Source organism: Eutrema salsugineum, unplaced genomic scaffold (assembly GCF_000478725.1).
Source record: "Eutrema salsugineum unplaced genomic scaffold, Eutsalg1_0 scaffold_9, whole genome shotgun sequence".
In the NCBI taxonomy this organism is placed as follows: Eukaryota; Viridiplantae; Streptophyta; class Magnoliopsida; order Brassicales; family Brassicaceae; genus Eutrema; species Eutrema salsugineum.
This window is the reverse complement of record NW_006256342.1, coordinates 2,233,670-2,302,961: the sequence shown is the minus strand read 5'-3', so window position 1 is coordinate 2,302,961 and position 69,292 is coordinate 2,233,670. Positions and strand designations below refer to the sequence as shown.

Sequence of the window (69,292 nt, the reverse complement as noted above, 5' to 3'; positions counted from 1 at the left end):
CATTGTCTAACAAATCATAAAATCGTTTGGCATCTACATTAGGTTCCTCAACAGCATTACCCGTATGCGTTTCATGAAATGCATCAGTCACCATTTCGTGCATCCTATCATGATCTACACTTTGGTCATATTGATACTGATTAGGCTGATGACCATAATTCGATTCATCAATATCAACATGACTTTGGTAATTACTACTACTACCAGCATTCCCATGAGTATTACTGCCATATCCTTCTCCATGTAGATACCAAACAAAATATTGCGGCATAAACCCTCTATTTAATAAATGCGTCCACACGGTTTTGGTTAGTGTATACCTCGTATTCTTGCATTTCAAACAAGGACAAAACATCTTCCCACTATCTTTCGTTCTCTCCATATTTATAGCCTGATACATAAATATTTCTAACCCGTTCTTGAATTCTTCTGTCAACGCCCCATCTGAATCTTTACGCATATACATCCAACTTCTTAGCTCGTATATAGACATCTTGAAAATAAACTCAAAATAATATCTCTTTTTATTGATTAGACAATAACTATATATAGGTGGTCTCTTGTGTCACGTCTAGCCACGTGAATGAAGTAAATTAACCTTATAATATTATTACTTCTTTGATTCAAAGTAATATCTTAATTCGGGTTTTCAGCAATGGACAACCCAATATATAAGGATTTACAACACTATACTAAAATTTAAGAGACCTACAATGGGTCTCCAAGATGAAGATGCTCTTATGTTTGAATGATGATGTGTTGTGATTGAATGAAGGAATGAAGATCTATTTATAGGAAAATTTCGGGCTTTACATCGCTTTTACGACGACTTTTTACGACGGTTTTACATTCACCAATCATATTACGACAAGTTTACGACGATTTTGCGATAATCTACAATTGTTAGGTACACATGTTTTAAATGTTTTTCACCTAACTCCTTTTTCGACGTACAATCGTCGTAATATGTACATCGAAACAAAGTCGTCGTAAAGTCGTCGCAAAATTACGACGAATATACGACGACTTTACATTTACTAGCAAATCTCTCGTTATCGATGTATAATCGTCGTAATTCGTCGTAAATTGTACGTCGAGTTTACGACGATTTTTTTATACGACGGTTTTACGACGGTTTTTAAATTAGACGTAAAATCGTCGTAAAATCGTCGCAAATTTACGACGATTTCAAATCCGTCGTAATGGACCATCAGAAAACCATTGTTTTCTTGTAGTGTCATTACATTAGATAACTCAATTTGCAAATTGAAAATACAAAAAAAATCAATGGACGTTTCAAAAATCTAACAGCTCTACATGAATGAATAAGCCGCATAACTACATGTCGTTTCCATGAAATGGATGCATCCTGGGGTTATATTGACATATTGCTCGTGAAACAATGTTATGGAAATGAAAAGGTTCAAAAAAAAAAAACAATGTTATGGAAAATAACAGTTGTGGATGTTAAAGAGACCTTCAAAATGTATATAATAATAAAAATAAATGTATAAATACAAATAAAATGATGGTTCTAGATAGATGGAGAGAAGCTTCCTTTTGTTTGAAGAAAAGCTACATTTAAAAAAAAAATAGATCAATTTTACTAAAAAATAAAAAGATATTCAGATGCGCGTATATAATTTGATAAGGTATTTCGAGATTTTTGCGACTTTTAAAGATTCGATGTCGGCTGCTCGAAGTCCCTTCACGCACTCTCAAGACTTTAGCCTCTCCCGACCAACCCTACCACTTGTCTTTCTTTCTTCCTTTGTTTTTTTCTTTTTTTTTTGTATTTTTTATCACTATTTATTATATTTCGTTTTTAACTTTCGTGAGCACATAATATGTTTATATCTACCTCAAATCGTTTTAGTCAAAGAAAGTCCAAATTTGGTTGATTATCTCACTCGAAATGGCACTATATTTCGCATTGGAACCAAATTAGGACGGGATAGTAAGTTACTTAAACCTTTTTTAATCCTAATCAAAGTATTGGACTAATTTGTGGTCCTTAGTCATTTTTAATTATCGCTATCACACAACTAGCAAATTTAGCTATGAAACAATTAAAACATCATTATGATTTAAAGGCTTAAAACAACTTGATACATCCATGCACTTCGACAATGTACAGTCTCAGTGACTATAAAATAGTATATTTTTATAAGTGCAGTGCACGAACCTCAAATCACGTATCCGTCGTCTTTTTGACTAACTTTTAGCAATTCAAGAATTTAAAATTTGATATCTCGTCGATGATATGGCTGTGAATGTATTCTACAAATACAGGACAGGAAAATCCTAAGCAACAAAAACTGATCAGACAACGAATTCAAACCATGCTCAAGTTTACATATAAGGATCGAGACACATATTTAACATACAGTTGAATAATATGTATTATGTATATATATCTTTTTGTAAATATATCATATATCTGACTCTATAATTATGTATATTTAGTATATATAAGTGCATATACGTTTGTAGATTATCATATACTCCCTCTGTTTCATTATAGTTGATTTTCTAAGTTTTTTTTCTTGTTTCATAATATTTGATTTTCTACATCTAATTAATGCACATCTTTTCTTTAAGTTGAATGAATCATATTTATGAATATTGCTTTACAAAACTTATTAATTGTAAGCATTAATTAAAAGAGAGGGGATGAAAAGTCTAGGTTAAAATAAAAACCAATAATACTAATAAAAGTAATGAAATTAATTGTAAAAATAACCTAATTAAACAAAATAAACAGCAAATAATTGAGCATTTATAACTTTTTTAATCTGTATGCAAATATTCAGAAAATCAACTATAATGAAACAGATGGATGGAGTATATGTCTTGATCGAATCTGGTTATAATATCCAAGATATGATACATCATGCATGTCCGATATGCTGGTCTTTGGAACTTGTTCCTTAGAGATTAAACTGTATTTTTTAGTTTTTCTTTTGTTATTCTTTGGTCTTGGTTTAAAGAGCAGCATTCTAGAATTCGCATATATTCTAAAGCATTACTCTCAGGCAAAAGAATGTCCTTTCCATTTACATCTTTTAATTTTATAGTATGTACTCTTGAATCAATCCATTAAATGGCATATAGACGTACCCATACTTAATCTGTTTATGTTTAATTAGCAAAATCTTGTATTTTTATCAGTCGGTACATTTCTCGGCCTCTGAATATTACGAATACTTGACCAAAATAAAAACTGATTAAGTTTCGAATTCGAATTCATACATTGTAAAACTGAAACAATCACTTCTAACTGATTGCATTAGTTTTTTGTTTGTTTGTTAAAGTTACATTAATTACATTGTTCGACACTAACTATGCGCTTCTTTCACATTTTGTGCCTTAGTACTGAAGGAAAAGTCCATGACCGTACAAAGCTAGACAAGAATTTCTCGACCCCGAAGTTGAAACATCAGTTTTGATGTGATTGTAAAAAGAAAATGGTTACGTAGGTAGGTTTTTCTTTATAATGTATGGCCAATATGTAAACACTATGTCGTTGTATAGATGTGAGGCATATAACGTGCAAAGTGTTATTTGAAAATATCTTCTGACTTATTTTTGGAAATTTAAAGCGAATAGTCTAGAATAAAATAAATATTTTTGAATCTATAATGATTTCTTTTAGAGTCATCCATTTTTTAAAAAATATTGTTTCTATGGTTAAATGAATTATAAATAAATGTATGTCACACCAATTTACTCTAGTAGTTTGTACTAATATCGTATTTGTGTGACAAACTAAGTTCATACTCGAAATTGTGTAATGGCTAAGAAAGTAATATCATTTTAATTTTGTATTCCCAAAACTACCAACTAAAAAACAAGAAAAAAAATTGGAACTGTTGTTGATATAAATGTTTACATTTTGTTAAAGAAGCTCCTAGATAAAACCTTGAACATTGGCTAAGACATTACAGAAAATACCCGTTAAGTGAAAGTGGAAAGAAAAAAAACAGACAAACCAAGGAACTTCAAGAACATACCAAATACCAATTATCTAAAAAAAGAAGAAAAAAATTAATACAGATTTTAAGGCTAACTTTTAGAAATATGAAATTGACCCTAATTGTTTGCATTTATTCTCATCTGACCCTACATGACCAACTATCAAGGATTCAGTGTCTCTTTTCTTGTTAAAAGATTCATGATTCAGTATTTACCTAGTTTATCTTTCTCGTTCGTTGATTAGTTTAACTGCAAGAAATGAACAGCCTAATCTTTGACTAAACAAATTCGGAATCTGTAGCTATACTCTGTATATTTCCGTAGGTGGCTTATACAATCGATTGAAAAATTAATGCATGGAGTAGTATTAATCAAGAACTAGTATGTGTGAGAGAAATCTGAAAAACAAAAAAAAAAGAGAAGTATGTGTGAGAGAAACAATAAAACAACAAAGTATGCTTGAAGGTCTCGTTGATTGCTAACTTGCTACTGGCTAATTTTCTATTTTTGTTTTTGTCTTAGATAGATATCAAATGCTTAACGAAATAACGAATAGTAGGCAACTGTGTTTCCATTAAGTGATGTTTTTTGGTTATTACGAACAAACCACACATATTTATCTATTTTCACATTTATGCCAATGTTTTATAACTAAATTATAGAATATGAGTTTATTTCTGTTATTAGATTCTAAGTAGTTTACTAAGTACCTAACCCAACAAGTTAAAAATGTCCCATAATATTTTTTAGGATACCTTCATACCGACTGTTCTATATTATAAGTAGAGAGAGATATATAAAGTGTCCATTCATGCAAATTGACTAGTCACCAGAATCCACTAGAAATAATTTGGCAAAACTTCTTTTGGCTTTTCATTTTCCAGTTCGATCGAGGGATTCCACAATTAATTGCAAAAGCTAATTTTCTGTTATTAATTTCAACCCAACTGTTTAAAAATTCATGCCCCCCCCCCCTTTCCTCTCTTCCTTTATGACCAAAATCTATTCAGATCATATTACGCCGAAATCGCAGTTAATGGTACTCTGATTTTATCATTTTTAGTCTATAACTTTTTGTTTCATGCTTCTATGATTATACAATGTTGACAACAAAAACCATAAGTTTATTACTTATCCTCAAGGTAGTACATATATAAGATAAAAAAAAATTACAAAAAGTGGTCTGAATATAAACAAGTCCACAATGCTCGCAAAGAAAAGAGGACAAAGCAAAGGAAAAGTGATCAATGCTAAGGAAGAAAGATAGGGGCATGTGTTTGATAATTGAGATGTTAGGCAGATTCGGAATCTTTCAGGCACCTTTTTTAACCTTCATCATCTTATCTCTCTCAAACATGTTTCTTTTGTAACAATTATATTTATAATAATTACATTTTGATTCCGCTTTCACATAAAAACCGTTTTCGCCAAAATGCAGTATCTTTGCCTTTGCTTTCTTTTATAATACTTTTTTCCATATCTGTGTATATGTTTCACTAAGCAACTTGGATCCCTTTTGCGTTGGGTAAAAAGAGACTTCATACCACTGACCACACACCACTTACCAAACTTTGCAGTACAAATCTCTCTACTTTGATCGGTTTGGAGGAGTTTTTTTATCATATATGTTTTTCAAATCTCTCTACTTTAATCCGAGTGTATACATCTATTTTGTGTGTAATACTGTAAAAAAAAGGTTTTGCATCCATTTTTATTCTTGTGATCATGAGATGTGAAATGCCTTAGTAAAACAATAAAAACTAAAAAGCAGTAAAAAACTAAAGAAGCACTAATAGCCACCTTTTTGTTCAATGAAAATTATTGAGATGGCGATTACTTTTTTTTTGGTAAGTGGTAACCATTTGATTTATAGACATTTATAGTGGGGTGTCTTTTGCATACCCAATATATGACGCATTATTGTTCCTTTCTTCAAGTGATTTTGGTTTATGATAAATCGGAGATATATATTAACTTAATTCTTTGAAACCCTGTTATATGGCTGGGCATCTCTATCTTCAATATTTTTCTTTTCAATTTACTCGTAGGAATAGACTGACAATTTCCATGGTACAATAATTTTGAGGTTTTTTCGTAATTGTTTGACCGTCTTAAATTATCTCTTGGCATTGTTTAACATCTGTAAACTATTTAGTATATAAAATATTTTGACAGAAATATTTAAATCCTAATTAAATACACATTTTCTATATTTCCACCATTAAAAATCCAATAAAGTAATTATTAATTTACTGTAAGGAAAACTACGTAAAATAAAGTAGATTTATCAAAGCTTCACTAATGAAACGAAAAATATACTGTATTAAACATCACTTAAAATTAAAATGAAGAAAAAATTAAATTTAGTCAAAACAATAAATCAAGAAGACAATTAGTACAACAAAAATTTCGTACTCCATTACTTTTCTTACCGGTTCTCATAAATGGAGGGACAAATTGATTAGTAGGGATACCTAATTAACGTCAGACCTCACTTATTTGCTTGAAACAACACTGTTTTTTTAAGTAATTGATTATTAAGTGAGTAGTAAGTACACCATAATGGAAGAGTAGAAACAAAGGGTATATTAATTGACACGTGTCGATCTGGCATCTCATCTATGCGGGTTTACATGGGATCCACATGCGCACACAGAGCACGCACTCTTGCACGTGAGATGTCCGTACTAAGATGGTCCATCTTCCTTTTCGATCAATTAACATTACGTTTAAAATTAAAAATTAATCATACTTTTTTTTGTTAAATTCAAATTAATCATACTACTAATGTAAGTTCGACACAGTTAAAAAGTACGCATCCAAAGTTAGACACTGTTAAAAAGTACGCATACAAAACAAAACAAAAACATTTAATTTAAACCCGCGAATTTTGTATACGTACTTTCAAAATTAAATTAAATTACGTGTTTAGCATCATAATTACAATTGCCTCTACGAAGTCCGGATTATATATTCCGCTTTTGTTAAGTATGAGTTTGAATAATCTATATATTAGTCTTTTAAAAATAATAAAGTGTGATCCACACTTTTATTACTTGTCTCATCCTTTTGGTATCCTACTCACCAAATTATATAATTGGTCTACACTTTCGATTAACCAAATTGAAATAATTTAGATAATTCCATCGCTTGAGAAAAACCAATGTTAGCTTATACTAATATGATAATTTCTCAATAAGTAGAAACTATTAATCTACTACTGCTTGATTACGATCTATATTAGATTTTCTTGGATTCATCTTTCTAAGATTTGTTTATCATTTTGTCAAAATTAAAGTTTCGGCAAACGTACGTAGATAGGTTTGATTAATAATCATTTTTGGACCTTATTATTTTATAAACACTTATTTTATCTGACATGTTTTATATAGCTTTTCTAACCGTTAGTTACGTACGCTACTTATATTTTGCATGATTTTATTTTGAAGTAAATAACTATAGAGAGAAGACTGTAACGTTATAAATAGGAAGCTTCTTTCAAAAAAAAAAAAAAAAAACGTTAGAAAAAGGAAGGAAGCCAATGTGCTGTGTCAAAACTCAATTTGTCTGCATGGATGTATACTATTTATGTTTAAGGTCAGGAGTTTGAATACTGAAGTGAAAAAGAGAAGTTGAAGTAATTGATCGAGTTATTCGCTTAGAAGTCACTTCCAGGTCGGCCAGATTACTACTTGGAGTTTGGTAGTGGATGTCACGAACATTCAAAGAAGCTCTCCTTGAAAATGGCCGAGGAATTAATCTTTGAAATGATAGCATTACAATTTGGAAAGAGGAGTTTGATTGAGCCCAATCCTAAACAACATTACAATTTCAAGGAGGAAAACGAGAAAATAAACTTATATATAATATGCTATGATGATTATGAAAATAAACAACATTACAAGTTCAAGGAAGAAGACGAGAAAATAAACTTAAAATTATAAAACGAGTATACAAAACGAAACCTAGAGCGTAGTAGAAATGACAAATGAGATAAGAATAGCAAATTGTAAAATGGAAGATATAAATGGTTAGTACATACAGCATACAAGGTTTCACGTTTGAAGCTGTCGAATAGGTTCGAGCAATCGAACAGCATAATGCATACTATATTTTTCTTATTAAAAAGTATAAGTTTTTTTTGGCTTTTTAAAAGTTTCTTAGTATAAAGTTTTGTAGGTAAGAAAATTAAACTCTTGAATCTTGATGCAGGATAGTATAATTCTAAAATGAAATCTATATTATAAATTCAACGGCTGGTTTATTTTAGGATAGTATAATTCTAAAATGCGTGTTTTCGAAGTGTTAATTTGATTGAATTATTAGGATTATTATTGACATACGAATGAATATAGGAGAACGTTAATACCGAAAGTAAATACCACCTCTACCCTCAGTTAGCATTTGTCTTTTACTCCAGGTGTCCGTTGCTGAACGGTTAATTCCGGTACTTTGGGCGGTGATTCTGATGTATTAAAAACAAACGAGAACCAAGAAAAGTTTCAATTATTATTAGTAGTATTAGTTTATTTTTAGGATTCTCTTTGGTATTAGCAGCATTAATACAAAATTATCATTATTTGACCAAAAACTATACGCACATAAATTTTAGAAAGTAAACATAATAAAGTCAGAGGATAAATCTTCAAGGTTTTAAAATTTTAAAAATGAGTTTCCTTTTCCATAATTTGTTTCCTCTAAAAATGGTTATTGGTTATATACAGAATCAATAAACAATTACTTTCATACACACAAATATTGCAAAACAGCTGGAAACTTGACTGTTTCGGAAAATCCCACTTCACATGCTTCATCGCTCAACAGCTTCCCAATTTCCTTTTTTCATAATATTCACTTACTCTTTTTAAAATTTATAATTTAATTTAATTCACCTTTTTTTATGTTCTCCCACTCTATAAAATGCCCTCCCAAATCCTTAATTTACCTCTTCCCCCTTCGCTCTCCAATACGTCACTCTATTCTTCATCGTCTTCCTTCCTCCTTTACCTTTTTTTTATTTATTTCTTTCTCAAAGTTTCTCGAGAAATTTAAATCTGTTGTGTGTTTTGTAATATTGATGTGGCGAAAATCTGGATCTTGATGTTCAAACATTCATGTCTCCGGTGATAAGTGAAATCCTTAGATCTGGGTTAACTATAGATTCGTCTCTTAGACGCAGGACCCATCTCGTTCAATCTTTCTCAGTCGTCTTCCTCTACTGGTTCTATGTTTTCTCATAAATCATCTCTCCTTTAGCCGTTATATATCTATATATCTATACTATACTATATATTATATCGATAATTCGGGTCCTGCGTCTTCATTTGAATTACTAGTATTTTGTGTGTGTGTGTTTTTTTTTTGAATTTGGGTTTTTCGAGAAACTAAAAAAATATGAATAAAACTGAAATGGGATCATCGACGAGCGGAAATTGCTCGTCGATTTCAACGACCGGTTTACAAAACTCCGGTTCGGAATCGGATCTCCGGCAACGGGATCTGATCGACGAGCGGAAGCGAAAGCGGAAGCAATCGAACAGAGAATCTGCGAGGAGGTCGAGGATGAGGAAGCAGAAGCACATGGACGATCTCACGGCTCAGGTCGCTCATCTACGGAAGGAAAACGGACAGATCGTCGCCGGAATCGCCGTCACGACGCAGCACTACGTCGCGATCGAGGCGGAGAACTCCATTCTCAGAGCTCAGCTCCTCGAGCTCAACCACCGCCTGAGTTCCCTTAACGAGATCGTCGATTTCGTCGAGTCGGCTTCCTCCTCCGCCGGAGGATTTGGGATGGAGACTGGTCAGGGTGGAGGAGGAGTAATCGATTGCGGCGGCGGAGGTGGATTTTACGACGGAGTAATGAATCCTCTCAATTTAGGGTTTTATAACCAACCAATCATGGCTTCTGCTTCTACTGCTGGTGATGTTTTCAACTGTTGATAAATCAGCTTCCCAATCGCCATCATCGTGAGAGAGAGAGAGAGAGAGAGACGAATATGATGACATCAGGTGCAAAATTGTAATTATCTTTTAGATGATGTGATGCTCTGTTTTACTTTGTAAGATAAAAACAATTAATTAGCGACTTAATCCGTGGTTAAAAAATAGGGTTAATGTGGATGATATCATGAAGATGGTGATGTTGGTGTTAATTTTATTATTTTTGTCTTTTCTTAGAGTTTCTGTTTTCCTTATTTGGGAGCATTTGTTGCCCTTATTAGAAAGATGAAACTTTGGCTATTAGTGAAAAAATAAAATAATGTGAAAGCTCGTGGACGGTTTTTATGAATGGTGGTCCATTTTAATACTATATATAAATGGAGTGTTATCATTATTGTGCTCTAGACTATATTGTCAAAGATGTGATAAATAATGATGCATTTTTAGTACTTACAGCAAAATGAATTATTATCATGGGTCACTTGAGTTTTCTCTTTTTCAAGAATCTTACGTACGAGGCACATGATCTCACTTACTCAATAATTTCGTTTTTATTTATATTTTGTAAATGTCAATTCTCATATCCCGATCAATTAATGTATGTGGGCTTGTGCATTATATGTAGTCAGTCTACTTAAATTGACATTCTTATATACAAGTTAGTAAGTTACAGCCCCCAAACTATACATATATTTTTGTTACCATCTGCTAGCGCCATAACCCTTTTGTGATAATTATTTTCTCTATTGATAAGAATAACTGTATACTTCTTTGATCCATTACTTGTTAATATATAGACTTTAATTGTGTGTAGATTAATAGCATCAGTTTTCTTTGTCTTAAGACTATTGAATAAGTTTCAAATTATATGTTCTAAATAAAATAAAAAGTTCAGTGAAGAATAAACTTCAACGGCTGAAAAAATAATGAGAGGTCCTCGCAACAATAACAAAAATATTCTAATAACCGGAAGAATCCATGCCTAAACTTATATACAATCTCGTGACTAAAATTAATCACTTCATGAGTTGGTTTAAGAAAAAAAACATTTTCAGCTCAAAAAAAAAAAAAAAGATCGTGTGTAACATTAAAAGAAAGAAAAAAACTGAAAGTTTCGTAACCTCTGTAAAATCATCGCCTGGAAGATACCTTATATAAATTTTAGAATTTATATCCCATACAGAGAGATATTCAACTAACTTTTTATACTATATATAATGGCAAGGATCAATTTCGTATGGCGTCCAATTACAAATGATGACATTTGATTAGATAATTCGACATAGAGATCACCCTCAACGTTCGTCAGGCACCAAACTAAAACAATACTTTACATTAACTTTTACAAATCTACCAAGCAAATAGGCGAAAGTGGTCTCTGATGAAATGATTAAATCAGAAACAAAAAAAAGGTTTTTTTTCCAATATCTGAAAACTCATATATGTTCAATGGATCCATATATCATGTTGATTAGCGATCTTGTCCTTATATGCTTGTTGCAAATTATATATATTATTATATATTTACTCTGTGTAAAGGAATTTTAAAATGGGGGCAAGTAGATGTTCGTGTCCCTGCCTTAGCGTAAGAATAATACTATACTAGTTCAGGGTAAATATTATTCTGGAGTATATTTCTTTGTCGCCACCGCAATTTATATTATCTTGATATTCCTTCTTTAAATCGAATAATACACGTACGAAAGGTTGATTAGAAACGATTCTCTAGATAGTTGCACCATTCGCTTCTTCAATTTTTTTGTTGGCGTGAAATTCATTTGTTACGATTATATTCTGTAAACACTAGCTCTTGGAATTATAAAATAAAATCAATAACTACTGGATGACACTGTAAACACTAGCTCTTGGAATTATAAAATAAAATCAATAACTACTGGATGACATACACGTTCGTAGGTTGTTAATGTCTACTCAATTATACAATGGAAAACAAAACAAATTAAAGTTACTGAGCTAATCTTTCCTTTAAGTCTGCATACGGCTCAAGTGAAGAGCATAGGTAAATGAAATCATTGTTTCGACTTTCGAAGGTCAGAATTTGTAAGACCAAATTTTCTATATTACGAAAAACATACAGAAATGATATGCTTTATAGATCTAAAGCTTGGCTCCAGAGATATTATCAAATACAATAAGAGATTGTTATAGTTAATATATCGTAAATGGTGAGATAATGACTTTTAAACGTTTAATAGAGATTGATTTGGTCCATGATCTACTCCGATTAAAAAAAAAAGTAAAACATTAAACCGGACTTGTTTACCTAAGAAAAGTAGTCGTGGGTTAATATCTAACGAAATTAAAGAAATAACCAAAGTTTCATTTCGCCTTTTTGAGATCATATTAAGTTTAGTTTAGATGAGATAAACCGCCTAAAACAGGGTGGGGATAAATAATCGCTGCCATTTACTTTGTAAAGGTTGTCGACCAGTCAAGAATTCTCTGGTCCAGGCTTGTTTGTAATGGACCCTCTCTATTTGGGCCCTCTAGTAACACAAGTCATTTAGAAGACCCATTCTTTAAATATTAATTTTTGACAATTAATAATCAAATCTATTGTAATAAAAGTTACAAAACAGCACTAGATGGACTTCCCGTATATTGGGGGGCAGGGCAAGATTTCATACCGTAAATGAACATAAAATATTTAGTTATATTTTTTTGCTAGAGTAAAATATTTATTTGCAAATAAGAAATATTAGTTTAAAGAAAAAGTAATTTTCAGAAATTAAGCTAATCTTTAAAAAATTAAACAATTCGTATGATTTTGTTTTTTGTTTTGTGGATAAAAGTTTGCAATAATAAAAACATGGTGCGTGCAATTGGTCTAACCTAGTTGCTGACAAGTTTTGGCATTCATACATTGATAATGATATTTAAGTCTAACTGATGAGAGTGGGTGGAACAAATATATCACTTGAGATGCGAGAGTAAAGAAGTTCTAGAAATATTAATAATGGCCATTAAAACTTTATTTATTTATTTTGGATTCAAAAGCCAGTATTTATTTAAGTGTTGACAAAAATAGTTATTTAGTTGTATTAAATATTTTTCTTGGGGCAGAAAAGTTTTGGCTTTTGCGGCTAATGGAGAAACAGTAACACGTAGAGCGCACTCCCCGTGGTCCAGAAGCCACCAGTCTCTCCTAATCAATTACAAAAAAATTTATACTATTAATTTAAAAATTTTGAGATTGGTAATTAACAATTCGTTATTTTTCTTTTCCTTACTGTCAGCATTTGGCATTGTTACTTAGTAAATTAAACTCTAATACCAATCACTTTACATGATGGTTTTATTTTGGGTATCATTCAATTGCTGATTCGGAAAATAGAAAACTTTACCATAAAGCAAAAGTAAAGAAAAAGCATAATTAAAAAAAAAAAAAAAAAAGAAGAAAAGAAAAGTGAGGAACGTGGCACAATTCCCCGTGCGTGTTTGATGTTTCTTTCCTCCCCAGACGCAGACGCAGACGCACCCAAAACTGCTTTGTCTTCCCATCGTCTCTCTCTCCCTCTCTCTCTCTCTCTCAGATCGATTTTGGTTGGTGCCGATCAACGGTAGTCTCCGCCGTTTATCCACCGCCGGAGGATTTTGTCTTCGTACGTATGCCTTTTCTTTATACGCCATTTGTGTTTTGATTCGTCGAAATATTCGTTGGGTCTGGTGAGCCTTTGTTTCCGCCATCGGTGTTGAATCTACCCATTTGCTGGATATAAAAATTTCAGATTTTCCTGAAGTGATTACGAATTGACTTAGAATTTTAGGCTGATTTTTCTTTTCTCCTGTGTTGTATTGTTAGATCGTTTCTCTGTGATGAATTTGGATTTCCGGGTTTTGACTCAGTTATTCAGGACTATGTGAGATACTTTCAGATATTTGATTACATGAAGATATTCACAAATTAGGTTATTCGGTATTTGAGTTTGCTTTCGAGATGTGCTTTCCCTTTGTTCAATGGACTTTTTCTTGGTATTTGAAATGGTTAACCTCCTTTAGAGGTTTTCATATTTGGTTGTAAGAGTTTCAGATCTTATTGGTTTCTTACCCTATCTTCGATCTAATTAATCAGAGCCTATCAGTTTACTCTTTTACCAGTTGAAATGAGTCTTATCCTTTTCCTTGTGTCGCTGCTAGCAGGGTTACAATAGGAAGATAAGTGGCTGTTACTGCGTGAGGACGTGCAAATTGTTTGGAAGTTGTGTTAAGCATTGGAATCATAATATAAAAGAAAGAGATAAGTGTCATGGGTTCAGTTTGTTGTGTAGCTGTGAAAGACAGAAAAGTTCCTCCTAGTAGTGGACCTGCAGGTGCAGCTCTTCATCGGAATGCAGCATGCTCGCCACAATGGAGTTTCCGACGTGACAACAGAAGACGAGTTGCTGATGAGATTGAAGGTTCACCTTATTACAGTCCGTATGTTGGGAGTAGAGGGATTAGCATGGATAAGATGTCTTTAGGCTCTGAAAGAGGAACTTTGTCTGAGGGAGGAACCCCTCCTGATGGCCATTTAGGGACTCCTGCTTCTCAGAAATCAGCGACCCCAGAAATGAGCACAAATTCGATGGTTCCACTTTCTTCAGGTAACTCGCTCAGACAACAACTATTTGGGAGCTTAATCTGATTATGATCTTACTCGTTAATCAGATGTCTGTGACCATATTCTATCTTGTAACCGAGAAGTAGTTTACTGTAATGATCTAAGCTTGCTTATGTATGCTTGCTCTGTCTTATCTCTTATGTTACTCATTTCTGTGCCGCAGATTCATCCTTGGCAAGCCATGATCCCATCGAGGTGAGATAATCTACTTTTCTCTAGTTTGAGCTTAATTTTGAGGTTAAGAGTGCCGAGTTTTTCCTTTTTTTCTTGTGTTCCTCTTAACCCGTTTCTGGCTATTCAATGTTTCAGGTGAAGAATTTAGTTGACTCATCGAGTATTGTTCCATCAGCTCTTCCGAAGCCTTTGTTCTCCACGCCTTCTCTTGCAACTCCTGTCTGTGATCTTTCATCGGCTCACACACGGTTGCTTCCTCCTAAATCTACCCCATCAAGACGGGCTCGTCGTTCACCCGGGCATCAGTTGTTTAGGCAGGTTTCCGATAGTCAAATTTTAGGATTGAAATCCCCAAATAATAATTACTCAGTCTCTGAAGGAAGGTCATCCTTTGTGCTTTCGACCTGTAGCAATGATTTCGCCACTGGTTCCCATTACGCTTCTTCTGAAGGTGGCTGGTCGTTGAACACTTTCTCTGAGCTCGTGGCGTATTCTCAAAGGGAGAGATGGTCTTTTGATAGTGAACACTTAGGCTCTGGCAGACGGAAACTTAGTGGTGGTAGCAGCAGATTTTCCTTCTCCCCTTCCATTGTCGATCAGCAGACTTGTGGAGCGTGCTCAAAGTTGCTAACCGAGAGGTCTTCTATTGCCACTTTCGAACTCCCAATTGCTGCTGTTCTTGCGTGTGGCCATGTTTACCACGCAGAGTGCTTAGAGACCATGACTACCGAGATAGAGAAGTATGATCCTGCTTGCCCCATATGCATGATTGGGGAGAAAAGGGTTGCGAAAATAACGAGAAAAGCTCTAAAAGCGGATGCAGAAGCGAAGGCAAAGCACTACAAAAGATGTAAAAACCGTGTGGTGGATAGTTACGGCGAGAGTGAATGCGATGAGTTTATGTTCCAGAAGACGAGTAGCCGAGAAGGAAAAGCTCTGAAGTTGGAACCTAGCTCTAGTAACAAAGGCTCGTCTAAGTCATTCTTGAAATGGCACTTCGCTTCTATCAGCTCCAAGTGGAGTAAACCCTCGTCCAAAGACTCTGCATTGAAGAAAGGGTTTTGGTCTAGACATCGTAATAACCGTTCTTCGTCAAGCATAGAGGTAAAGATCTATACACTGTGAAATGCCATTCGTGTTTTACTAGCTTAAGAGAGTTTTGAAACGGTCTCATAATAACCGATAATACACATTTCAGGGACTTAACCAGACATCTCAGCTTTGATGAAACCCCTCGATCTGGATCAGAGGAATGTGGGTTAATGTAGGAAAGCTTTGTAAAAAAACAGAAATTGAGCTTCAGCTTTAGCCTTAAGAGCTGTGTCTTTGACCTTTTTTTTCTTGGATATTTTGTGTGTTTCAGTGTAACCTATGGGGATAATTTTTAGTGATGAAACAAACTTATGATTTTAGAGAATTTGCCAGCCATATTTACAGTGTGCGATTGCTTGTTGGAGACATGGAACAGCATGACGTTTCTCCGATCTAGAATGATCATGTTTACAGTTGAAAAAACGTATAAAAGAACATGAGAACCAGATTCGCACTTGTAAATAATAACAGTAACAAAAAAAAAAAAAAATAGTAATTGTTCACACTTGAAAGTATTTGCTTATCCACCAAGAAGGTTTTATACACAAAACATTACAATATTGGCTTACCAAAGTGTACATAAGGCTCAATTTCATATACAAATGTAAAGACTAACACCTACAGTTTTTCACAAAAATCTAACTTTCATATATGCCACAACAAACATTACAGATATATATCGTGTATATATATACCCTATCTATAAAAATGCGGAAAGCGCGCGTTTTTCTTGCGCTTCAAGAATGATAAACTTTTCAGACAACAAAGTCATGTAACTGATGGGGATTAGAGAATCTGCCATCTTGCTGGTTTCCAAGGCCAATGTAGCGATTGTAATCATCGATACCAAAGCCATGATAGTTCATCAAACTGTCGTAATCTCCAGCAGCACGGTCTGGTTTCGGATCTGCAAAGACGAGGTTTTCTTCTGCATCAGATGTATATGCGATGTTGTTGTTTCCCTGAGTCTGTTGCTGCGAAGAAGCGTCTTCGTGTTTGGGTTGAGTCGTTTCCTGCATTTTGTTGTCTTGATTAGAGTTAATGGGTAACTCTGATGAATCTCCAAACTCTTCTTTATACATCTCTTCTATCATCGGTTTCCATAGTCGAACTCTCGCGTTAATGAACCAGTTTGCAACCTAAAAGTGTGTCAAGAACCATAGGAACCATTCAATTAAAAACCAAAGATTGACCAAACACCAAAAGTGAGATCTCGCCTTTTCTTTGTTACCTGGTTTTTCGATAGTCCTGTCTGCTTCGCCAGCATGATTTTCTCTGATTCCTTAGGATATCTACACAAAAAGATTGAAACGGTTATTGGTTAATCAAAGAGGAACAAAAGAGAAAGTGTCTCTTTAATTAATCAAAACACTTACGGATGAAGAAAATGCTCGAAGAGCCAAGCGCGGAGTATAGAGACAGAGTTTTCAGGTAAGCCTCTTTGTGGTCTCCAAGCTGGTCTTACCATTCCAAGCTGTTGATGCAAAGCTCTCTGTTGTCTCAGCCTCTGATCTAAATACCTAAGACGTGGTATCCTCTCTCCTTGTTCATCTGAAGTCTCTCTCTCCCCAAGCTTCCCTCTGATCACCTGAATCTGCTCTTTTATCGCATCCCTCAAGCAGCGGAAATGGCGGGAGATTCTATTCAGAGCTACCGATGTGTATGGCTTAGCTGCTCCAAGACCTGCTACCATCTCGAAAGACGAAGCTAAAGCTTCCATTTGATGGTAATATTGGTTATACTTTTTATCTACCTGCAGCCAAAAAAATTCTCAAATACAAAATCATCAACAACAACCAAAAGAAAACAGCTTATTCAAAATTTGTGGCTTTTTAATTTAAAGAAGTACCTCATCGACCATTGTCAAGAGCTTGTTCTTCTTGCTCTGAAGTTCTTGACGTTCTGAAGGAGATAACTCTTGCTGCAATTTCTCATTTGCTGTGTTGTTATCACTCGAACCACTAGTAAAGTCTTGACCTTTATCGTTCTTGGTCTTCTTGTTACTACTCCCCAATTTCAAATCTTTCCTGACACTAACAACTTCATCGAGCAATTGTTGTGTTGGTTTAAGGTAACGAGATCTCAGAACGCTACTGACAAACCCTGATGTCTCGTAACGGTAATTGTTGTAGAATCCGACTCCATTGTTGTAACCAGAGAAAGGAATTTGCTGCTCAGATTGAGTATGATGATGATGATGATGATGGCTCAAGGTCTTCCCATTCTCATCAGACAAAGAAGGATTCTGATTATTGTAATTCAATTGGTTGGACAGATTCTGGTAATGGTATTGGATCTGATTACCGAGGCTTAAGGAAAGTCCTCCACCGTGAAAACTTAGATCGTTGCTTGACACCGTTACGTTTCCGTTCACGTTTCCGTTGAGACCTGTGACTACGACGTCGTCGCTTGTTGGTGGGATAAAAACCATCTCGTTGCGTACACCACCGGAGTTAGGGATATCCAGACAGTTTCCGCCTCCGCCTCCGCCGCCGCCGGAGACTATCTCGGATAAAGATGCGGCGGAGGAAGAAGAAGCTTGTTGTTGTTGTTGTTGTTGTTGTTGTTCGTTGAGGTAGATGGATTCTTGGTACAGAGATTGCATGCCGACACTAGTTGGGTAATAAACTGCCATGGCTTTTTTTTTTTTGTAATCAAAATGTTATTACAGTGAGTCTCATCCGATTGAAGTTTTGTCTGAAAACGAGATTTCCTGTAAGAGAAAGAGAGAGAGAGAGAGAGAGAGACGTGTAAGTTTGAAACCGATTTCTGGATAATAAAAAGGAACAATCTTGAGAGGAGGTTAAAACATCGTATTCTCACGCCGCAATTACAGATGGAAAAATTCAAGAAAAAAATAAAGAAATGAAACCCAGAATTCCCCAATTTAGGAAAGAATTAAAACCCTAATCTTTACACGGAAGAAAGTCTTTTCCACTTCCATTTCAGTGACGCTAAAACTTAAGAAAAAAAAACAGAGGATGATGATATCATGAAAGATCAATCTATAAAGTGTTTATTTTTTTTTCTTTTTTTTTTCCTGATGATGATTTCATACTTTCATAAGCGATGTGGATGATAAACACAGAGAAGATGATAATTTCTTTTCAAAAAGGAAAAGCTTTTTTAAGAGAAAGAAACACAGTACAGATCAATCATAGCTTCGGATCAAGAAACAAAGAACAATCGATTATTAAAATACAATAAAGTAAAATCACAACCTGAGAGAGAGTTTAAAACCCTACAAAAGAGAGATTGTGGATGTGGCTGAATCAGGGAACACAAGAAAAGAGAAGAGCTTCGAATAGTCGAAGACAAAAAGAGAGAGAGAAAAGAGAAGAAGACACCCAATCCCAAGAGACGATGAATAATTGCAATTATAATAACCAAAATTCCTTCTTCCTTTTTTTTGTCACTCACAAATAACAGAACCAACCCATCTTATCATTGGAACCTCGACAACAAACCGCAGATTTTACAATTAATAAAATAATAATCTCTAACAAATATCAACAGTTTCATCATCTTTGAGAAAATTTGACAATCTCTACCAGTAATTATTTATTGTGTTTTATTCCACCGAAGCTTCTATATCAAATTTATCATTATATTATTAATTTGTTTTGGTATTTTCTGTGCCAACCATTTAGAGAATAGCACGCGTGAGCGGAATATTCAAATTTATTTATTTTTCTGTTCGAATTACATAAGATAATAGAGAATATTTTTACAAATACGACTTTGTATATGCATTTATATTTCAATCGATAAGCAAACTAATAATATTATTGAACCAGAACGAATACTGTGTTGTCATTGACTTGACTTGGTGCTTATATTCAAATAAATAGAATAAAAATAAATGAACACTTTTATTAAAAAAAACGAAGAAAAGAGTTGAATTTCGTATTGTATTTTTATGTTTGTTAAAAGTTTAATAGCTTGGACATAAATTCAAGCAACCGTTGAATGTTTTTACTATTAAATTTGTCCACCAAAGCTTAATTGATTAGTTAAGCATCTCAAATTAGTTGTGGTTGTGCTGATAAAATCATAGGTTAGTGTGAGCCAACAACATATGTTTTTTATTTCTTACATAATTGTGAATCCCTGGTTATAAGCGAACATGAAACATGTGTTACGTGACGTGATACTTCATAACTCAATAAATAATTAATCTATAGTATATTATTATGAATATGTAATTGTTAAGTTATCATACTGATCATAAACTCTCTATGAATACTGTAATATAAATCAAATAAACATTTCCTGGGGTATGTATCCTCTACGTGTTTTCTTGGCGTAATACATTGGCCATTGGGCACACATTTCTTATTAACTGACGTGCAAATGAGGAAACTGAGTAATTCCATTTTTCCAATTTTTTTTTTATTTTAAAAAAAATAGAAATGTCAACATATCAATGCGTAAAATATTGAGCTAATAAACTACAAAACTACCCCTAGATCTAGACAATATGAATTGCCAGAAGTGTTCTTTGAGGAAGAAGTGTGTCTGCTCAATTGCTTAATTGAGGGATTAGGGGGCCTTAACAACCAGTTGGTGACTACCCAATTTCCTTCCTAGTAACGAAAAATCCAATTATTTGACTAAGAATAAACATATTTTCTTAATTGATCAAGTAGTTACATACATACATACATATAAAGATCCCTATATATATATGACATTTAGAGTATTTTATTCATAAATAAAACAAGAAAAATGGAAGAGCATTGAGCTTTCTGATAGGTCGATTCTTTGTCCCATGGGATCTATGGAGGTTGTGTAATAATAAATAAAAAGAAAAAGTAGAATTGAAATAAAATGATGAGAAATGAAATAAATAAGGTAGATGTGTCGGACGCGAGGTTGGTGAAAGTAGCCAAAAATAAAAGACTTGGACGCGAAATTGCCTTGTGGATGGATGCTACCGAAGGAAGGGGAAGCTAACGGCTTTGTGTCCATATTAATAAATGTTTTTTTTTTTGCCTTCTCTAAATTTTGTTTTATTTATTTGTACTCCTTTTTATTATTTTGTTGAGTCTGGGTTTTTTTGGTAGATTGGAACAGCCGACACAAACCTTTCGAGGGGAATCAATGTGTTAGACACAATTATTTATGAGTGAATTATTTGTTTATTTTGGTTTTTGGATAAACTTAGTTTAGTGTAGGTTGATAGACGCCCGGTGGAATATGGGAAAAATGGACAAATTTCATGGATCAATATTTTAACTTTCAAAAGTAGGCTAAATGAATGAGATTTGAAATAATAATAATAAAAATATAGTATAACTATATAAGCAGTGATGAATCGATGATTGATGACTGACGATAGTGCTAAATGAGCAAATGGCGAGTAAGAGTTAACAGTTTTTTGTTTGTTTCTGTTGCGTTGGCTTTTGGGCCATACTTCTCAAATTTCTGGAGAAAAATGGAATCACACCCTCATATTCAAAGAACCAGTAGAGATATTAACGAAACTAATAGTTTTTGTTTGGACAAAAGCTCTTCACACATTTATTATTAAAAAACAGATTAAACATCTTTTAGAACACGTATATTATGACAGCTTATGAATATGATCATCTTAATATATAAATAGTCGCAATTGATTAAAAAACAATATATATAGTTGCACCGTTAACCTAAATTAAAAGAGTTTTTTTTTTTTGATTTTTTGTGAAGAGTTACTTATTAATGTTGTTAATATCATCAAACGTAAGAGTTTATAGTTATAATTAGATATATGTTCATTACAAATTTACAATGTTACTATAGCTTATAGATTGATATATATATATATAGTTTCATAAAGCTGTAGAGCTAGTGTCGTGCGAAGGTTTATAGGGACTTAAGGCAAACTAAAAAAATAGGGCCTTTTTCATTTTTAAAAAAAGGTTTTCTAACCAAAAAATATAATATAATTTTAAAATCATATAAAATATTCAAAAATAAAATTTTAATCTAAAAAACTAATTAAGACATAATCTTTCTTCCTTATTTTTCAATAAACTTTTTCACCAAACTCTCATAATCGAGATCCTTAACTAGTTTTCTTTCTATAGATATGATAGATAAGCCATTCAATCTTTCTTGTGACATAGTTGATCGCAACTAAGACTTTATCAACTTCAACTTTGAAAAACTTCTTTCAGCCAAGGCAACTGAAACTGGAATCGTCAGCAATATCTGATAAGCAATCTATGAATTTTTTTTTTCTCTTGGGCTTTAGGGTTTTGGTCTTATTTTAGGATGTTATAAAGCCGATAATCTAAACAAATCTTAATCAATTTCCTAAAACTATTGGGAGAATGTAATCTTAATCTATTTCCTATATCTATTCCTTTTTTCTCTCTTATAAACAAAAATAAGAAAACATCTTATGTAAAAAAAGACCTCATGCAAACCATAAACCATTTAACCACCTCTTAAGAAAATGAGGGCCCTGATAAATTAACATATTTTGGGGGCTTGAGGCGAAAGCCTTTTTCACTACATGGTAAGCACGGCTCTGCGTAGGGCGATGATAAAAAGTGTAATTCCACGGACTAAAAGATTCAGAAACATTGAATAAGGTGTTCTTGTTCTCTCTAATGTCGCCTCATTAAATGCTAGTTTTGTGTAGACCTTTAATCATGAATGAGCCTAAGATTTTGGAATTTGAGTTTGATTGTGCTGAGTTATAATTGATTTACAAAACTGAGTTAATCATTTTTGTAACATTGTTGAGTCAAAACTTAATTTAACAACCTGCAATATCAGTAGTTAAGATGTGGTAAATTAGTTATGTAAGACGATCTTAACATCGCACGTCGTTGCGTATATAGGAAAAATTATAGTTCTTACTTCTTATGCTACCAAAAAATTCTACAAATATGAAAACTCAATTGTTTGATTTCTTATAATTATTTTTCTAACATCTCGGAGTATTCATAGATTAAAATAATGAAAGCAGCCTCTTCTTACATCCTCATATCAATGGAAGCCAACTTTAACTGCATTTCATTAAGTTTAAAGCAACATTATAACCAAAAAAAAGTTTAACCAAAAAAAGTTTAAAGCAACATCCAAAGTTCAAAGCAATATTAATTAGTATCATCATCGAGAGGTGCATTAATAAATCTAGTCTCTTTCATACATTAAAAAGTGCAATCCCTAAATTTATACATAGTTTTGTGGTCTAAGCACCAAAAAACAGTAATTCATCGATGCACTCGGGAAGTTATAAGTTACAACTGGTCTCCATTCATAATTTTGATGACTCCCTTCCAAATGATAACACCAAGTACATGATATGTATTTTCCCATTCCTGATTCTTTTAGCATAATTTTGTTAATTTTTCTGTGATATAATAGTTAAAAAAAAAGGATTTGGAAATGGTGGAGAGAAACTACATATGTCATGTCGGATAGCGTTTAAAATTGTGAACCTGGATGGGAAAATCAAGAGAAAGGCGGTAGTCATTCGGTCATTGTAAACAATTCTTCACCAACACTAGCGTTACTAATACATCCGCAGCTTTTAACTGATATTTTTGCATTGAATTTACTTTGTATCAGGACTCATTTTTCTAGAAATTAATTTCTTCCACTTAGATACTTTTGTTTTTCGTCATTTGCTTTAATTTTTCTCTGATTCTTACTCTTCTTTGTTTTTTTTTTGTTTTTTTTTTCTTCTGAATTTGACGATTGCGGCCAAGTCACGACCTACACGTGATACTACAATTTTGTGTTCAAATAAAAGTTTAGCGATCTTCGGCATCATTATCCCATCCCTGATACCCCAAAATGAGTTTTTTAACAATATTTTATTACTAAACATAGATTAGGAAACATTCTTAAGAAACTTAATAGTTTTAATTTAATAGTTTTAATGGTGCATTGCTAAAACCGTATTGAGTTTCTTATAAAATTTTTTTTTTTGAATAAATATGTTTTATTTATGACAAATATAATTATTTGATAACAACATTCATAACATTAACACAATTGATAGAAAAATTTGATTATTAAATTAAACATATGATTATTAAAAAAAAAACATAGGATAACTCAATTAATTGGATAACTTCCTCCAAAAGTTTGCCATATATGTTCAACCAAATCCAATTTCAATTGATGATGAATTTTACTATCCCGTACTCTTAGTCGAGCAGCCATCATATTATGAACGTTTGATGGCATATTCGTAGAAAACGTATTATCGACACTACCACATTGGCTTCCTTCTCCTTGTTCGAAATCTAAAACATCAAGTAGATTGTATCTGTCTCTTTCGTCTTGTACTATCATATTGTGTAGTATGATGCAAGCTCTTAAAATCTTTCTGATTTTAGCCTTATCCCAAAAAAGAGCAGGATTTTTAACAATGGCAAATCGAGTTTGCAAAACCCCGAAAGCACGTTCCACATCTTTTCGGACAGACTCTTGACGTCGAGCAAAAGCACGTGCTTTTGCTCCTTGTGGAAGTGGAATTGATTGGATAAATGTTGTCCACTTTGGATAGATGCCATCTGTTAGATAGTATGCCAGATTATATTCTCTTCCGTTGACCGAGAAATTTACTTCCGGAGCTCGACCTTGTATGATATCATCAAAAACAGGTGAGCGATCACGCACGTTTATATCGTTTAAGGTACCTGGAAGTCCAAAAAATGCATGCCATATCCACAGATCATATGATGCAACCGCCTCTAAAACAATTGTGGGTTTTCCTGAACCTCGTGAATATTGCCCTTTCCAAGCAGTAGGGCAATTCTTCCATTCCCAATGCATACAGTCGATGCTTCCTATCATTCCAGGAAATCCACGCTGCTCTCCCTTATTAAGTAAGCGTTGAAGATCTTCTTGTGTGGGTCTTCTTAAGTACTCATCACCGAAGGAATTTATTATTCCATCAACAAAATGTTCCAGACATTTACGACTAGTACTCTCACCAAGTCGGAGATATTCGTCCACCGTGTCAGCTGCACTACCGTATGCCAAAAGACGTATAGCTGCTGTACACTTTTGAAGAGCGGAAAGACTAGACCTTCCGAGAGCATCTTTCTTCTGTTTAAAGTATGGAACTTCGTTGGAAAGTTTCTCCACAATATGCATGAACAAAGGTTTGTTCATCCTAAAACGGCGTCGGAAATAATTTGCAGGATATGTAGCATTCTCACTAAAATAATCGTTCCATAATCGATTATGGCCTTCTTCGCGCTCTCTCTCGATGTAAGCTCGTTTTTTTCTTGACCTGGGTGCCTCTTGGTGATCTTCATACTGATTGCTCAGGTTTTCATAAGTTTGATCAAAAACGTTTTGGAAAGTTTGATTAAAAGAATCATAGAAATATTGATTAAAAGCATCATCAAGTGATCCTTCATTATTGTTATTGGATGATGAAGCCATAATAACAATAGAAATAGAAGAAGAAGAATAGAAGAAGAATAAGAATAGAAACGATTAAGCAAATAAGAAAAATATTTTGGAGAAGATGATATAGAGAACAACAATAAAAGAAGAAGACTGAAATATGTTTGTTTCCTCAAACCGTTTATTGCAATTATATAGACAAGCCTAGATAATTTTTTATATAATTTGTGGTGCTGGAATCCAACATGTGGTGTCAAATGACACAAAATAAAGAATAAAAAGACATGAACAACATGACAAAAAGCTTGTGACCGTTCTTTGTTTTCTTGTGCCCACCACCATTGCAATTATGTGCCGACCCAAACTCCTTTTGCTGTAAACCATTCCCTGAAATTAAAAGCCAATATGAACACGTAAAGGAAGCATGACCACATGTAAAATTATGCCCTTAAATTTAAAAATACTCAGAACTTTCAAATACATAAACAATCATTCTTAAACTTGTTAAAAAAACATAACCGATCATTCTTACACTTGTTAAAAAGTCTTAAAACAAATACTAAATTACACAACAACAAGTTCATAGGAAAAGCCATTACCAATACACGAGTAAAACAAACTTAAACAGAAATACGTAAACTAAATTAAAACAACAAAAAGTTCACGTCAAACAACAACAAGTTCACATCATTTCGCTTATCAGGTTCTTCTTGAAATCTTCTTCATACTCAGTAAGGGTTTCTTTTTTCCCAAGGAGACATTGAAGTATGACCAGTTTAGACATCTTTTCCTGATGAGCATTGTCCCTCTCCTTTATTGTCCACATTGTTTGGAACTCAGCCAATGGAACCTTCAACTCTTCAATGCTATTTTTTCCCTTTGCTTTAGCAGCCTTGACTCCTATAGGTCTGCTGTTGCCATTGTCTTCTTCGCAAGTTTTAGTTGCCTCCATCTCTTCAATGCCGTTTCCATCATCCAACCTTTTTCTTTTGGAGTACCCAGCATTTTTACTAGATGAAAAATCACACCATTTCTGGTCATTTTTTAGCTCCTTCCATGCATGCTCTAAAGTGAACTTCTTCTTATGAAGAGTAGAAAATTTCATGCGCCATTTTGAGAATATCATTCTCATTCATCCCAGATGTCCTCTCTCTAGTCGCCGCCTCATAAGAACCACAAAACTTGCTGACCAAGTCATTGATTTTCTGCCATCTTTGCTTACACTGGATCGCAGAAGCAGGCTCACGGGCTTCACTATCTTGACAGCTTCCAAAATAGTTGGAAATTCTTTGCCAAAATGCCCCACACCTTTGCTCATTTCCAACAATGGGGTCTTTGCTTGTGTTAAGCCAGCCGCTGATGAGCATCCGCTGGACTCCATGTTCTCCTTTCTTTTCGTTGTGCAGGGGAAGCTTCACTAGGGCTTGAAGGAACTGCTGTTGTGTCTTCGCCAAGGCTGAAGACACCATCGCCTTGACTGTTAAGTAACTGGACGAAGTTACCACTTTGCGAATATGGATGTGGTGAGTTGAAGTCCATTTTTGGTCGATGAAGTAAATGAGAAGAGAAGCAGAAATGAGAAGAAGAAAATGACAAGAAAAGCAGAAATGAGAAGAAGGAAATGAGAAGACAAGTTGAAAGAAAGACTTGAAACAAAGACCTGAAAAGAAGAAGCAAAGTTGAAAAAAAGACTTGAAACAACAACTTGAAAAGAAGAAGCAAAGTTGAAGAAGCAAATAAGAAGGAGCAGAAGAAGCAGCAAATGAGAAGCTGCAAGAAGTAAAAGCAGATGAAAAACACCTGCTTTTATTACCGTGAAAGGGGAAAGAACATTCAAGCTCTCTCTAAACCACCGAGACATGACATCTAGCTAACCAACATTAACAATGCATTCAAGAGACAATCCATTTATTATGCATTTACCAACATTCAAACTCTCTCTAACCAAACAATTACCTAAGCCTAACTAAGCATTTATTACTAACCAAACAAATCACAACAACGATCAAACCTTAAAGTAAAACCAGAACAGATATGGTGTAACAGCTGTATCACCTTCTTCCCTCAGCAAGTGAATACCATGTGGTAAAGTCGTCATCTTCAAGACCAACATGTCGGAAAACGCTGTAGACCTGAAAAAAACTGCAGAGTTGCCAAACTAAGTCATATTTGTTCCAAATAAGAGCTGGTTAAGTGCTCTCAATGAAATTACCAATGAACTAACACATGAAAACGAATCTGTGACCAAAGATAGACAAGAATGATGGCCAAGTTCACATCCACAAGATTGATGGAGAACATATATGTGTATATCTGTTCAACTTCAAAGATCAAACCGAAATTTATACCAGAAGAAACACAGAAAGATACCAGAGAACTCCCAAATCAAACAAATCCTAGAGAATATTAAAACCCAAAACGATCAGGCGATCAAAAGAGAAAAATTGGTACCCGACGATTCAAGGTGGTGGGATCATGCCTAGACCAGAACAAATCAAGGAGTGACTCATAGCTACAGTCTTTGCCAGACCATAAAAACATAGTCTTCGTCGTCTCTCTCATGCTCTCCTTTGTCTCCTCTGCAAACACCATGGAATCATCACTCTCCGAATCTTCACCAAAATCAACGAAACTTCTTTCTGGTAGACTCGTCTCCAAGTTCGAGTAGGTTCTATCTCTGATCACCATCTGATTATTCGATTCCGGTAGACTCGTCTCCATGTTGTTGCTGATGGTTTGGGTTTTTACGAAAGTATTCATAGTTTGGACATCAGAGACGAAGAAGAGATCCAACATTTTACTGGAAATCAACTGAGCAATTTGGGTATTTATGAACCTAGACCAGAACAAATCCCGGTGCCGGAGCTTCGTCTTCGGGACCCTGTGCGATCGGAGAACATCGGATGTAATTTGGTGGAAAAGAGGATGTGTCGATGAAATTTGGTTCTTCGTCAAGGAGAAAGAACATCAGATGTATCGATGAAGGAGAGTAGTTTATTTGTTAAACCAATACTTTTATGCCACGTTGCAATAAGAAACACTTTTATTTGTTCTTAAATAAGGATCAATTTTTACTCTTTACATTCATTTTCTTATTTTTTTTATTTTTTTTAATTGTTTAAAAAACCAAATGAGTTACTGCGATATTGATGCTCTTAGCTAAACAAGTCACACCTACACGCTACACGAAATGATACCCACAAAAGTGTAGTTACTGTTTTACTTGAATCTAAATATAATCTAAACAAAGGAAAGCTTCTCGCCGCGTTAGCGGGTTTAAAAGTCCACTTAACCTTCTCGCTGGCTCAGAGGGATGTCCTAAGAAACTGAAAATGACGCTCTCATAAAAACGGCATGACTTTCTTCAAGAATATCGTGAGAACGCCAAAACGGCGTGAATTGCAAAGCTTTAAAGACCAAAATTCCTTTTCGAGGCTCTCTCTGTCTCTCACTGGCTTGACCCAGAGACCCCCAAAAAAAGAAGTAAAAAATGATTCTTCTTTGTAGCGGTGAAGCCTTTGATCTGCTGCGACAGTGATCCAATTTTCTCCAATTCTCCTTTCGATCAATCACAGTAGCTTCTACGCCGGAATTAGTTTAGAAGTCATTAGCTTGTTTGACACCCTAAGAATAAGATGTATCTGTAGCATAGGAAGCAATGGGGAAGCCGTCGACGAGTGTCTGTAACACAATGCAAAGGAAGAGATGGGCTCTGATGATTTTGTTGGTTCTCTCTGTATCAACCATTGGGGTGATTCTAGTGAGATCTAGCTTTGACTTCTGCAGCGTTGGTGGTAAGATCAGCAGCCACCAATTCGTCGAGGAGAAGTTTCGGTCAGCTCCAGAACTGCCGAATCCTCTAGGATTCATGAAATCGAAGCTCGTTTTACTAGTCTCCCATGAGCTATCGCTCTCAGGTGCTGATTTTTGATATGGGTTCTCCGTAAAAATCAATTTTTTTTCTGAGACGATGATGAATTTTGTGTGACAATAGGTGGACCTTTGCTGTTAATGGAGTTGGCGTTTTTGTTAAGAGGAGTTGGTGCTGAAGTTGTTTGGATCACTAATCAGAAACCACTCGAAGCAGATGAGGTTATATACAGTTTGGAACACAAGATGTTGGATCGAGGAGTGAAGGTTCGATTCTCGTCTTCCTTCCAAATTTACCCATAGACTGCATAATTTGTTGTAAAGATGTCATCTTGGGCTTCTTGTCAAGCTTGAAATCAGGGACTTCTGAAATAAAGGAGTATCATTTACTATCGATTGACCAGTTCTTTTGCCTTTACTTGAACTCTCTGTCTCCAGGTCATCTCTGCAAAGGGAAAGAGAGCCGTAGATACAGCTCTCAAGGCTGATTTGATTGTTCTAAATACTGCCGTGGCTGGGAAATGGCTCGATGCCGTTCTCAAGGAAGATGTTGGCAGAGTTCTTCCCAAGATCCTCTGGTGGATTCATGAGATGAGAGGTCACTATTTCAAGGCTGATTTGGTCAAACACCTCCCGTTTGTTGCAGGGGCGATGATTGATTCCCACGCAACAGCTGAATACTGGAAAAACAGAACTCAGGCTCGCCTAGGGTCCGTTTCTCTCCTCCTTCACGCCATTGATATACAGAAAACTTAAATGTTTATGTAGAGTGTTACCACTTACCACCATTTCAGTTGTTTTTTCTCTTCTTATAGCTTATTACTGTTTCATGATTGTTGAAATGCAGGATTAAAATGCCCAAAACCTACGTAGTGCATCTAGGAAATAGCAACGAATTGATGGAAGTAGCTGAAGATAGTGTTGCCAAGAGAGTTCTCCGTGAGCACGTGGGGGAATCTCTTGGAGTGCGGACTGAAGACATACTGTTTGGCATTATTAATAGTGAGCCATCTTTTCTCTGAAACATCGTCTATAAAGGGGTGTATTCCCCTGTTACCAAAGAATCTACTTAGTAGTTTGTTATCATTTCAGGTGTATCGCGTGGAAAAGGCCAGGACCTCTTCCTCCGAGCCTTTTACGAAAGTCTTGAAATTATCAAGGAGAAGAAACTTCAGGTACCAACAATGCATGCAGTAGTTGTAGGAAGCGACATGAGCCGACAGACAAAGTTCGAGACAGAACTACGCAACTTTGTCCAAGAGAAGAAACTTGAGAACTATGTTCACTTTGTCAACAAAACCTTAACCGTGGCTCCATATGTAGCTGCCATTGACGTCCTTGTCCAAAACTCCCAAGCCAGAGGAGAATGCTTTGGGAGAATAACAATTGAAGCCATGGCCTTTAAGCTACCTGTACTAGGCACTGCAGCCGGAGGTACAATGGAGATTGTGGTGAACGGAACGACTGGTTTGTTACACAGTGCGGGTAAAGAAGGCGTGATGCCTCTCGCCAAGAACATAGTGAAAATGGCGATGCAAGTTGAGTTACGGCTAACAATGGGGAGAAAGGGGTATGAGAGAGTAAAGGAGATGTTTTTGGAACATCATATGTCGCATCGAATAGCTTCGGTGCTCAGAGAAGTGTTGCAACGCGCAAAGGCTCGTGCTTTACGATGAGATATGAGATCATTGTAACTGGATTTTTTTTTTTTTTTTTTCCATCAGCTGATTCATGGGAATGTTCTTTGTGTCTCTCTCGTTAGCTTCCATGGAATCGGGTTTTACAAAGGAGGCTTTTTGTATAATAGTTGTAGCGAAAGAGTCCCAGTTTGGGCAATTTTTAACGAAAAAATTAAACGTCTCTCGATCTTTCTTATCAATTTACAACTTTAACGCAGAGAATAATGGTATGGATTAGAAGTTGAATGGTTATAAAATAGCCGGATTCCATCAACCAAAGGTTAGAATATTTCAGTTGTGAAAATAAACGGGAAGTAAAACAGGTTCTATCTCGTTTTCATTGGAATGGTAACAAAATCCGCTTGCAGAGAGGGAAAAACCAAAAAAAAAAAAAAAGCAAAAAACTTCAGAATCGTAAAGCTTCTTGATTGTAACTTCAAGGCTTTTGTAGTTCGCTTTCGTCCTCGTTATCCATCAAAGCTAAACATTCATGTTCTTGTCTTTGTTTAAGCAAAACAGAACGAAATCTTTTCATTAAAAACTGTCTTTGCAGGGATTCAGTGGAGTAGATATGCGTCACATATGTACTGATACAGGGATGTTAGCTCTACGTGCAGATCGTGGTTACGTTTTCCCCAACGATTTCATAAAAAGATAAATAAGTTTCTGCTTATTGTATGATGTTTTATCTATGATTTGCTGCTCCAATCTTCTCATCTTTTGATCAAAACTAAAACGTTTTTTTTTTTCAGGCTGTGACAAAACTAGGCTAAACGAAGAAACTTGAGTCCAGTGCACATTACAATGCTGATTTTTGGAAAAAGTAAAGATAGACACATAGGGAAGAAAAGATAGAACTAAGTAACAAACTCATCAAAAGAAGAAGAAGCATAGATCGACTGATCGAGTTAGATGGCGCGAACCTCTGTTCTGTTTTTTTTTCTTGCTTTTCAGTCAGTTTGAATCATCATTGCCTTCTCTTTGCATGGATTCATCTGAGGAATCTCCAAACTCCTCTCTGTACATCTCTTCTATCATCGGTTTCCAGAGTCGAACTCGAGCATTTATAAACCAATTTGATACCTTTGACCACATACAAACTTATCTCAATCAGAATCTTCATAGAAAACAACTTAAAAACAAACAAAAAAATGCAGGATCTGATTCAGAGGAGTGTACTTGGTTCTTGGAAAGCCCTGTTTGAGACGCCAACATCAGCTTCTCTGCATCATTCGGATAACTGTTTCCATTACAACAATCAAAATGTTATTTCTCCAACATTTTACTTCCATTTCTACATTTAAATTACTTAAGCAGCAAGAAAACTGACGGATGCAGGAAATGTTGAAAGAGCCAAGCTCGGAGAATCGCAACAGAAGTCTCGGGCAAGCCTCTGATTGGTTTCCAAGCATGTCTCTGTGGTCCTTGAACCAAACCGAGACGTTGAAGTGATGATGAAGTGTTGCCATCGAACAAGCTGAGCTGTGACAAACCAGAGCTGATGATCTTGGGAACAAGATCTTGAGAGATGATGAATCTCCGACGAAGAGAGCTGAGCTGAGAGAGTATGGCTTCTTGGAGGGAACCGAAATGTCGAGTCATGGCTTGAAGAGCTAAACCGGTGTATACTTTGGATGACCCTTCTCCTGCTATTCCCTCAAATGAAGAAATCACTTGCTCCAATTGATTGCAGTAAATGTCAAACCTTTCTTCTACCTGTTGGAAAACCGGGGGAAATAAACCGGATTTAACCAGGGAAAAAAGTTGAAACTAACACCAAATCACAAGATCATTATGGGATAATTAGGGGAAAATCTTGAAAAGATCTAGATTGTGAAAATAGGCTAACTCTCTTAGAAACAAGGAAATATTATAGTTTTATTTAGATTTTAGGATCCAATATTTAAGTTTTGGAGTTTAATAAGTTCAAACTTAGAAAAAAAATTGTAGCTTCTAAAATATGGACTATTTTCATAATTGTGCCGGAGATTATAAAAGTGACTTAACCTGTTGCAACGAAACTCAGATTATAGTGACTTACCTGTTCCAACAAACTCAGAAGCTTAGAGATTTTGATATGAAGCTCATGATTCTCAGGCAAAGACATGAAACCTGAACTGCATAGTTCGGATTTAATCTGAGAGGACAGTCCAAAACAGGACCTTCTTCTTCCTGGAAACAGTTGTTGGATAAGAATGTCGTTGCAAAGCTCAACCTCTCTACCACCTATATCGATAACTTCTTCCAAAAGGCACCGCACTGCCTTGACGTATCTTGAGTCCAACGAAATACTTGTTAGAGATGAGAACTCGTGTGTTACCCTAAACTCCTCCATCTTCCTTTTACTTGGAGAGAAAATAAGTTCAGAACAAAAGAAATGAATATAAAAGCTTTGTGGGTACTGTTACCTTTACTGCTTTCGCTCCACATACATAAATATGCAACCAAGAAACAATATATATATTATTCATACACTCATATAAGTCGGGGAAGTATAATATATATTTTGGTCAAAGGAAAAAAAAAAAGTTAGTTGACTTGTAGCGGATTAGCTTTTGAAGCCTATATACATACTAGGCAGTTGCTAGTTACTATTATTAGTAGTCTATCCGAAGAGTACCTCAAAATTTATAGCGAAAATTAACTCAAAATTTTTTTTCTTTTTTTGGTTCTAAACTAACCAAAGTTTTTTTGAATAATATTATATCTTAAATGGACTTTATTTTTATTTTTATTTTTGTAACCGCTGATGCACTTGATTGCATATGAAAAACCATCTGAACAGGAGAAATTGTTCGTTGATTATGTGTTGTTTACGAGGTAGACCATATCATTCTACTAGACGTGTATTATCATATATATTTTATTGAAATTACAAAAATATTTGACGTAAAAACACTATTCTAGGTAATTATCAGTGGTCAAAGCAAGTTTATATTCAATTATTGTGTTAAGTATTAGCACTGAAGACTTTGAAAGCACGAAGCACCTAGAGAGTAAGAGCCAATCCTGCAGCCTGCAGCAAAAGCTCATGACAATACACGGTCTAGAAAAATAATGGTGTATTGTCAAATAATTACTTCCTCCTACTAGTAATTATAATTAGTATGTAAAAATTGGCAAATACATAAAAAAACCGTACGTTAATTAACACCACTTCCTTGTCAAAAAAAAAAAAAAAAAAAAAGAAGAAGAGAAGGAGTTGAAATATATATGGTCCCTCCACTGATTGGAGCACCAAACAACAGGCTTTTGGCATAAATGCTTCTTCTAATCTTGCATCAGTACCTACAATCCCTTTTTGAGCTTCTAACTTTGTTGGGAAGTTCAAAACCAAAAAGAGAAAAAGACACACACATGCAAACAACAAGTACTAATTTCTATATACTTCTTTTCTTTTCAAACATTAATATCTATATTTTAAAGAAAGCATAATATATAACATGAAAAATAAACTACTTTCAATTGTTGTATAAAAAATGTTAGTACGACTCCAAATTTACATCTTTCCAAGTTTTTGTTATCAATCATATTATTATGCAGATTCACAAACATGTATAGTCATTCCCTTTCGTTATTTCATTGACAAAGTAAACAATTTTTCAAATTCAAAGGGTTTAAGTTGAAAATGATATGCCGACACACATTAAAAGTTCAAAGTGATAGATTTCTAGCTCGTATACAACACATGTTTCTTCACGGCCCTTTTACCAAAAAAAAAAAAAAAAACACATGTTTCTTCACGTTAGGCCTACTTTACATTCTCATGAGAATTTTAACCTCATTGAATGACAATGTACAAAATTTGGTAAAAAGGGGAAAATTTTCGGTTCAATCAGAGTCTATTGTTGCTATTATTTATTGGAGTTTCAGGGATTTTGTCTGCGTGTGAACCATAAAGGCAAAGGAACACAAAAACTTTAAGACTAGTACGTGTATAAATTCGTTGATTAGTAGCTGCTAATTAGGACAACTCGGTAGATGTGGAAAAGACACTGCAAAGATCTTCAAGACAATGCTTTGGCTTCTTATTATTCCTACTTCTACTTGCAACACATCCAATGCCAACGGTCCACTTTGAGTCTTCGACTTGTGACCAATCCGTAACTCTTTTTTTTTTTTTTTGCTAAAACCTATCCGTAACTTCTATTTAATTTATTATGATTTGTACTATAAGGTTATAAACACTATTCATCAGTCATCAATTTGATATTAAAAAAAAACTTTTATTTTGCTCAACAATGACTACAAATTCAATTTATTGATTATTTTTTTCAACAATTTGGGAAGACACATAACATATTTCAACTGCAAATGATGATGGTAACGCAGGCAGAGCTTTGTAAATTACTATTATACCACTGGACCGTTTCACGCAGCAAACTTCAGCGGATCCTGGGCTGCATCGCTGACACAAAATAAACGAAACGGTCATAGATTGAAAAGCGAAAGACAGCCCACGTGGCATCATCGTAACCGTCCCATCTCCCGATCTGAATTATCTGATAGAGAGAGATGTCTTATGATACAGAGGGTTACAGAGAGGCCCCACCAATCTGAGCCATCCGATTTTCAATTCTTCCTCGAGCCTTCCTTCTTCTTCTTCTTCTCCAAAAGGAATTGATTCATCACTTTCTCTCTGCATCTCTAGAAAACCATGACAAGTTCTGCTGCTCCTTCTTGCAAGGTTCCCGTCTCTCTCTTTCTCTCTCTCACAATCTCTGTTTATTTGTGTGTGTGTCATTGACTTTTGGTTTTGGAATTAGGGTTTTTGACTTTTTTTGTGTGGTTTTGAACTTGTTGGGAAACTGCGTAGGCACTGAGCAAGATCGCATGTAATCGGCTTCAGAAAGAGCTTATAGAATGGCAGAGGAATCCACCCACAGGGTTCAAACACAAGGTCACCGATAATCTCCAGAGGTAAATCTTTGGTTTTGCCAGCATTTGACTCCTTACAAATTTTGGAATTGTGAAGTGAGATTGAAGGATTACAGATGGATAATTGAAGTTATGGGAGCTCCAGGGACTCTGTACGCTAACGATACGTATCAGCTACAAGTTGATTTCCCTGAGCATTATCCTATGGAATCGCCTCAAGTGAGTGCTCTAATTATATATAAGTATCTCAAGTATGCTTAATGATCAATGATTGAACTTATCACCTTAGATTATTACTCTGTTCTCTAGCTGACTTGAGTATAAATTTCCCCTGATAGTGTTTTCTCACTGTACAGGTGATTTTTCTGCCTCCAGCTCCTCTGCATCCTCACATTTACAGCAATGGGCATATTTGCTTAGGTACGTGATTTTCCTCTGTTTCTGTTACCCTCTTGCTTTGGTGATTACCATCTCTATCACTTTAGATTCTATTGCCTTTATCTGAAGCTTGATCTGACATCTCAACTCGCTTCTGTGGTAGGAACCAGATATATATTAGGATGTTTGATAAACACATAGTTAATCTGATGTTATTTTATATGAAAATAAAAAAAAATTCAATAAGACTTGTTTCAATTGCTACTTGAGGGTGAGACTCAGTATGACCTCAATATTACATGTACATTTTAGATGCTACACACATATCATTTAAAGATCCTATATACAGAATGACTGAAACGTTTGGATATTTGGCCTTTCCTGCATTTTTATTGTTCAAGAGCACATTTTTAAACATAGGCCACTGACCAAAGAAGAATCTGATGTTGTGTATGATTTGCAGATATTCTCTATGACTCGTGGTCTCCTGCCATGACGGTGAGCTCTATCTGCATCAGTATCCTCTCCATGCTCTCAAGCTCGACGGAAAAGGTATACTTAACAGCTCTTTAAACTCACCATTATCTCAACTCTGCTCTATCTGCTCTTCCACAAAGCTAAACCTTCCTCTCTCTCCGTTGGTTGCAGCAACGACCGACTGACAATGACCGATATGTGAAGAATTGTAAGAACGGAAGATCTCCAAAGGAGACTCGATGGTGGTTCCACGACGATACAGTCTAAACCATCCATCAACCATAAATGTATAATAACCCGAAGCAGCCACGAGTAGGTTTGTTTATTGTGTAATTTTGAAATTTTAACCGGGTTTAAAGATGTCCTAAACCCATTTCCAAGAATCCGTTATGTAAAAGAACAAAACAATAAAATTTGACTAATTTGAATCTTTCTACTCTAGTTTCTTTTCTTTTTTAAAACCCTACTAACAAAAGACCCCAACCTAATCTCTCTGATGCTTCTCTATTAGGTCATATATATACATCAGGAAGAATTATATTCTCAACAACTACTTTTCCCCTCTGATTTTTTTGTCACCACGACGCCGACGAAGAAGACGGTGGAGGAATTAAAGACAAAGATGGGTTGTGAAAGATTCTTTGACCTGTTGCGAGGATATGTCGCGGATCAAACTCAGCCTTCATGCTTCTAAACCGTTCCCACTTGTCCCCAAAATGAGCCACCCACTCTTCCTGTGTTGCGTGGTGAGGAAGGTACTGCTTCACGCTGATCTTGGCTTTATCACAGAACTCCAAGATCCGACGGTTCTGATTTTTCAGATACTCTAGCTTCTGCGTCTCCTCACCGTCCGATAAAGCTGATCTCAGTAGAGCCACCAGGTAGAAAACTTCCTCATCCGGCGTTACTGCTGAGCTTCTCTCGTCCCATCTGTCATTAACAACATATTTTCGAACACGTCAGCACGACAACATCTATAGTTAATTAATGATGATGTGTTGGGAGGGTCGTTGAGATCGGTTTGGTTTTGGAGAATCCGATTGGGACCCACCACCATGAGTTCTAGGAACTAAAAAAACAACAAACCAATCTGGACCGTTCGTTACAAATTGGACAACGAACCTAAAGAGAAACACGAGCCAACGAGACGTTATTGTCAATCTTAGCTGTGGTTTGATTCCATGCAAATGTTTTTCGGACAATCCCATGTACCACGTGTCGCTAGTTATTTACAACTTAATTTTTTTTGGACCACTATAATCCCCACAAGATATCCAAAAAAAAAAAAATATCCACACAAGTGTAACTTTGCATGCATGCAAAACTCGTTTTTTTTTTCTAAAAAGATATCAAGAAGTAAATTGTAATATTGTGTCGAGACTTACTTGTCGTTGTTCATTGGGTAGATAAGGATAGGGCCACTTGTTTTATTTCCTAAGATACCCTTGAAAACGCCTTTGTCAAAATCAGAGATTCTTGATTTCGGTACGAATAGGTTGAGCCATGGGTGTGGAACCTCCCATAAATTCTTGGACCGGAGCTTCAACTCGGCCTTGTGAACCCGGTCAAGAAAGTCCACATACTGCAGATCCGTCGTGAACACCGATGTTGGTATAAAATTCAGTTTCTTCATCAAAATCTCTACTTCCTGAGTTAAAAAAGAAAAATCCACTGTTAATTTATTAAATCTGGAAAAGGAAAAGGAAAAAGCAAAATAAAGTTCAGCAGGGGAAAATTAAAAAGCTATTTTGCTATGAAAGCCTACCAAAACCAAGAATAAGTTAAGATTCCAGTAGAGTTGGATTTATCAAATTTAATTAGAGAAAAGAGGCATCATTATTTGGTGAGTGGTCCATGACCCGTCCACTACTTAATTAGTAACATGATTAATTCGCTAGTGATAGACTAAACATAAGAAAAAGAAGAAATTTTTTTTTATGTATATTATTAAGTTCAGGTGGAAAAGCTAGATCTCTGTAGATCCTCTCTGGCTTCTTCTTCATGTCCTCTTCCAAATTTGAATTTATAATAAAGTCGACACAACAAAAATACTATGGAGACCACACTTTCAATCATATAAACTAAAAGAAAACCAAATTCTTAATCATGATTTCCCCCAATAATCGCATAGCGTTAAATACTTCCAGATATTCATCAATATAAAAATAAAAATATCTCTTTTATCTGAAATTAGTGTGCAAAGAGAGGAATTTGATAATTAATACGTACCTGATCGACGGTATCGGAGTCGGAATCGTGGTAGTTCTTGGTGATCTCAAGGCAATACAAAACGGAGCCGTTAGAACTAACGGAAGATATCTTGACGGGGTTACGAGGAGAGAAGAAAGAGGATCTCCAATTGTTGACGAGACCTTCGTCAACAATCACAAACCCTTCCACGTAATCAAACTTTAATTGACCGTGCATCGATATCAAGTACTCTTGGTCCTCCGTAAACACCTTGAAGCTCGAATACAATACTCTAATCCATCTCACCTGCCATAATACATCATTTAGGGCTTTAAGTAACATAATTTTGATATTTATAAAATCCTTTAAAAAAAAAACAAAGGCCACCAACAGTGAAAAGGCTATAACTAATGGACCCGTCAAGAAGTTTTATTACGTGACAACATAAAATCAAGTTTTTTAAAAATAAATTTACCCTTTGGGGAGCAGGTTCGAGAGAGATTCGTGCTCTTGTAATGATCCCAAATTGACCTAACCCACCAAGAACTCCATGGAATAGCCTTGTGTTCTGTTCCTCTGAACATCTCATCACCTCTCCTTTCCCTAATTTTGTTTGAATATATATTTTTTTGTTATTAACACTTCAACTAATAAAACCAACAAAAAAACTTCAACAAGATTCAACCAAAAAAAAAACCATGTTTATGAATGTTTTATACTAACCAGTTACAACGTCGAGCTCAAGGACGTTACTAATCTGAGGACCATGGTGAAATGCTTGGCCGCTAATTCCTGCATTGGAGAGCGTACCACCAACGGAGAGATACAAGTAATCAGTCCATGACTTTGGTGCTAAGCCATACTCCAACGTTTTCTTCAACACATCGACCCATAACTCTCCACCCCAAACGTCCACATACATTTCCTCCGGTCGGACGAGTGGCTCCGGCGTCCCGGTTTTGCGGTGGTTCATCTCAACCACCACTCCGTTCCTCCCCGTCGCGGCCTGGCCGTTTATTGAATGGCCGTGGCCTCGGGCTGAGATCGGGAACGCCGTGGCTGAGCCGTAAGCTGTTCTGACGAGTCGGGCCACGTCTTCGGCCGATGATGGATGAAGCACGGCTAATGGCTCTTCCGGCGACTTTAACATACCAAAGTCCGACGAGACGGAGGCTAAGTCGGAAGGATGGAAGGTGAAGTGGCCGTCGACATTTATGGTTCCGATTCTGAGGAGTTCGCTCGGACCAACGGCTATGATCAGTGTACATATAGCGAAGAACGTCATGAGAAGAAAGCTTGACGTCATTTCACGATTCATCAAGAATCAATAACAAGAATCAAGATTTGTGTCTCTCAGGACGCCAAAGGGGAAGGGAATATATAGCAGAAGAGAAGATATGATAATACTGTTTTCGATGATGAAAGATTTTATGGGGAAATGAAAAAATTAACATATATAGGAGAAGATCCTTTGGGAGTTCGTGAGAGCTAACGTAAGCCCAGATTACGCTTTGAAGATTTTCTGAGCAACATGCACAGATTCTCTCTCTCTTTTATTCGGTTTGGGTGAAAAAATTAATATTATATATAACTAGCTTTTTATCTTCTTCTTTTTTTTATCGTACAGATTTAACGAGTTTATGCATTTATATGTGTATGTCGAGAATATGAAGACAAGAGGTTCTCTCTATTTATAGGACAAAGAGTTGTACCGGAGAAGATCACGTCATTTTCTTATTTAACAAATTCATCTCTATTAATAAAAAATAATCGAAAAAGGACCGTGTGATATCTACGTGTCAATGTGTATTGTTTAACTATACCACACGTAGTATATACAGGTATTGTATTTTTTTCAGCAAGACATTGTACTCCGACGACATACGATTTGACTACTTCAAAATTGGCGGTTTTGATATAATTTTGAAAAGAAAAGAAAAAATGTGTTTGTGTTTGTAGCTAATATAACCATTGATTTGATTATTGAAAAATTAGCTGAAAAAATTAACTTGTGTTTGAATTTTTACACTACAATTAAATATGACATTTTGAAGTTCATTACTGAACTTTTTTTATTATAGAAGAATGAATTTAAGGCATTACTGAAAAAAAAAAGAAATGAATTTAACTGCAAATTTAGAAAGGAAGAGAATGGGATAGACTGGTTTCTATTTGCACCAAAAAAAAAAAAAAGAGAAGAGAGAATGGGGTAGAGAGAGTCATGGGGAGAGCATGGGAGGCATGGGAGAGAAGGATGGAAATAACGCCACGTGGATATTCACGTGGGAGAGGATGAGGTCACACGTGTGTGGTGAAAGAGTGGGTCCGTATGTGGATACGGAGAATCCTAGTGGGCCCTTTTTCTCCTGAGATGAAGTTCACGTGGTGACTTGCACGGTAAAACAAAAACAAAAATATCCACTATAAAATAGATTATTAGATAACAAAAAAAAAAAAAAAAAAAAAAGAGAAAGGGAAGATAGATTCTTCTTCTGCAGTACTTTGCAGTCGGTAGATCCTCTCTTTGGCTGCCTCGAGAAATTTATAATATTACATTTTTATTTTCAATCTTAAAATCAGAACTCATTTGAAGTATTGATTATTGAAGATATGATTCTGTGAATGATGCTATATTAGTAGGTGTCTAGGTGAGGTCAAAAAATGGGTTTAACAAGAAATTGACTCCGTACGTGGTTATTTCTTATTTAATTTTGAAATTTCCTTAGCTACTTTTCGTCGAGTGACTCGAGTCTATATATTATTAATCGAAACGACTAAAATAATATATATACAAATTGGTCCGATTACTCTAATTCTAATTCAAATATTTTGACGTGAAGTCACTTATTATTTAGAATGATGAGGAAATCTAACGCCTAGCTAGATTTGATGATAATTAGTTTGGTGAGTTGATCTGGTACTATATTTTTCTATAAAAACAATGAAGAGCAAGTTGGGTTCTATTTTATGCCAAACCAAACATTAATACCTTTGCACGATATAGAGATTGATACGTTTTACCAAATTCTCAGATCTCATAATTGCCAACTTGTTCTCATGTGTTGATTTTTATTTCTCTCAGATTTTAGTCTATATATTACCAAATAATACAAATAGGATGCTCAGTAGTAGTATTCACTTTCTATTTGCGTTGCTGAGTCGTGTAAATAAGGCTTTATAGACTAAGTTGGCAATTTCCATGCCCGTTTAATATATAAACACATGCCCGATTGTTATACAATTTCCAATATAACATTAATAAATCATTAGCGCCTTTTATAGAACTACAGAAGAAAGATATTTAACGATTAGTTTAACACGTAATATACAGTTACAACTCCTAACAAATTTAGATTATGCGACATTAATTAGAGCGAAATATATTACTCATTACCACATGTAATCATCTAAGCACAAAATACAGTTAATTTTTGTGAAGCGGACGTACTATTTGTGTGTTCAATTCTACAGCAGTTATTTTGTGACCAATATCCATATTGAAAATTGTGAAAATGTAGTGATAACGATATATGCCCAGAAGAGGACGCATGTGGGGGCCATCATGTTTCAAATATTTGTCGGTTCGTTTTTATGTTTTGTACCATTTGTTTGTAAATTAATCAGTCAATAAATAAATAAAAAATTGATCACCCAATGAATTAAAAAAAAAAACAGACAATTTGCTGGATTTAACAATGATCGGACAGAAGATAATAGATACAGGGACAAACACGCACTAATCGTGTTGCGTTAACATCATAATTAAACATCTTACTGAATGTATACATTCGATTTGTTTTGTGGCGAATCCCATAAAGAGGTAGCCTCAGTATGTTGTTTGTGTTTTCCCTTAAATTCTATGATTCATCATAAAAGAAACAAATGATTAACTATTCAATCGAATCGAAACAAATGGTTGGGAGGATATTCTTCATGGGTTTACAAAGTAATTAATTACCGAAATGTTATGTTTCTGAGTTTCTCCATATTAAATTAAATAGTTTTTAACATAATTTTAATATCTTTGATATAACTTCCAAAAAAGAAAAATATGTAGTGACAATGGCACTATGTATGTCTGTGTGAAAAAGAACAAAAAAACATTCTAGAATTTATAATGTTTGCATCTTGAAATATGGTCCATATTCCATATATTCATTTATAATATATAGTTAATCTGGATATGCTGTGAGAAAATGCTGACACTTTTTTCGTTTAACTGTGACCTACAGAGAAAGAGAACAAACGTTTTTCGAGATTGTGCATCTACGTTCAATTGCTAAACAATTTGTTTCTTTGGTTATGGTACAAAACTTGAACTTGCATCGTTTATTTCATTATTTAACACTCACCACTTTTTGAACTATCATTTAATTCTTTAATCAATCTATTTAAATCGTTGATAAATTGTATATAAACTAACTACTACTTCCTCTGTTTCACGAAAAATGTCGTTTTAAGGTTTTATTTTTGTTTTACAAAGAATGTCGTTTTATATTTTCAATACAAGATTTTAAATAATATTTCAGTTTTGACTCTATTAATTTAATGTATTAAATTAGAAAAAAGAATATTTAATATATTAATAAAAGATAAAATGATATTTTTAATAATTTTTTTAATAAGTGTGACACTTTTTTGTGGAACGGAGAGAGTATAGGATTGGTTGTAGTTCTTTGTGTGATGCAGTGATGGAGAGAGAAAGAGCTGAAAACAATTTGTAATTCCTCACCTCAAAAGAGGAGACCGCCACATTATTACGCATTTCCATGGAATGTTTTCTATTGGTTCCCTCATCAATTGTATAAAATTACTCTCCAAATCGGACCAAATCTAACACTATTTGGTACACAATATTCCCTCCTTACTCTGATAGATTGCGTATCAAAATATTATACCATTACACCTTCTTTTTTGTTGGTTAAAAAACTACCCTAAATTATTAATTACTTATATATATATATATATCACCAAAATGCAGTTAATTGCTATCGGTTATGTTTGATCTAAAGTCAAATATATATATATATATATATATATATATGACCTTCACGAAAAAAAAATGCTAAACCCACGAGTTCTACCCTTTTAAACAATAACAATTACAAATGCGTGCATACATACTTTTATGAAGTATGATGGAGATATGAGCAAGAGGTTAATAAAAAGAAGTAAATGAAGGAGAAGTCGTAATCAAGCAATAAAAATGAGGACAAATGGTGGCGATAACCTAAAAAGGAGATCACACGTTAAAAACAGTGGACGTCGACCTAACACTCTTCCCTCTTCACATCCCCATCGTTTACTTCCTTCCTTTGCTATTTATTATTCTTCCATTTCGTTTTTATTTTTAATAGTTCTTGGAAGTACAAGATGTATAGTATTCTTGTTCTTCATCTCTTTTTTTTTCACCAAAGTCTTCGATTATTGGTCCCATGATCTTTTTCACGTCTCTTTTTTTGTTTTTTTTTTGTTTTAAAATTATTTAATCTAATTTTTAGGTTTGAAGTACGCCAAACGTCCATTATTTATTTTGTTACACAATTTAAATAAATTATTTCCAGTACTCTCCACTTGAATGATGGTAAGTCACAATATGGATTAGCCCACTGCCCACGCTTCTCTATTATCTGAAAACAAAGTATAATTTGACCTAAACAAGGGTCAAATAATCTTTTTAATTCATGTATATATAATTTTTGTGTGGAGTTTTTTTTACAACTACCCCGAAACAATTTATGTATTTTACTCTCTAAAACTGTATTTTTCTTTTAGCAAAAAAAAAACTGTATTTTTTCAAACCCAGACATCTGTTATAAAATTCAGACGATGAAGATAAGTCAGTGCTTACTCTCTTACGTGTCAGACCAAAGGAACTATTGTAAGAAGAAAAATAAATATTTTATGAATATGACGAAGAACTCCATCGTTACTTTGTAGTTTGAACACTTTTGCTCTAAAGTCTAAACACTCTGCCTCGTCAAACTTTTTATGCAACTTATTTAATTATTCCTTTGGTTAAAAAATGAGTATGTGTAAACTTTATCGTGGCATCATCGTGGTTCCTTTTTGAGTTCGGAACCATCTTTTTCGAATCAGTCTCCTAGCCAAATAAGTGGTTAGCAAATTTTGTTCACAAATTTATATTTATACGTTATAATATATTGAATGGACCGGACCGTATATGCTATAGAATTTCAAGTTTTAATTAATCATCAGTGGACCTTACACACAACTGTCACTTACGAGTTTTTTGTTTTTGTTTTTGTCATGAACCAAACATATCCACTTTCCCATGCAAAAAGTGTCCCGTGCATGATTTAATCTTAAATATTTGATACATCTGATCATTTTGGTCAAGATATTACTCGCCATCAGTGAATAATTTTCTCTTAGATTACATATTCACGTTAGGCTTCCTATAAAGATAATGACTTATTAGTGTCCGTAAGAAAAGGGTTTCATTTAAAAATTAATTACGCGATCGCCCTCTAATCCATCGAATTGATTTGGTCCAATATTTAATGGAACGTTTCTAAAGTATGAGTTCTTCTAATATAATATTATTTTTTATCACCGTGGAAACGATTATTGAAGCCAGTGTCATCTATTGCTCTTATTTACGACGCAATGGCCAGACTGCACAAGACACACGTATCTCTATATAAATATCATATTACATTATATTTCATAGGTGAAGAGATCAAAAGATAGGTCTATATAAGATTTTTAAGAATTTCTTTAGCTTCATTTTGTTTGATATTTCAAGTGTTATGCTTAAGTTTAATCTGATATTTAATTTCGTGACCACCTTTTGTATTTATCTTATTTATTGATTGATTTATTATAAGTTAAGCAATAAATGATGTTTTTATATAAAATGCAAAAAAGAATCTGTTTATTCCTTTTAAAAATTTATGAAACAGATATAATATTTAGTTGTAAAAGTAATCAATGGGTGGATAATTAGTGTCACGTGAAAGAGAGAAGTGGAGATGTTTGAGAAGTATACAAAAGAGATTCGTTAAGACTTTTGAAAAAGTGAGAGCGACAGAGCAACTTAGTGAGGTGAGTTCCCAACACTTTTTTCTTTCTTTCATGCTCATTTACAGCTCAACTTTCCTTTTGTTATTGTTTTGTTTTTTTTTTTAATTTCAAAACACTTTTTTATGTAAAGACTGTATCATATATTCTCTGCATTGTATAAAGAGTGCTCTTTTGATCATCTTTATTCAATTTTAAAAGAATAACATTACGTGTTTCGAAATATGTTTTTTTTCACATTTATTTCATGTTTTACCTTATAAAAAATTACATATAATACTACTTTATTGTAATTTATATTCGTTGACTAATAAAATATGTTCTTCCTTGTCTTAAACTTTAAACTTACCCAGACATATGATATAAGACTATAAGTTTGAATAGTCGTAAAGAACAATCAAAGATAAGGCTTATATGTCGTAACTTATTAACATTCCTTTGTACGCTCAACATTACCTGTACGTAACTTATACGTCGTAATTATAATATTATGGTGGATGTGAACATAATAAATTCAAGAGAAAGATGAAAGAAAGAAATTTGATTGGGACATCGAAGATACGGAGCCAAAGGGATTTGATTCGAGATCTTCACTATGTCTGCCTAAAAATGGTTACCGTGTGCACCAACAAGTTTCACGATACTCTTAACATATTTGGCAAACAAATTTTGACCCTTTTTTTTGACAAAAACAAATTTTGACCCTTTGAAAATCGAAGAAACAACATGTACTTCAAATATGTTAATTGGCGTTAATCATTCATTATATATCTCTTTGATGATATTCATTTGAACTGCTATTTTCCCAGTAATTACTTCAAAGTGTACCTCATATACAATCGATCCAGTTATTATTTCCCTTTTATCTATCCTAGAAAATCAGTTGTTGGATGAAAAAAAAAAGAAGAAAATGAGATGTCACATTTATTGGTTTACTCACACCTTTTTGTTTGTCTTTCTCGCTTAAGTTAATCGTAGACTAATTATTTCAATAAATAGAAGTCCTAATTTAAGTGTGGATATTTGGCGAATCGATAGATCCGCATGAATTAGGACTAGTAATTGATATCGTTTTTAGTAAGAACTAATTTTATGTAATAGCGATTTCTATTTGTTATTTTCATTTTTAAGAGCGTCGATCTAACTTTCTCCTCAATGACATGCTTCAATAGGATTTCTAAGTGAGAGGTAAAGTAAGGAAAAGGCATCAGACCTTGCAGATACTCCAAGAGGCAAGGAATGATAAATCTTTCAGGATTGCCTAGAATAACCTTGAAGTACTGAACAGTGTGGACTTTTATTTCCGAGTAGGAGACAAGCTTACGACTCAAATCATCCAAGAGGAAGTGGATATGGTTCTTTAAATTCCTCTGGATCATCATTTTGTGGAAGAAAGCTGTATTTCTATCTCCCAGTTCAAGCCACTTTACTCTTGATCTCTGTCTCATAACTAGCTCAGTAACTAACTATTTGAGTAACTGAAAATAAACTTTGACCAAAAACAGTTTTAACTTTTTTTATCGTAATTTCTTACCTCTAATTTTATATTCTTAACTACTTTCTTACTTCGTTTAACCAAAAAAAAAAAAAAACTACTTTCTTACTTCGCTTTTATATTTTTAACTTAATGTTCCTACTAAAATTTCCTACTGTTTTGTATCACCTGATAAATGTGAGATTCAATGGAACATTGATCTTATTAGGGCCATCAATCGTCGTAAAGGGGACCTAGCTAGTGCTTCTCTATTTTGTGGTTCTGCAATTAAAACATACACATCAATAGTGATTTGTTCTTTTTGGTTTTTCTTTTTCATTGTCGACCTGAATTGAGAGTTTTGGAATGTACCTAATCGATCAAATTAAAAGTTTTGGAGCAAAGCTAAAACCCAAAGCCTCCTCCATCGACATAACACCATGGCCAATCGTTTTAAGAAAATATCGAAAGTATCTAAAAGAATATTAAATGCAATGTATTAAATCGTAATGTAGACTCTTATGATACTTTTGTGTTGGGATACACATCACATCTTTCTGTCCTCTAAATATTTATTTTTTAGAGGCCGCCAACATATAAATCTGTTTTCATATTAGGTGTTTGTGGAGTGTGTCTACGTTGTGTGGTCAAAATTTATCGGAGTTTAATAGAAGTGATGGGAGTACCAATAGTATCAGTGACATGCATAAAACTAACATTTTTCAGGAAAAAAATAGAACTATATTAAATTCGAAAGTTTACATACTATATACTGTATTTGTATTCACGACTTCAATCAGAATAAGTAAAAACAAAATTGGAGAAACGTAATAATATTTTTATCTAATCTCTATTGGAATCTGTAAAATAATATTTCATATGATACAAACCATAATGTTTCACAATTATATATTATAAAGAAAACACACCAAAAAGTCGAACTATTAAAATAAAACATATACACCATCTTATCATACGACAAAACATGGCATATGCTTTGTTTCCAAAGCTCAATTATAATTATAGTTTTATCATTATTGGCTAAACCTTGAGATGAAACCACTGATTTCGCTTTCCTACGAAAGAGATAATTAGGTTTGTTTCTGTAAATTAATATCGAATGAATTTGCACATTAATGGTTTTGTCGCAAGATAGACAAACAATTCCAAAGCCCACGTTCCTTGAACTCGTCTTTATCCTAATACACTTCTATTGGTGTCTCCTAATCTCCCATTGATTTAGACTTAGTTAATGAAACGAACTCTCAGTTCAACGAAATATCATATGGCTGCAGCCTGCAAGTATTGAGATTTTTGTAAGTTTGTTTCAGCCAGTGGAGATTCAACATCATATATGGGCAATTTTGTATTATGGGGCTGATTTGAATAAATAGCTTATTTATGGGCCCTTATTCGTTTTATCTTCGATATTTTTGGGTTTGATTTGCTCAAATTCTTTCGTCTAACGGCATCTCTGTTGGAGTGAATGATGTTGAGAGGTTTTAAAGCTGGGCTTGTGTGAGTGAGCTTCATACTTGAGATAATGGGCTTCAGGTCTAACAATTGCTTCAGCCCATTCCATATTCTGCTTGCCTTTGCTCTGTTTTTCAGGGGATGTCATTTTTCCATATTCTGTTTGCCTTTGCTCCATCATTTGGTATCAGAGCCGTGTGTTCTTTGATTTCTTAAACAAAGACCGATTCTGGTTGTTATGGTGAGTCAAAGCATCTATTCTATCCAGGACGAAAGTCTTTTTGTTGAAAGAGAAGAAAACCATGAGATCTATAGAGAGATCTATGGTGATCCCATCTTCGACATATATGATGAATATGTCATGGTTGTAGACTTCGTCTTCCGAGAAGGTGATTTCAAGAATCTGACAGGTGCAAAATCCGTTCGTGGAAAAATTGGGCGACATCACATTAATGTGAAAACCGAGCAAGATCAGATTTGTGCAGAGTTCGAGGTTTGTGCAGAAGTCGTGCAAAAGTCGGATCGTGCAAAATCCGGGTGGTTGCAGATCTGCGAAAAATTACAAGTTGGTGCAGATCCGGTTTGTGCAAAATCCGTGCAAAATCCGGTTCGTGCAAAAACAAAACATCCTCAGCAAGAAGATCCAAAACCAATGTGGAAAAACCGGTTGAAGAAAATTCCTGATGCAGCGAGATATTTGGAATATATCTAAATATATTTATTATTTTATATATTTAGATAATTACCATTTATTTGTATTTTAATATTTTAATAATTATCTTTTAGGATTTTTTAAGATATTCTAGAATTTCGAGATTTATTATAAATAGGTCGTTTAGGCTTTCTATTGTACTCAGTTTTTGATTTGATTAATTAAAGGAGTTTTCTTAAAGAGGTTTTGATAAACCACTGTGAAGAGTATTCACAAATCATAGTTTTCGGATATTCTCAGAATCAACGGATCTAGTTCTATCTCTATAAGCTTCCGCTCCATCATTTGGGATAACTGGATAAGAGAGCGACTAGAATTAGAAAACATTAATCTATTGACTCCGCCATTTATATCAAGTTCGGAGATTCTAATGCCAGTATTTGCAAAAAAAAATTCCTTAAAAAATTTCATAATATCGTCGTCTCACAATTCATACGAAGAGATACCAAGAAATAACGTATATGTACGTTGATCCAACACGTCATGAATAAACTACCTGACTTCTAGTTCTAGTGTGGAAAGCTTCGGGTCGTTAAGAAGGTTAAGAAGAGTGTGAGATCACGTGCAATGCACGAGTGTCAGTTAGTTATTAAATTGGCAATTAGCTGGGGTTTAATGTATGTACCGTTGAGTCGGTTTGTGATTGGTTCAAATATGAAAACCAACTCATTTGTTCATCGTATAGATGGATCGGATCGAAGATTACTCTCGCCGGTTTTGGGTGAAGTCGTAAAGTAATCTCTCGAAATAAACCGTCAACAATAATTTATAATTAGATAAATAAACACGTGGCATTTAAGTGGATAATATAAAGTCTCTAAACTCGTGGATATTCCACAGCTTCTTCCTCTCCTCTCGTTTATTATCCACAAAAAAAAAAACTCAATCACTCGAATATCTCTACTAAGCGACATGCCAATCATTATTTCTTTCTTTAAACCCAGGAGAAAAAAAAAATGATTTAACATCTAAATTTTAGAAAATTTGCGAAAGTTTTGTATCTTCTTCTTCTTCTGTTCATCGATTATTTCGCCTCTGCAATGGCGCTTCCACACACAGTCTCTTCACCTTCTTCGACTTCGTTATCTCCATCTCCTTCCTTCAAATCCAAGCCTCCGTTTCACTCGTCTCTACCACCGACCTTCGCCTTACGGAGTAGTAATCGCCGGCGGCTGTGTAAACTCAGCTCCTTCCGATGTTCATCATCATCATTCTCCGAGAAGCACCACAACAACGCGAACCCTAAGAAATCCGACGACGTCGTGGAGCTTCCTCTGTTCCCTCTCCCGCTCGTCCTCTTCCCAGGCGCAATCCTCCCTCTCCAGATCTTCGAGTTCCGTTACCGAATCATGATGCACACGCTCCTCCAATCCGATCTCCGATTCGGCGTCGTTTACTCCGATTCCGTCTCCGGATCCGCCGCCGAGGTCGGATGCGTCGGCGAGGTCGTTAAACACGAGCGGCTCGTCGACGATCGATTCTTCCTGATCTGCAAAGGACAGGAGCGATTCAGAGTCACGAATCTCGTCCGCAAGAAGCCTTACCTCGTCGCGGAGGTGACGTGGCTGGAGGATCGTCCTTCGGGGGAGGAGAATCTGGAGGCGTTGGCGAGCGAGGTGGAGATTCTGATGAAGGAGGTGATTCGATTGTCGAATAGATTGAACGGGAAAGCAGAGAAGGAAGTGCAGGATCTGAGGAGGAACCAGTTTCCGACGCCGTTTTCGTTTTTCGTCGGAAGCACTTTCGAAGGAGCGCCGAGAGAGCAGCAGGCGTTGCTGGAGCTGGAGGATACGGCGGCGAGATTAAAGAGGGAAAGAGAGACGTTGAGGAATACACTCAATTACTTGACTGCTGCTTCTGCTGTCAAAGATGTCTTCCCTTCCTCCTCTTAGTACACACTCTGTGTGTTGCTCTATTCTCTCTCGCCTTTGTCAGTGAGTGATTACATATACGAAATATCTTTATGAAAATCTGCGAACTTGCTAAACTGTAAGTAATGGTTGTAAATTATGGTGAGTATTAGATGTTTGGGATTTTGATATAGGATTACATGCAGCTATAAAACTTGATCATAAAAATGTCGTGCTTCTAGTTCTTCTTGAGTGGAAGCGTAGATTAGTCTGTAAAAAACTCTTGCATCGACTCCACAATTCTGGATAGACTGAGTTTTGATAAGCTCTGAGAGAGAGATGTTTGTTCACTGATCGGGGAATGTGGTCATACACAGAAATATTAGCTTAGGCCTTAGTCTCAGTTTCTTTGGGCATGTGAAACTATTGGAATTGGTTAAATTGCCTCTGGTGTAAGTGACTTGTGACTTGTGAGCGTTGTAGAACCCCTCATGTAGAAAAAAATGGAAACTTACAAATGGGTCTGAATCATCAGCTTGGGCCTAAAGATTGTCTCGGTGTTTTTTTTTTTTGTCGATCCATTGGATCAACGTTAGGCGGTGGATTGGAATCAGTTGCTGGTAACCGCTTTATAAAAAATACTAGCTAGATGCAACCAGAGCACCTTCCGTGGGAATTGGAGGAAGAGATACTCTCTCTGATTCCACCAAAATCTCTATCTCGATTTAGAAAAGTTTACCATGGTATCTTCATTTTTATTTATTTATAAATATATGTTTATTTATTTATATTTAGTAATTAGTTTACTTCGGTGCACATCTTCATTTTTGTTTTATTGTTAAAATTTCCTTATTTGGGCATTGCGAATGAGGCTCCAATAGAGATTAGCTCTCGTCCAAATCGTCCGTGTAACCCACCAGTTGTGTCGCACCAACATCTGCCGTGAAGCTGAAAGGTACTTCATCCACGTCCCCAGTAACAACACCATAAATATAAGATTTTGTCCTACGTGAGGTGACAAAGTAGAGACTGCTTATGTATCCAGTGGGATTAGACTTCGAGCAAGGCTTGTGTGTGCCCCTCAAAATCGTTATGTATCCGTGGATTTTCCCAAACGGTCAAACCTAACATATATCAAACAAAACAAAAACACCAACATATATGAATTAACCCGAATACAAAAAATACATACATAAAAAACGCATTTTTGACATAAACAATATAATTAATAACAATTTTCACATATTTACCAGAAAAAAGTTTCATACTTACGGAAAACATTTGAAAGCTCAATTTTTTATGTAGATTTATTTGTCTTCTATATGCAACAATACAATGCGTCAGTAGATAGTATATGATAAGATGATATCATCGGAATGAGACAAATTCACGATTTTATGACAATAGGTTTTAGTCAGGAGGTTTTATTTATTTATAGATGCATTGCAACGTGTTTTCAAAAATTCATATATCTCCACCTACAAGACCACCACAGAAAATAAATATTAATTAGATACAAGATTTTTTTTTTTTTTGGTTTAATGGATGCAAGAGTTTCGATCATATGATATAATATATATCTTAATGTCACGTATAATATATAATTCGATCATATGAGTTTTTAGCGCATATGCATCAGCTAATTTATATGCATTGGCTAATTGGCTGATTCTTTCTCAGGTATCGGAAAAATTGTTGTTGAAATATGGCTATCTTTGTATTTTGGCTAAATCATTCATTAGATTCACTTAGTCGAAACTATGTTTATTGAAAAAAAATCTATAAATATTGCTCAAAAATCTTACGCTTATTGCTCAAAAACTTCAGAAATATTACTATTATAAGAACTTTATAATATTTATATATACACACTGATAAAAGTTCTATCAAAATTGTAATTAAAAATGTCTCTAAAATTTGATTTCTGGTTTCAGTAAGAGTTGGGCCTATAGCTGGTTGGAATATGCACCGTGGTAGAAGTGTAGTTTTTTCCACTGTGTAAGGCATGTAAGTGCCTCTCATAGCCGTGATATAACCGTGGTAATGGTATCTTCCAAATGGTCCAAACTGCAAACATTTAAAAGGAATATTCAGAAAAAAGTTAAACACTTAACGTAACCTAAACCAACAGTATTAAACAAACAAAAACAAATAAGAAAATAACTCCACAGATAGCACAACCAAATAATAACAATCTTTTCGACTCACACTCACATAGTCACACAAGTACAGAGGTCGAGAGACGACATTTTCGAGAAAAATCTTAATGTCATGTCCTCTTGCCTTCAACTTCGCCCTCTCGCCTCTTTCCCGTTTCCTTCTCAAACTCTCGCCATTTCCCGCCACAAACCTCTTAACATAATTAAACCCTTTCTCAAAAAAAAAACAATTTAACATCATTGCAAAAGAAGTTAACATAATAGATAATATAATATTTTTAAGTTTTAGCATATTCAAAAAGAAGTATAACATATTGTAATCCAAAATATACCCGACAGTCGACAGACGTATAATCTCTTTGAAATTGAACTACCTTAATCTAAAATATCTTACTTTAAGAAGTTAGATATTTTTTTTTTTTTTTGAAGTTAGATAAATTGTAACGGAGCTTTGTAGTTATCGGTTAAAAGATATGAGAAGAGGCCGCCTTTTCACGTGTGTCTCGACCACAAATGTATTTCTGAAAAAGAGAGGAAAAGATTCAGTGAACTTTGTTTTGTCTTCTCTCGAGGAACCAGCTTCGGGACACGCACGTTTAGTCTGCGTGTACATATTAGCCGCCACATGACTGACTCTCACACACATACGTACTTGTATATTGCTATATTCCTCCACGTGCCACTTAAAAGGCCGAGAGAGCGGATAAGATAGAAAAAATTTTGGTGACTCCATGTACGAAAAGTATATATATATATATATATATATATTTCCATAGAATTTACGAATTAGATTAAATGAATTATCTGTTACACAAAATAAAATAGAAAAAGAATATATGATACTATTATATGTAGCTTAAGTGCCTAACTAAATGTCTTACCTGCAAATTCCTTAAGTTTGATATTAGATTATGTTTTATCCTATTACTTTTGTTTCAAAATACACAATGTGTGATATTTCAATACAAAATCAAATCAATATATTTTTTAAGTAAAAAGTATTATGGTTAGACAATTAGGTTTTAAAAATGAAAACAGAAAAATGAAGTTAGCTGAACTAATTTTTGTGTTGGCTCTTAATTGTTCTGCTCATTTCAACATTTGAAATCAAATAACCTCCTACTTTTCCACTATTTAAATTTTCATTTGTAGCTGTTTTATATCACGTAAAATCCATAATCTGAAGTGGAAAGCATTCACACCGTTCTTAACATTAGACAAAAAAAAACAAAAAACAAGAAGTATTCACACCGGTCCATTAATTCGTAGTGATATATATGTTTTATATTTCCCCAATCACGGACGACCTTATCCATATCTCTCTCTCTCTCTCTTTTTTCTTATTCGAAATCTCAAACTCGTCTCACACTCTCTCCTGGTTTTACGATCTTTGTTGCCAAAAAGAGAAGGGCCTCTCGAGACAAGTGTTAGAATTACAAACACAACACCAGCTTCCTCTTCTCGACACGACCCTCCGTCATGTCTGCGCCAGCTATGTCTTCTCCTTGCCACGTTTCATCACTCTCTTCCACTATATATACACACTTACACATCTCCTCATCTCTTTGCCTTACCACTCACCAAAAATCGTCACATAACAACTCATTCGAGCTGTCAACATCAGCATATGTCATCCATAGACCCAAAGGTAATGATGGTTGGTGCAAATAAGAAACAACGAACGGTCCAGGCCAGTTCGAGGAAAGGCTGTATGAGAGGAAAAGGTGGACCCGAGAACGCGTCTTGCACTTACAAAGGCGTTAGACAACGCACTTGGGGCAAATGGGTCGCTGAGATCCGTGAGCCTAACCGAGGAGCTCGTCTTTGGCTTGGTACTTTCGACACCTCCCGTGAGGCTGCCTTGGCTTATGATTCCGCAGCTCGTAAGCTCTATGGGCCCGAGGCTCACCTCAACCTCCCCGAGTCCAAAAGAAGTTACCCTGATACAGCGTCCTCTGGGAACACACCAAGCAGCAACACCGGTGGAAAAAGTGGCGACTCGGTCAATGAGGAATCGCCTTGTTCATCCAACGAGATGATGTCATCGTGGGGAACAGAGGAGATATCATGGCCGGAACATATGAACGTGGATTTGCCGGTAACGGATGATTCTTCAATATGGGAAGAAGCTACAATGTCGTTAGGGTTTCCATGGGTTCATGAAGGAGATGATGATATTTCTCGGTTTAATACTTGTATTTCCGGTGGCTATTCTAATTGGGATTCCTTTCATTCCCCACTTTAAGGTTTCACTGAACTCTTCTTAACGACTATTAAGACCTTATCATATACAATATACATACTCAGAATCGTCACTGTGTTCTAGGAATATGTGTAAATAATAAATAGACATCAGCTCTGTGTAATTATGTGCATCTACATGTGGTTTGCTGTAGTGTAAAAGCAGATTCTTACCACATCAAACACATGAAAAAAGACAGTTGTGTGTCACGAATGCAAAAGTGTGTCTTGTGGAAAATTAGAAGTGCAATGTATCTGTGTAATTAAAACGGGATATTACGTTTTGTGTGTAACGGTCAATGTGAAACTGCATATGTCTGTTTCCTGTGACTGTGGGCTAGACTATTTTTGCTTGTTTGTTGTGTTGTATCTTTATCTGTTTTGTTTGTTACCCGCGTGTCTTTAATACTGCATGCCAAGGTCAATCACACTATACATAAGCTGGCCCGTTATCGGCCCATATCTATGGTCTCCACCTAATAGTTGATGCAAACACAAATCTTGAATCCACATATCCCACTAACATATAAAATTTTGGTTTTCATTGCCAAACTAACTTATGCACTATGTCTCTGGTCATAAAAGGATACATAGTAGTAAGTTGTTTTTTTTGAATGAAGATGATGAATAAGATACGATATTTTCTGACATGCAAGGCGGCCTAGGAAAACCGATAAATAGAACTGGACCGGATTGGTGAAATCCTAGAGGTTTATTTTGATTATTTAATTTTTGGGATACAGAGCAACTGAAATCAGTGTAGTATATGGATATGATTTAGACTCGAGTTCAGTTATTCTGTCATATATATAATTTATTTGTTGTTTTTTTAAGTCAGCTTTTGACTTTTTGTCCAGTTGGTTTAAATTCAATTTCGAGATTTTGGATAGTTGGATATTAAATCAATTTTTTAGCACGTCCATTTCTTGATCAAATTTATCAGATCACTTTCTTTACTTCAATTCAGATGAACCGATCCAAATTGATCCCATATCCTGACAGTAATCATTAATGAAGACCATAAATGCAAATTATAACATTCTATTGATGATCGAAAAGGAAAAGAAAAACCACAAGAAAATGTAATAAAAATGGCACTAATATATCAGCCGAATATTTTATATATAGAGAAGTTCCAATCCAAGCTTCCCACATAGTCTGCATCATCATCGTCATCTTCACCAGTCACCACCATTCTCATGATTCATGAACAATGATGTCTCATCCACTCTTTTTTCTCCTCAAAAACCTTTCTTAGGTAATTAATATTAAGAAGAAATAAAAAAAAACTAAAAAAAAGGAAACAAAAAAGAAAAAAAGCAGACACAAAAAGTCATAAAACACAACGGCACACCATTGTTTCCCGTTTTAATTGGGTAATGGCATTTGTAATTATTAGCTGGAGAAAGACTCGAGTGGTCAAACATTGTCCGTTGACTGATGGAGCAGTGGAGCTGTGATGGACGATTTGATGGAGCCGCAAGAAACGGGTGCACGTTCGATACCATGCTCCGCGGAGGACTGGATCCCTGCCTTTTCTAGAGCTGCAAATTTCCTCTCCTCGCTCTTACCGTACAACACAAAGTAAAGTCCCGCTATGATCAACACAGCTCCAATAATCCTGCCATTCGAGAACCGCCACGTGGCAAAAAACAGTTAAAATCCTCGTTTCGCTCCTTCGAATAATTGTTTTGAAAAAAAAATCTTATAAAACCACCCTTATATATATGGTTTATTAATTTTACATACCCGCCCAAGTAAAACTCTTCGCCTAAAGCAATCGAAGCCATAATCGCAACGACCAAAGTCTGAACAGGTTGATAAACAGCAACGAAGACTGGGCCCCCTCTGTCAATACACCAAATTTGAACCGCAAACGCGATTCCAGACGCCACTATTCCCTGAAATTAACCCAACGTTCGTAAGGATCAAACTGACCAATTTAAAACAATAGGGCGTAATTGGAAAATCAAGAAATTAACTGTACAAGATGAGAGAAAGTAAAAAAAGACTAACGGCGTAGAGGATGGTAAAAAGCTCCCAGCCGGAGTGAAAAATCCAAGCCTGAGAATCTCTTTCACAGAAAGCAGCGATGATCAAGAACTGAATGATTCCAAAGAAACAAGTGTAAGACGTAACCGAGAGCCTCGCCGGATAAGATTTGAGAACCGGAGCTTGAAAAACGAGCCAACCGGACCATGAGAGACAGTGACCAATCAGGTAGATGCAACCAAGGGTCCAGTTTTTCGGCGCGGCGTTTCCTAACGGCGCTAATACGGCGGAGTTGGTGGTGAGGAGCTGAGTGTGGAGGTGGCTAGTCGGAGAGTAGATAGTGGGACCCTTGTAGAGAGTGATGACGGAAGCTCCGGCGACGCAAAGAGCTGTTCCTAAGACCTTGGAGATACCGTCTCTTCTGTTTATTCTAACTTTCTCAATCCTGTGATTGTTTTTAACATACACAACGTAACCAGTGTGTTACTATTATGATCGATCACATTATTATTAGTATAAATTTGAAATTTGATTGAAAATGCCATTTAATGTTGTCTACGTGTAATATCATCCACTTATGGTATAGGTTTCTTTCTTGTACGTTGAAAAGTCAAACGAACATTATTAAAGTAGTTCGTTATATCTCCCTAGCTGTCCATAAGTTTTAAATTATTTCTTGTCTCTCTTTTATGAAAATTAAAAGAGATGAGAACAAGAAGAGAGATGGATCGATGCCTGAGAAGAGCAGCCATGAGAAAGGTAATGGCGGGAACAGAGTTTTGCATGGAAGAAGCAAATGTTGGTGAAGTGTTGTCCAGTCCCAACAAGTAAAACCCTTGGTTCGCCGTTATTCTGTCGTGTAATAATACCATAACGAAAATCCATTAAGTAATAATCCAATTTTATTACTAGAAAAATTCAAAAGAGTGGAATAGAAATATAAATACCCGATGAGCGCCAAAAAGAAGAACTGGATGAGAAAGTTGAGAGTAATCGCTGGTCTCTCCTTCCTAATTACACACAATTATTGTTAACTAAATAAGTAAGTAAGTAATTAGTTTAATCACAACAAAGAGAAAGAAAATTAAATAGGGTTTTAGTTAAAAAGGTTACTTTTCGAGGAAGTAAGCGAAGGGAAGGAGAAGAAGCAAAGCGATGATGTTACGATAAACAGGGAAGACAAGTTTGCTGATTCCCATGTTAAGAGCAGCTCTCGAAACTACGTGGAATCCGGCGTAACCGAATTGCAACGTAAGCATCGCTATGTGAAGCTGAAGCTTCTCTGGAACTCCCCATAACGCTCTCCGGTTATCGGTGTTATCAGCCATTGGAACTGACCTTAATTTGAATCGACGAAGATGGAGAAAGAATGAGTGTGTTTGATTGAGGAAAAGGAGTGAAGTTGTGGAGATATAAATATAGGTAGATAGCTATCTCATTCCCCTCTTTGGCTGTGGGAACCACCACGCTTGAGAGTTTTAATATGGTATTCAATGTATTGCTATAAACTTATAACAGTGTTTAATATCGAAAGAACAAACAAATTGGATCTAGGTACGGATTTAGGTACATTAATGATTTTTTTCTTGTTGTTGATTCCGATCATTAAATCAAAATATATGACTTTGGTATATACTTGGATTTTTGAAGGCAGTCACTCCTTCACTATAATATTGAATTGGGAAATCGAAAATTATATTATTGTCTCGCTATTGTTTTATGAATCAAATAGGTTCACTGATGCAGATCATATCCCAAAGATGCGGCCTCAATAGCTAAAAAACAGAAATCAAAAGTCTCGCTATTGTTATTCATCTGATCAAGTAATTAAACGATAGTGTTTTTAGATTTTTAGATTAAAAACAAGATTTAATAATGGATATTGTAATTTGGTTTATTTGAGGTTAAGCGTTAGTTGTGCAATTTGCTACTCGAACTTCCCGGATTGCTTGTAATAATGGTTCGTCTACGAAGAGAGATCGACCAGCCTTACTAATATTCGATTTCTGTTGTTTAACTTAATTATTTGTCATCATCACTTTTGATGGACTCTTGGTTTAGCTATATGCATCCTCGTGTCTAAAACATTCCAAATTTTCATTATACATCAAACTGAATTGCCTTTGGCCGCAAACAAACAAATAATTCTGGTTGATTTCATGTTTTCTTCTAACTATATGAAATCAAGCTGTTAATATTTAAACCAAATTGATTAAACAAAAGGGCCCGCAATTTTAACTGTGTACTATTGTGTTTTTTTAAGAAAATAAAGAAGAGAGCTTAAAAATGTGTAAAGGGCAAAGGCTGTCTCCCACATTCTTTTATTTTCTGCCTGTTCTAGCTGACATGACAACCTTCACGCCACTACTCATTAACGCAACCATCATTACTCTTCTTAATTTTTTTATATCTAAAATTATTTTTAATCTGAAAAATCAAGGAAGTACAAAATTAAATAGAAAAAAGCACGCAGACAAAAAAAAATATTGAAAAAAGCACAATTGTTTATTACAGTATTCCCTCAATATGCACTCACTATCTTAGACATTATAATGGTTTTAATTTGTCCTTTCCTTTCATATTTTTGGGGCAGCATGGCATTGCGACTAATTATTACCTATAGAGTAGTCTCCAGGAGAATAACAGTCTTATATTATTCCTATAATTAGATTTCGTTTTAACGTATTTTTTTTACTTTCTTCGTAAATAGAGTATTATTAATTGTTTATGCTAAATAATTAATTTTGTGGGGACGAGCCCCACGCGCACTCGCGAACCGTGAGCCCCACAGGACCTCCTATTACGTAGGCACACCCACACGCTCAATATTTATGTACACGCTTACACCAATATTATTATCTGTATTTGTCCTCAATTATTTTAGTTGTATTTTCCTATCATCAATAATCCAGTATATATACATGCAGGGCCGGCCCAATTGTGATTGACGCCTAAAACAAGTTGAAAAAATTTGCATAAAAAATACATTTAGAAGCATCGAATTTGGGTTGCTGCCCCTAAAAAATACAACAGAAAGTTGGAATAACCACTAGACTACGAAGACATTCTAGTAAAATTTGCTGCTCCTAATATTTATTCTAAATCTAGCGCCTAAAGCTACTGCTTTACCCGCTTCAACTCAAGGCTGGCCCTGTATACATGTGTAATTAGTGTTAATTATAATACTCAAATATACTGTATACTTATAGTCATAGAATATAATTCATCGACCAGATTCTGGTTGCTTGTATGCTTTCATTTTTCTCTTTCTTTTTGTTTTGTTTTGATTTTTTTTCCGAATGATCGACAATATATACACAATAACACAAAGATAGTTATTTGGTATAATGTGGTCGAAACATGTGCATATCCACGTGAAAACAAACCAGATCTGTATTTTAAATCCTTCCACGTACGTATGTATAGATATGATCACGACAAAAAATGCTCATGGAATTTCTTATCACTGTTATAACACATATCATATATGGACTCTTATACCGGCCCATTAGGCCCATCAGGGCATTGTACTTAACTTAGATTCCCTATGTACTCTATATATACATTCCAGTGATTAATAAAGTTTCTAAGTTTTCACAACACGTTATCAGCACGATAAGACTCTCTGAGCGAAAAACCCTAATAAATCCGGCCACCACCAAAACCCTAAAAGCAAGTCAAAACTTAAAAGACGCATATCTTCCAAACCGTGAGGAACCAGAAGACGATCTACATATCAAATCGAAGCCCTCGACGAGACGAATCTACTGGTGAAAACCGTTTGTCGATCCAACGTCGGACGCGCCCTCACGCACACTTACAGTACACGACGATCAACCGAAAAAAAAAAAAAAAAACCAGATCCGAGTTTTTCCTTCTTCAACCAGCAGCTTCTCCAGTTTTGGTGATCAATCCTTGGAATTTGTAGCGGCTAACTGAGGTCTATTAGCTCCCAGTTTCATTAGCCTGTCAGAAATCCAAAGGTGGAAAAGGTATCTTCTAAAACTGAAAGCCATAGAACCTGTTGTTTAAACACTTCAAAACCCTATAAAAAAAAAAAAAAATCGATCTCTAATTGATTGAAAGTGTTTGATACTCTGATGATTGATTGATAACTTGTTGATTGATTGTTTAAATTACAAGTTTATGCATGTTCAAAGGTTTTAAACTCGTTTTATAAAACCCTAATCTACAAAAACCTAACAACCGTTTTTGGCCATGTTTATGGCATAAACCTATTCGATTTTCTTCATGTTTAATAAGCTTGTTGCAGCTTATTTGATTGTTGATTCTCTTGCTTGAAACACTTGATTGAATAAACTAAGAAAATCAACCCTAAATCCTAAGCTTGATTCACGATTTTGTAATCTTCAAAATCGTAAGTCATAATGCTTAAACCCTAGTCCTTTTCACGTGATTTCTTTGTTGTCCTTGTGAAATTATTAAAACCATCGACCACAGATCCTATAGATCTCGAAATCACATCCAAAATATGTTTTCCAAACCGTTAAAACCCTAGATAAAACCCTAATCATATTCGGCTCCCCTAGGGTTCCTCCTAAACCGCCTAAAACCGGCTAAACCTGGTTCTCATTAACCAAAATTATATTCGGCTTTAACCGATTAAATCACAGCTATTAAACCGACATCATGTTCGGGGTAACTAAAACCATACCCTTTAAAATTTACTATTTCCGAGAAAGTTCCCTCTAATAGAAAGTTTCCTCATATAAAAACTTTCCTCATATAGAAATTTTCCCGACATAGAAACTTTCCTCATTTAGAAAATTACCCAAATTAGAAACTTTCCAAATTTAGAAACTTTCCTAAAATAGAAATATTCTCAAAATAGAAAGTTTCATCATCAGCATTCAAAATTTTCTCAAAACAATCCCTAACAAAATCAATCTCATGTTTCAGATGTCAAACATTCAGAAATGTGAATTCGAGGCCCTTCACGTCTCCGGGGATAACTACCTCGAGTGGGCCCTAAACATGCGCTTGTTCCTTGCATCGAAAGAACTCGATGCATGTATTACCGACGGTAACACCGCATCCCGTAAGGGACAGTCTCAGGCGATATGTCACATACGCCATCATCTGGCCCCGAGCCTTAAGCAGCAATATCTCACTCTTGAGAATCCACTTGAATTGTGGCAAGCGCTGAAAAAGCGATATGACCATCAGAAAATGGTCCAGTTGCCTCAGGCAGATTTCGACTGGAAGAACCTTCGGTTCCAGGACTACAAATCCGTAGATGATTACAACAACGAACTCTTTCGTATTGTTGCCATCCGGAAACTCTGTGGCGAGGATGTGACAGATAATGATCTCCTCGAGAAAACATTATCCACATTCAGCACAGAGAATGTTGTGCTCCAACAACAATACCGTGCAATGAAACACACATTGTACGAAGACTTGTTGTCCTGTCTTCTCCTCGCTGAGAAGAATAACCAGCTGCTTATGAGGAACAGCGCTATGAGGCCCCCGGGATCGGCTCCTGTCCCAGCTTCTCGTCAAGAGTCCTACCATGTTCAACCCGATAGATCCTCAGATCACCGCCGTGGACGTGGTAATGGACGTGGTAATGGCCGAGGACATGGACGTGGAAGACGTGGACGTGGACATGGTCGTGGCAACCGACCTAACCTCAGTTATGGTCCTAGTCGTGGTCGAGGCATCACCAAGCCGACCCGCCACACCAACCCCGATCACTCTGCTTGTACCAGATGTGGGATGTTCAACCACCCAACAAAGCAATGTCGCACCCCCAAGATCCACTGCGATCTATACCAGAAGTACGGAAAAGCTCCTGCTGAAGCCAACATGACTCAGCCAGTCGATGCTGCTAACCTGAAAGGTGACGACCTCCTTGATGATGAGAACACCACAAACGAGCAGACCGACCCCATGGACTATGAAACAGCTGATCTCCTCGATTAATTCAATCATCTGAAACTCTGATACAATTTGATTTTGTTCTTTATTTTTTTCATTTTGGGATTTGTTTCATTTTTTTTTCCATTTGCCTTTATTCTCAGACACTGCTATACTTTATGATTTATCACATTTTCTGAATTCCTCAATACTGAATTCTATCTTCTATTCATAATAAAGCACACCAGCAAATGGAAACCATAGTCGTAGATAGTGGATCCAGCCACACTATCTTAAGAAACAAAAGTTACTTCATAAACCTAACCTATCAAACCGCAAATATTAGCACCATCGCGGGTCCCTCAAACCTTATCGAAGGATATGGCCATGCCTATGTGTTGCTATCAAATGGCACACAACTTGAAATACCATATGCTCTATATTCTCCTAGTTCGAAGAGAAATCTTCTGAGCTTCAAGGATATAAGACAGAATGGTTTCCACATAGAAACCCAAGGTCAAGGGAACAAAGAATCTCTCCTAGTCACTAAAACCGTAGACGGCCATAAACAAATCCTCGAAACCATACCCGCGCTCTCTACTGGACTTTACCATGCTAAAGTCAGTATGATTGAAGCTAATACCACTCTCAAAGCCCGGTTTACTGATTATACTATTTGGCACGACCGGCTCGGTCATCCCGGTGCAAATATGATGCGTAAACTAATTCAAAACTCTCAAGGGCATACCCTCAAAGAAAACCGAGCTTATCCTCAACACCTCATGTGCACAGCTTGTTCTCAAGGCAAATTGATCACTCGGCCTTCACCAGTTAAAATCTCTAAACAAACACTTCATTTCCTAGAAAGAATCCAGGGCGATATCTGTGCACCTATACATCCATCTTCCGGACCATTCCGGTACTTCATGGTCCTTATAGACGCATCGACCTGTTGGTCATATGTTTGTCTCTTGTCCTCTCGGAACCAAGCCTTCGCTAGGTTCTTGGCCCAAATCATAAAATTGCGGGCCCATTTCCCTGACTTCCCACTAAAGACTATCCGCCTTGATAATGCTGGTGAATTTACCTCACAAGCGTTTAATGACTACTGTATGGCCATGGGGGTAACCGTGGAACATCCCTGTAGCACATGTCCATACTCAAAATGGATTGGCTGAATCATTCATTAAACGCATTCAATGGATAGCCCGACCATTACTCATGAGATCAAAGCTCCCGGCCTCAGCATGGGGACATGCAGTATTACATGCTGCTGAACTCATACGCATCCGGCCATCTAGTGAACACAAATATTCCCCATCCCAACTACTCTCGGGTCGTAAGGCAGACATCTCCCATCTCAAGACATTTGGGTGTTCAGTATATGTACCCATTGCTCCACCACATCGAACCAAAATGGGACCTCAAAGAAGGATGGGAATATATGTTGGTTTTGACTCTCCCACCATCATAAGATATCTCGAGCCAACCACTGGAGATCTCTTCAAGGCCAGATATGCGGATTGCCAATTCGATGAATCGGTATATCCCTCTTTAGGTGGTGAGACAAACAAGCTGGTCAAAGATCTTTCATGGAATCAAACATCATTAAATTGGCAAGATCCTCGGACTCTAGAATGTGATTCAGAGATCCAAAAGATTATTCATTATCAAAAGCTAGCTAATCAATTGCCAGATTCCTTTGCTGACCCGACCAAAGTAATCAAATCGTACATCCCAGCTTGTAATGCACCAGTACGAATAGCTGTCCCAACGGGACAGACCCAAGTTGCTACAGAGTCTGCACCACGTCTCAAACGGGGCAGACCTCTCGGTTCCAAAGATAAGAATCCCCGGAAATCAAAGAAAGGTGCAATAACCGAAACCGGGATTCTTGCAATATCAGACATAGCCGCGGCTGAGACTCAATCTAATGAACCCTAAATGGAAGTTCGGGACGCCGAATCTCCAGGTTCAGAAGATAACAATGAGATCTCCATCAATTACAATATGTCCGGAATACAATGGAATCGAAAAGAAGTCGACTTAATGCACTCTTTGCATACAAAGTAGCACTTGATGTTGCGCTCACGCAAGAGGATCTAGAACCCACGTCAATAACACAGTGTACACATCGAACAGATTGGCTAAAATGGAAAGAAGTCATAAACATGGAGTTAAAGAGTCTCAAACTCAGAAACGTGTTCGGTCCGATCATCCGGACCCCATCACACATCAAGCCAGTGGGCCACAAATGGGTCTTTGTGCGCAAAAGGAATGAACTCGGTGAAGTCGTTCGATACAAAGCACGGCTTGTAGCACAAGGATTCTCACAGAGACCCGGAATCGATTATGAGGAGACTTATTCTCCAGTGGTGGATGCAACAACATTCCGATTCCTCATAAGTCTGGCCATAAGAGAAAATCTTGATCTGCGGTTAATGGATGTTGTAACCGCATATCTCTATGGGCCCCTGGACAACGAAATATATATGAGACTCCCAGATGGCATTGAACTAAAAGACAAAAATGTATCTCGAGATCAATACTGCATCAGGCTGAACAAATCCTTGTATGGACTGAAACAAAGTGGGCGTATGTGGTACAACCGCCTCAGCGATTACCTCATCAAAGAAGGCTACAAAAATGACCCCATCAGTCCATGCATCTTCATCAAGAAGTACTCAAACAAAGGATTTGTAATCATAGCAGTATACGTGGATGATCTAAACATCCTCGGAACATCTGGTAAGATCTCCCAAACAGTCGACTGCTTAAAAGCAGGATTCGAAATGAAAGACCTAGGCAAAACAAAGTACTGTTTGGGATTACAACTTGAGTACATCAAAGGAGGAATCCTTGTGCATCAATCGGCTTATATCGAAAAGGTACTCAAGCGATTTAATATGGACCAAGCTCACCCATTGACCAGCCCAATGGTAGTTAGAAGCTTAAGTGATGACCCTTTTGGTCCCAAAAAGGATGATGAAGAAATCCTTGGTCCTGAAAAGCCATACCTCAGTGCTGTAGGAGTGTTAATGTACCTGGCTAGTCACACTAGACCAGACATATGTTTCGCCGTGAACCTCCTCGCTCGATATAGTTCATCTCCAACTCAGAGGCACTGGAACGGTATAAAACATCTCCTAAAATACCTTCGAGGTACTCAAGACTTAGGACTCTTCTATACTAACCAAAATAAAGATGGGTTAGTCGGCTTCGCCGATGCAGGATATCTATCAGATCCGCACACTGCCAAGTCTCAAACTGGCTACGTTTTTACGCATGGAGGAACAGCCATCTCTTGGAGATCAATGAAGCAGACACTCACTGCCACTTCATCAAACCATGCTGAAATCCTAGCCATTCATGAGGCTAGTAGGGAATGCGTCTGGCTGCGCTCCATGACTCAGCACATCCGCAGAGATTGTGGTATGGACGAAGACACACAGCCCACGGTGATGTATGAAGACAACGCGGCATGCATAGCTCAGCTCAAGGAAGGATATATCAAAGGAGATCGGACGAAGCACATTCTACCGAAGTTCTTCTCAACCTCAGACTGGCAGAAGGACGGCACTCTCAGCGTTCAGCAGGTCCGATCCAGTGAGAATTCAGCTGACCTCTTCACCAAATCATTGCCTACTTCAACACACCGGAAGCTCGTCAAACAGATAGGAATGTATAGACTTAGAGATCTGCAGTGATGCTACAATCAGGGGGAGTAATGCGTGTTGTACTCTTTTTCCTTCACCATGGTTTTGTCCCACTGGGTTTTTCCTGGTAAGGTTTTAATGAGACAATATTCCCCAGCGCATTATCGAGATCCCGATTGAGTAGCTGACCCGGTTCACTTGTTCAAGGGGGAGTGTTATAACACATATCATATATGGACTCTTATACCGGCCCATTAGGCCCATCAGGGCATTGTACTTAACCTAGATTCCCTATGTACTCTATATATACATTCCAGTAATTAATAAAGTTTCTAAGTTTTCACAACAGTCACAAAATTATTTTAGATATATCACAAAGTTCTTAGTACTATATGTAATATTCATTATAACTTCGTTTTATATAAATTTAATGCACAGTAAACTATTATTTTTTATCAAAAATGTATAGTGAAGTATTTCTATTGAAAATATCAAAACCCAATACACTAAGTTAAAGTATTTCTATTTTTACGTAACACTATAAGTTGTTTTATGTCTCTGTTTAATAAGTACAAGCCTATTTGATTATTAAAAGAACCCGAAACACCAGAATCTTTTCTTTGAAAGTTTTCATAAACTTGTTGGAATTATTTCTAGTTTTCAAAAGATATAATACTATCTTTTTCATAAACTTGTTACAAATATTATCAATAAATAAATAAAACCATATTCCATCCGTGTTAAAACATTTATAGTGCACCTCAAATATATTTTCTTTTTTTTTTCTTTCTTTTAACTTACGAAAATAGTAGTTTATGTTTGATGGAACTGGCCGAGTTGGTACACGTCTGCGGTATGCGCAACCGTATTCATATGCCATTTGTCGAGAAGATCCCTTCATTAACTATATAGTCTATACTGCAAGTGACTGCAACTTCTTTTTTTTTTTCAAGTGACTGCAACTTCCAAATCTAAATACAGTTTGTAAAAACATATGCTTAATCTTATATAAAAAAAACTTTTCAAATCTAAAATGCAGTTTGTGTAAATACATATGTTTAATCTTATATAGAAAAATCTTTCTATATTTTGTTTTAAAATTTCTTAAATAAAAATAGATACGTTTGAATAATTAAACAACAGGAAGTTATTAATTCTTCCGTGAAGCCTTATCAACAGGAGCAAACATTCGTCATATAACTGTATTATTTAAATTGGGAATTATTATTTTCAAATACACTGCTATGTATCAGCAAATCGCAAGAGGTAGTAGTATTCAATATGAACGGTATGGAAACATAACAAATGCAGCACCAAAAATTACTTTTTAGCTATATAGGGCTTATGATAGAATATATATATATATATAATTTAGATTTATGATTGATACTATATTTTTATGTTTCTTATATATAGTTATATCATTCTCAAATGATGTTTCGTAGTTACCTATGCGAAACTAGCATTAGCTCACAACCTAAATTTTCCTCTCAGCAAATATAATTCAAAATTGCACAAATCCAAAATAATAAGTTCATCATGAAAAGTAGGATCAAGTATTTTAGTCTGTTTCGTAATACTATGAAAGATCACTCGTGAAAAAAGAACTGTATGCAAGATCACTCGTAAAAGTAATTATCTTTATTAAAGATATATCACTAAATACCATTTTATTATAAAAAAGAAGGGCATATTATTGATGGTAAAGACTAAAGGTTCACTATTAATTTGCCCGAATTCCGGAACTGGTGCTTACAAAGTTATTACTTAATATACAATTAGCGGAATTAATTAGTAATTCTTGGCTTTGTGACAGAAAAATAAAACCCTTGTTTAGTTTAGAAAAAAGAAAACAAATCCATTTTTATATAAGTTGAAAAAGAAGACAATAAATCTTCTTATATAAAGTTTATACTTTTGTAAGTCTCTCTCTTTCAGCGGGTAAAGGGTAAAGAAACGGGTCGGGTAAGGACCCAGCAAGACAGTAACGGGTCGGGTAAGGACCCAGCAAGACAGTAACGATGACGAGCAGACGTAGAATAAGAGGGAGACCAATCTTAGTTGGGATATTTAAATGCTTTGTCTCCTTTTTTCCTCACTTTATTTCATTTCTTTATCATCTTTGCTCGCCCACGAGCGAATCTTCTTGTCTGCGATCTATCTCTCTCCTT

General features: G+C 35.5%; 11 protein-coding genes across 13 annotated transcripts; 6 read left to right on the top strand and 5 right to left on the bottom strand.

Annotated features, from left to right (window-relative positions):
- Window positions 1-8,926: 8,926 nt before the first annotated feature.
- LOC18008999 (bZIP transcription factor 44) lies at window positions 8,927-10,112 on the top strand. Its single transcript, XM_006390248.2, has one exon. The coding sequence runs from the start codon at window positions 9,370-9,372 to the stop codon at window positions 9,916-9,918; it is 549 nt and encodes a 182-aa protein (XP_006390310.1). The 5' UTR covers window positions 8,927-9,369; the 3' UTR covers window positions 9,919-10,112.
- Window positions 10,113-13,389: 3,277 nt separating this feature from the next.
- Window positions 13,390-16,130, top strand: LOC18008717. Of its 2 annotated transcripts, none has more exons than XM_006390246.2 (5): window positions 13,390-13,541; window positions 14,080-14,522; window positions 14,703-14,734; window positions 14,849-15,817; window positions 15,912-16,130. In XM_006390246.2, exons 2-5 carry the CDS (start codon window positions 14,186-14,188, stop codon window positions 15,936-15,938), a joined length of 1,365 nt encoding a protein of 454 aa, XP_006390308.1. In that variant the 5' UTR covers window positions 13,390-13,541; window positions 14,080-14,185; the 3' UTR covers window positions 15,939-16,130. The 2 variants fall into 2 exon arrangements, with proteins under 2 accessions (XP_006390308.1, XP_024011930.1); XM_024156162.1 differs by having other exon boundaries at window positions 13,390-13,605.
- A 174-nt stretch (window positions 16,131-16,304) lies between these two features.
- Window positions 16,305-19,347, bottom strand: LOC18008559 (BEL1-like homeodomain protein 3). The gene is made up of 5 exons (XM_006390244.2): window positions 19,027-19,347; window positions 17,655-18,518; window positions 17,182-17,558; window positions 17,037-17,097; window positions 16,305-16,944 (listed from the first exon to the last, which is right to left on the bottom strand). Exons 2-5 carry the CDS (start codon window positions 18,438-18,440, stop codon window positions 16,561-16,563), a joined length of 1,608 nt encoding a protein of 535 aa, XP_006390306.1. The 5' UTR covers window positions 18,441-18,518; window positions 19,027-19,347; the 3' UTR covers window positions 16,305-16,560.
- Window positions 19,348-25,850: 6,503 nt separating this feature from the next.
- On the bottom strand, window positions 25,851-26,637 carry LOC18009226 (glutathione S-transferase T3). The gene is made up of 2 exons (XM_006390243.1): window positions 26,359-26,637; window positions 25,851-26,249 (listed from the first exon to the last, which is right to left on the bottom strand). The coding sequence occupies exons 1-2, from the start codon at window positions 26,635-26,637 to the stop codon at window positions 25,851-25,853; spliced, it is 678 nt and encodes a 225-aa protein (XP_006390305.1).
- A 1,988-nt stretch (window positions 26,638-28,625) lies between these two features.
- Window positions 28,626-30,881, top strand: LOC18009469 (capsular polysaccharide biosynthesis glycosyltransferase CapM). Its single transcript, XM_006390242.2, has 5 exons — window positions 28,626-29,085; window positions 29,163-29,305; window positions 29,477-29,748; window positions 29,886-30,040; window positions 30,131-30,881. Exons 1-5 carry the CDS (start codon window positions 28,827-28,829, stop codon window positions 30,712-30,714), a joined length of 1,413 nt encoding a protein of 470 aa, XP_006390304.1. The 5' UTR covers window positions 28,626-28,826; the 3' UTR covers window positions 30,715-30,881.
- A 784-nt stretch (window positions 30,882-31,665) lies between these two features.
- LOC18009020 (BEL1-like homeodomain protein 11) lies at window positions 31,666-33,052 on the bottom strand. The gene is made up of 4 exons (XM_006390241.2): window positions 32,759-33,052; window positions 32,048-32,433; window positions 31,897-31,957; window positions 31,666-31,800 (listed from the first exon to the last, which is right to left on the bottom strand). Exons 1-4 carry the CDS (start codon window positions 33,050-33,052, stop codon window positions 31,672-31,674), a joined length of 870 nt encoding a protein of 289 aa, XP_006390303.1. The 3' UTR covers window positions 31,666-31,671.
- Window positions 33,053-35,145: 2,093 nt separating this feature from the next.
- Window positions 35,146-36,891, top strand: LOC18009211 (probable ubiquitin-conjugating enzyme E2 16). Its single transcript, XM_006390240.2, has 6 exons — window positions 35,146-35,404; window positions 35,534-35,637; window positions 35,712-35,814; window positions 35,952-36,015; window positions 36,437-36,525; window positions 36,622-36,891. Exons 1-6 carry the CDS (start codon window positions 35,375-35,377, stop codon window positions 36,715-36,717), a joined length of 486 nt encoding a protein of 161 aa, XP_006390302.1. The 5' UTR covers window positions 35,146-35,374; the 3' UTR covers window positions 36,718-36,891.
- Window positions 36,525-40,277, bottom strand: LOC18008739 (cytokinin dehydrogenase 5). 2 transcript variants are annotated; one of them, XM_024151994.1, is made up of 6 exons: window positions 39,364-40,277; window positions 39,116-39,243; window positions 38,680-38,946; window positions 37,836-38,098; window positions 37,097-37,380; window positions 36,525-36,631 (listed from the first exon to the last, which is right to left on the bottom strand). In XM_024151994.1, the coding sequence occupies exons 1-6, from the start codon at window positions 39,956-39,958 to the stop codon at window positions 36,591-36,593; spliced, it is 1,578 nt and encodes a 525-aa protein (XP_024007762.1). In that variant the 5' UTR covers window positions 39,959-40,277; the 3' UTR covers window positions 36,525-36,590. The 2 variants fall into 2 exon arrangements, with proteins under 2 accessions (XP_024007762.1, XP_006390301.1); XM_006390239.2 differs by lacking the exon at window positions 36,525-36,631 and having other exon boundaries at window positions 36,934-37,380.
- A 9,986-nt stretch (window positions 40,278-50,263) lies between these two features.
- On the top strand, window positions 50,264-51,463 carry LOC18008372 (lon protease 2). Its single transcript, XM_006390238.2, has one exon. The coding sequence runs from the start codon at window positions 50,384-50,386 to the stop codon at window positions 51,233-51,235; it is 852 nt and encodes a 283-aa protein (XP_006390300.1). The 5' UTR covers window positions 50,264-50,383; the 3' UTR covers window positions 51,236-51,463.
- Window positions 51,464-54,715: 3,252 nt separating this feature from the next.
- Window positions 54,716-55,883, top strand: LOC18008804 (dehydration-responsive element-binding protein 2D). The gene has a single exon (XM_006390237.2). It carries the CDS (start codon window positions 54,980-54,982, stop codon window positions 55,595-55,597), a length of 618 nt encoding a protein of 205 aa, XP_006390299.1. The 5' UTR covers window positions 54,716-54,979; the 3' UTR covers window positions 55,598-55,883.
- A 733-nt stretch (window positions 55,884-56,616) lies between these two features.
- On the bottom strand, window positions 56,617-58,964 carry LOC18008500 (protein WALLS ARE THIN 1). Its single transcript, XM_006390236.2, has 6 exons — window positions 58,699-58,964; window positions 58,533-58,595; window positions 58,321-58,437; window positions 57,610-58,030; window positions 57,343-57,494; window positions 56,617-57,214 (listed from the first exon to the last, which is right to left on the bottom strand). Exons 1-6 carry the CDS (start codon window positions 58,911-58,913, stop codon window positions 57,013-57,015), a joined length of 1,170 nt encoding a protein of 389 aa, XP_006390298.1. The 5' UTR covers window positions 58,914-58,964; the 3' UTR covers window positions 56,617-57,012.
- Between the last annotated feature and the right edge of the window lie 10,328 nt (window positions 58,965-69,292).

Coding starts and splice junctions, on each gene's coding strand:
- LOC18008804 (XM_006390237.2), top strand. CDS start 54,980: ATGTCATCCATAGACCCAAAGGTAATGATGGTTGGTGCAAATAAGAAA.
- LOC18008559 (XM_006390244.2), bottom strand. CDS start 18,440: ATGGCAGTTTATTACCCAACTAGTGTCGGCATGCAATCTCTGTACCAA. Junction 17,559..17,654: donor TCTTGACAATGGTCGATGAG/GTACTTCTTTAA, acceptor TTTTGGCTGCAG/GTAGATAAAAAGTATAACCA. Junction 17,098..17,181: donor TTCGAGCATTTTCTTCATCC/GTAAGTGTTTTG, acceptor CTTTTTGTGTAG/ATATCCTAAGGAATCAGAGA.
- LOC18009020 (XM_006390241.2), bottom strand. CDS start 33,052: ATGGAGGAGTTTAGGGTAACACACGAGTTCTCATCTCTAACAAGTATT. Junction 32,434..32,758: donor TTCTGAGTTTGTTGGAACAG/GTAAGTCACTAT, acceptor GTTTTCCAACAG/GTAGAAGAAAGGTTTGACAT. Junction 31,801..31,896: donor CAGGGCTTTCCAAGAACCAA/GTACACTCCTCT, acceptor ATGTGGTCAAAG/GTATCAAATTGGTTTATAAA.
- LOC18008999 (XM_006390248.2), top strand. CDS start 9,370: ATGAATAAAACTGAAATGGGATCATCGACGAGCGGAAATTGCTCGTCG.
- LOC18008500 (XM_006390236.2), bottom strand. CDS start 58,913: ATGGCTGATAACACCGATAACCGGAGAGCGTTATGGGGAGTTCCAGAG. Junction 58,438..58,532: donor TTCTTTTTGGCGCTCATCGG/GTATTTATATTT, acceptor ATTACACGACAG/AATAACGGCGAACCAAGGGT. Junction 57,495..57,609: donor TTTTTACCATCCTCTACGCC/GTTAGTCTTTTT, acceptor GGTTAATTTCAG/GGAATAGTGGCGTCTGGAAT.
- LOC18009211 (XM_006390240.2), top strand. CDS start 35,375: ATGACAAGTTCTGCTGCTCCTTCTTGCAAG. Junction 35,815..35,951: donor ATCCTATGGAATCGCCTCAA/GTGAGTGCTCTA, acceptor CTCACTGTACAG/GTGATTTTTCTGCCTCCAGC. Junction 36,526..36,621: donor TCTCAAGCTCGACGGAAAAG/GTATACTTAACA, acceptor CGTTGGTTGCAG/CAACGACCGACTGACAATGA.
- LOC18009226 (XM_006390243.1), bottom strand. CDS start 26,637: ATGGTGTCTTCAGCCTTGGCGAAGACACAACAGCAGTTCCTTCAAGCC. Junction 26,250..26,358: donor GGCAGAAAATCAATGACTTG/GTCAGCAAGTTT, acceptor ACTCTTCATAAG/AAGAAGTTCACTTTAGAGCA.
- LOC18008739 (XM_006390239.2), bottom strand. CDS start 39,958: ATGAATCGTGAAATGACGTCAAGCTTTCTTCTCATGACGTTCTTCGCT. Junction 39,244..39,363: donor TGAGCTCGACGTTGTAACTG/GTTAGTATAAAA, acceptor AAACAAAATTAG/GGAAAGGAGAGGTGATGAGA. Junction 37,381..37,835: donor TACCCAATGAACAACGACAA/GTAAGTCTCGAC, acceptor TGTTAATGACAG/ATGGGACGAGAGAAGCTCAG.
- LOC18009469 (XM_006390242.2), top strand. CDS start 28,827: ATGGGGAAGCCGTCGACGAGTGTCTGTAACACAATGCAAAGGAAGAGA. Junction 29,306..29,476: donor TGTTGGATCGAGGAGTGAAG/GTTCGATTCTCG, acceptor CTCTGTCTCCAG/GTCATCTCTGCAAAGGGAAA. Junction 29,749..29,885: donor AGAACTCAGGCTCGCCTAGG/GTCCGTTTCTCT, acceptor GTTGAAATGCAG/GATTAAAATGCCCAAAACCT.
- LOC18008372 (XM_006390238.2), top strand. CDS start 50,384: ATGGCGCTTCCACACACAGTCTCTTCACCTTCTTCGACTTCGTTATCT.
- LOC18008717 (XM_006390246.2), top strand. CDS start 14,186: ATGGGTTCAGTTTGTTGTGTAGCTGTGAAAGACAGAAAAGTTCCTCCT. Junction 14,523..14,702: donor GATGGTTCCACTTTCTTCAG/GTAACTCGCTCA, acceptor TCTGTGCCGCAG/ATTCATCCTTGGCAAGCCAT. Junction 15,818..15,911: donor GTTCTTCGTCAAGCATAGAG/GTAAAGATCTAT, acceptor TACACATTTCAG/GGACTTAACCAGACATCTCA.